Genomic DNA, 72,089 nt, shown 5'->3' on the forward strand with positions numbered 1-72,089 from the left:
AAGCTTTAAACGTGCACATTGCCAAATTAATCAGCCTGGAGATGCTGCCGTACAGGCTTGTGGAAACAGAGGCTTTCAAAAACATGATGGCGGCGGCGGTCTTGCACTACTCGTTCCCTAGTCGCCACTGTTTTTCCCAGTGTGCCATCCCAGCCCTACACCACCACGGCTCCTGCAACATTAATTGTGCCCTCACCAACGGGGTTACTGGAAAGGTCCACTTAACCACGGACATGTGGACAAGTACTAGCGGGTAGGGCCACTATATCTCACTGACGGCACATTGGGTGAATTTGGTGGAGGCTGGGACCGAGTCAGAGTCTGGGACCGCTCATGTCCTACCAACACCCAGAATAGCGGGTCCTACCTCGGTGCTGGTATCTGTGGCGGTCTATGCCACCTCCTCTAAACTCTCCCCCTCCTCCTCCTACGCAACCTCTACCTCTCAATAAAGAAATGTGAGCAGCGTCGCTAGCAGTTGGTATGGCGCTGCGTGGCAGCACATCGGTGGGCAAGCGTCAGCAGGCCGAGCTGAAACTAATCAGCTTAGGTGACAAGAGGCACACGGCCCCTGAATTGTTGCAGGGCCTGACAGAGCAGACCGACCTCTGGCTTTCGCCACTAAGCCTCCAATCGGGCACGGTCGAGTGTGACAACTGCCGTAACCTGGTGGCGTCTCTGCAGCTCGGCGCCTCACACACGTGCCATGCCTGGCCCACTTCTTGAATTTGGTGGTTCAGCGGTTTCTAAAAAACTACCCTCACTTGTCTGACCTGCTCAGCAAAGTGCGCCGCGTCTGCCCACATTTCCGCAAGTCCACCATGGATGCTGCCAACCTGAGGACCCTGCAACATCAGTTTAATCTGCCAGATCACCGACTGCTGTGAGATGTGCCCACATGGGGGAATTCTACGCTGCACATGTTGGCCAGGCTCTATGAGCAGCGTAGAGCAATAGTGGAATACTAACTCCAACATGGGCGGCGTAGTGGGAGTCAGCCTCCCCAATTCTTTACCGTGGAGTGGGCTTGGATGGCAGAATTCTGCCAGGTCCTCAGAAACTTTGAGGGGTCTACCCAGATGGTGAGCGGCGATGCTGCAATCATTAGTGTTACCATCCCGCCGCTATGCCTGCTGAGAAGTTCGCTGCAAAGCATAAAGGCCGACGCTTTGTGGTTGGAACATCCTTCGCCTTCACTAATAGTACATCAATGTTTCAGGGATTCGCCTATACTCTTGCAACACAAATTTTACTGGTGTCTGCCAATACTTCTGCTACAGAAATGTTACAGGGGTCTGCCTATACTTTTACTACAGAAATGTTAATGGGGTCTGCCTATACTTCGGCGATAGAAATGTTACTGGGGACCGCCTATATCTTTGCTACTGAAATGTTACTGGTGCTTGTTTGCCTATACTTCTGCTGCAGAAATGTTACAGGGGTCTGTCTATAGTGTTACTACAGAAATGCTACTGGGGTCTGCCTACCCTTCTGCTACAAAAATGTTACTGGGGTCTGTCTATACTTTTACTACAGAAATGTTACTGGGGTCTGCCTGTATTTCTGCTACTGAAATGTTACAGGGGTCTGCCTATACTATTACTACAGAAATGTTAATGGGGTCTGCCTATACTTTTACTACAGAAATGTTACTGGGGTCTGCCTATACATTTGCTACAGAAATGTTTCAGGGGTCTGCGTATACTTTAACAAAAGAAATGTTGCAGAGGCCAGTCTATACTGTTACTACAGAAATGTTACTGGGGTCTGCCTATAATTCTGCTACAGAAATCTTACAGGTATCTGTCTATAGTGTTACAACAGAAATGTTACAGGGGTCTGCCTATACTTCTGCTACAGAAATGTTACTGGGGTCCGCCTATACCTTTGCTACAGAAATGTTACTGGAGTCTGCCTATATGTCTGCTACAGAAATGTTACAGGGGTCTGTCTATACTGTTACTGCAGAAATGTTACAGGGGTCTATCTATACTGTTACTACAGAAATGTTACAGGGGTTTGCCTATACTTCTGCTACAGAAATGTTACTGGGGTCTGCCTATACTTTTACTACAGAAATGTTACTGGGGTCTGTCTATACTGTTACTACAGAAATGTTACTGGGGTCCGCCTATACTTCTGCTACAGAATTGTTACAGGGTTTTGCCTATACTGTTACTACAGAAATGTTACTGGGGTCTGCCTATACTTCTGCTACATAAATGTTACTGGGGTCCGCCTATACCTTTGGTACAGAAATGTTACTGGAGTCCGCCTATACCTTTGCTACAGAAATGTTACTGGGTTCTGCCTATACTTTTACTACAGAAATGTTACAGGGGTCTGCCTATACTTCTGCTACAGAAATGTTACAGGGGTCTGCCTATACTTCTAATATAGAAATGTCACTGGGGTCTGCCTATACTTCTGCTACAGAAATGTTACAGGTGTCTGCCTATACTTCTACTACAGAAATGTCACTGGGGTCTGCCTATACTTCTGCTACATCAATGTTACTGGGGTCCGCCTATACCTTTGCTACAGAAATGTTACTGGAGTCTGCCTATATGTCTGCTACAGAAATGTTACAGGGGTCTGTCTATACTGTTACTGCAGAAATGTTACAGGGGTCTATCTATACTGTTACTACAGAAATGTTACAGGGGTTTGCCTATACTTCTGCTACAGAAATGTTACTGGGGTCTGCCTATACTTTTACTACAGAAATGTTACTGGGGTCTGTCTATACTGTTACTACAGAAATGTTACTGGGGTCCGCCTATACTTCTGCTACAGAATTGTTACAGGGTTTTGCCTATACTGTTACTACAGAAATGTTACTGGGGTCTGCCTATACTTCTGCTACATAAATGTTACTGGGGTCCGCCTATACCTTTGGTACAGAAATGTTACTGGAGTCCGCCTATACCTTTGCTACAGAAATGTTACTGGGTTCTGCCTATACTTTTACTACAGAAATGTTACAGGGGTCTGCCTATACTTCTGCTACAGAAATGTTACAGGGGTCTGCCTATACTTCTAATATAGAAATGTCACTGGGGTCTGCCTATACTTCTGCTACAGAAATGTTACAGGTGTCTGCCTATACTTCTACTACAGAAATGTCACTGGGGTCTGCCTATACTTCTGCTACATCAATGTTACTGGGGTCCGCCTATACCTTTGCTACAGAAGTGTTACTAGGGTCTGCCTATACTTCTGCTACAGAAATGTTACTGGGGTCTGTCTACACTGTTACTACAGAAATGTTACTGGGGTCCACCTATACCTTTGCTACTGAAATGTTACTGGGGTCTGCTATACTTTTACTACAGAAATGTTAATGGGGTCTGCCTATACTTCTGCTACAGAAATGTTACTTGGGTCCGCCTATACCTTTACTACTGAAATGTTACTGGGGTCTGCCTATACTTTTACTACAGAAATGCTACTGGGGTCTGCCTATACTTCTGCTACAGAAATGTTACTGGGGTCCACCTATACCTTTGCTACAGAAATGTTACTGGGGTCTGCATATACTTCTGCTACAGAAATGTTACTGGGGTCCGCCTATACCTTTGCTACAAAAATGTTACTGGGGTCTGCTTATACTTCTGATATATAAATGTTACAGAGGTCTGTCTATACTATTACTACAGAAATGTTACTGGGGTCTGCCTATACGTCTGCTACAGAAATGTTAGAGGGGTCTGCCTATACATTTTCTAGAGAAATGTTAATGGGGTCTGCCTATACTTCTGCTACTGAAATGTTACTGGGTCTGCCTATACCTTTACTGCAGAAATGTTAATGGGGTCTGCCTATACTTCTGCTACAGAAATGTTACTGGGGTCCACCTGTACCTTTGCTACAGAAATGTTACAGGGGTCTGCCTAAAATTTTGCTACAGAAATGTTAATGAGGTCTGCCTATACTTCTGCTACAGAAATGTTACTGGGGTCCGTCTATACCTGTGCTACTGAAGTGTTACTGGTGGTTGTTTGCCTATACTTCTGCCACAGAAATGTTACAGGGGTCTGTCTATACAGTTACTAAAGAAATGTTAATTTGGTCTGCCTATACTTCTGCTACAGAAATGTTACAGGGGTCTGTCTATACTGTTACTACAGAAATGTTACTGGGGTCTGCCTATACTTTTGCTGCAGAAATGTTACTGGGGTCTGCCTCTACTTTTATTCCAGAAATGTTACTGGGGTCTATCTATACGTTTGCTACAGAAATGTTACTGGGGTCTGCCAATACTTCTGCTACAGAAATGTTACAGGGGTCTTTCTATACTATGGGTTCACTAAGTCTTCCAATCGGGGAGTTTTACCGATCTGGCACACATACACTGACTGACTAGGGCAGAAATGTGGGCCGAGGCCAAGGTCGTTGGTGGGGTGAAACTCTCCCAAGGTTGGGCACTCTGATTTCTTCCTGTGTAATACCATCTTTGTGCACTGACAGCATAGACGAGCCCAAGGAACTTAAAGACTTCCCCTTGTAGTGTTGAGTTATCTGTGTGGGGACACATGGATTTCCCATTGCTATGTAGCTCAGGGCACCTTGGGCACACATGGTGGAGGCTGGGACCGAGCCTGATCCAGGGTCCACTCACATACTTCCCACGCAGACTATAGCGGGTCCTGGTCATGCTAATGTCCTTGTAATGCCACCTCCTCCAGCTTGGGGTCATGGGATCAGCACTGGGCAACATGTATTTTCTCTCGTGTTACCACAGTTATCCGCGCCACTGGTTTGGGGCAAACAAGAGGAGCGTTACTGCATTCATGAGAGGTTCACAGCTGTACTAGCATCGGAGTCCGCTTCATGCCCGCGATTGCTAAGGGTGTGGCAGAGGCCTATGTCCTGGGGGAAATGCAACTGCACCAGGTTGGGCCTGTGGAATTTCTTCCTGGTTAATACAGTCTTTGGAGCGGTGAAAGCAAATGTAACTGATTTAATGAGACCTTCACAGCTATACTAGCATCGGAGTCCGCTTCATGCCTGCGATTGCTGAGGGTCTGGGCAGAGTCCTATGTCCTGGGGGAAAAGCAACTGTGCCAGGTTGTGCCTGTGGAACTTGTTCCTGGTTAATCCTGTCTTTGGAGTGGTGAAAGCAACCGCAAATAATTAAATGAGACGTTCACAGCTGTACTAGCATCGAAGTCCGCTTTATGCCCACCAACCCACTGACTTACTAGGGCAGAAATATAGGCCAAGGCCCTTCAGAGGGTGAAACTCTGCCATGTTTGGGCACTCTGATTTCCTCATGTGTAATACCGTGCTTGAGTTTCTTGGACTAGCCTATGCTGTGAGTGCACAATGAGTTCCCATTGCATTGCTTTACCTGTCTGGCACAAATACACTGACTGACTAAGGTAGAAATGTGGGCCGAGGTCCTTGACGGGGTGAAAGTCTGCCATGTTTGGGCGCTCTGATTTCTTCTTGTGTAATACTACCTTTGTGCTCCGACAGCATAGGCAAGCTCAAGGAACTCAAAGACTTTCCATTGCGGTGTTGAGCTATCTAACGTCTACACAGAATGAATTGTCTGTGGACACATGGATTTCCCATTGCTCCTCGCATTGTGGAGATGTGTAGAAGTGCAGGCACCTGAGTCCCCTTTATGCCCACGCTTGCGGCTCCTGACAATTTTGCGACGGAGGTGACATGGGATTGGAATGATGATCGTACATCAATTTATCATCGATTCTCAACAGCATTGTGGGCTATCGCCCCCCTTTCAAAGAGGGTTGCTGCCTGGGCCTGCCAACATTCTGCAGTATGTGCCTCTGATTCCTCCTCATCGCAGATGTACTTAGAAATAGACATGAGAGTGGTGTAGCTATGAAGCGAGCATGTGGCATGAGAGCAACTACAGGCTGTGCAGGGAAACTTTTGGGTGCGCTGTGGATGCAGGGTCGGGCAGCATGTAACCCAGGAGAAGAGGCAGCGGTGTCACACACAGGCAGTGATTGTCCTTGGTTTCAGGTAGTGTGGTGCTTAGCTAAGGTGTGCCTTGCTAATGAGGGTTTGTCCAAAGTAAAAGTTGTTAGGGTGGAGGGCAGACTCTTGCCCCCATTGTGGCTTAATAGTGGGACCTGGGAGCCTCAGATGCAGCCATGCATGCTGCCCCTGCCCTTCCCTATCCGTTTCTGTGGTGTTTCCATGACTTTCGGATGTTTTCCAGAGTTACACATGTCATGACCTATGCGGAGCATCGGTCATATACAAAAATGCTCGAGTTGCCCATTGACTTCAATGGGGTTCGTTACTCGAAACGAGCTCTCGAGCATCGCGGAAAGTTCGACTTGAGCAACGAGCACCCGAGCATTTTGGTGCTCGTTCATCTCTAGTAGGTACCCATCTTTCCCAGGTTGAGATTAGACCATCTGGCATTAGCGTTAGGACTAGAGATGAGCGAACGTGTCCGTTACGGACACATCCGCACCCGGACACCCGCTTTGCCGAACACTGCAGTGTTCGCGCGTAAGTGTCCGGGTGCCCCCGGGGGGCGGGGAGATGCGCGGCGGCGCGGGCGGCAGTAGCGGGGAACAGGGGGGAGCCCTCTCTCTCTCCCTCTCCCCCCCACTCCCCGCCGCACCCCCCCGCGCTGCCACGGCGGCCCCCGAACTTTTTCGCCCGAACACTGAAGTGTTCGCAAAGTTCGGTGTTCGGGCGAAAAAGGGGCGGGGCCGAACGTGTTCGCTCATCTCTAGTTAGGACCCATCTGAAAGCTTGGCCACCTGGACGTTGGTAGATGGGCCAATGTAATTTGATCAAATTATATACGAAGATCCTTGCATTATTTAATGTGGTTAGAGTATTTATTACGGTATGCATACCTCTGATAGTAAATGTATTTTGAATGTTGTTAGTTACAATCATTCCCTGCACGGTCTCCAACTAAAGAAATGTAAAAACTTAAAGGCGTCCCCATGAACATTTATTTTTAAAAATAATTTTCATAAAATATAAATCAGCTCTACAATAAAGAGGCGATACAAAGGTACACTGAATTACAGCAACGAGATTTATTACAATAGAAAGAAACAAGTTGATGTTTTTGTGGTTAAATAGAAGAAAATTGCGGAGGAAAACAGGTCAAAGTATTACCGCTACGATACATTACAATGATGAACACGGCACCGCGGACAGTGCGAGGGAGCCAGTCATAATGGGATGATGTCCGAATGTAGGCGGTTGACATTTCTTCCCGCGTGGAGAGTTATAATACCAATCCAATTATTTCTGCTAACGAGGAAGTTTAAAAGCTTTGAATTTCTTGCCAATGTTATCCCAGTAGCTAAAATGATGTGACTAATTACAATTCTGAAATGTTCAGGGAATTAACCGAATATTAAAAGACCTTCCATGTTGTAAGAAAAAATGACAGATGGTAAGATATGGTTAAAAATAAAGAAAGCCATACTGGCCACTCTAATCCTTCTGGTCCAGGACAACGACTTCCATTCTCAATGTCCATCAGTATTTATATTGGTTGTAGTGGTGACATCCCGTATACACACAGCAAACAAGATTGTACAGACAGCAGCATTTGGAGACCAGTTAGTTCCCTGCTGTTTTACAAGCCTTGTTCCAAGGCAAGGAGGAAAAATGCACAGCCCATCGGAGGTCTGGATCACGACCCAAATACTTGTCCAAATAAGTTATATAGTCCAGGCAGCACGAGATGAATACAAATAAACTCTTTAATCCTCCATAACCAGCGACGTTTCTACTTGTAAAAAAGGGTTTTTATCAAGCTTCATATATAACTTATTCCGTAAACACACGACTCCTGTAACCAATCACAGGCCACAGCAGTGTAGAGTTACATACCTTTGAGACCAGTGATCGGCTGAAGCGGTGATGTTCCCTATGCACATGTGATGACTGTAGCCAATGTAAACAGGAGTGGTGCTGGACCCACAGGGAATTAGAATAGTGAACATGACTGTCTTATTTTTTAATTTTATTGCAAAACATATGGATTCTTGAAATGGAGGAATATATTTGACAAATAAAACATGACGCCAGGACTTAATAGTAAAAGAAACTACTCCCGAGAATGGAAAATCATAACAAGGGGCAAGAAGACAAAGACCGGACACAAACGTGCTGAAATCCTAATTAATAAAATACACATCTAAAGTCCACAACAAAATAAGATACAGAAATGGTACCGTGTTTCCCCAAAAATAGGACACTGTCTTATATTAATTTTTGACTCAAAAGAGGCACAGTGTTTTATTTTCAGGAGGGGTGTGTCTTATCCTTACCCAGCCGCCGCCATCTGTGTCCCTCATGCTGGTCCCCACACTGCTGCAGTCCTCAGCGCTGACAGGATTCTCTTCTCCTGGTAACAGGGTTTTAAATACCTCGCCTCCAATGAGCCCTGTAATTGGATCGAGGGCCAGCCAATCAGAGCCGATGCTCGGTGAACCAATCACAGCCATTCACTGTCATTCACTGAAAGGCTGTGAATGATTGAGCGCCGCCTTTGATTGGCTGACGCTCGATACAATCACAGCGCTCTCTTAACGGAGGGCAGGGTATTCAAAGCCTTGTCACCACAAGAGAATCCTATCAGCGCTGAGGACTGCAGCCTGCCACAGCGCCGGAGACCAGCGTGAGGGACACAGATGCCGGCGGCTAGGTGGGTATTCTTTTTTTTTAAACCTAGTGTAGCTAGGGCTTATTTTCAGGGGGAGCTTATATTTCAAGGCCGCCTCCACCCCACCTCCCCTTGAAAATAAGGGTAGGGCTTATTATCAGGGTAGGGTTTATTTTGGGGGAAATGATCACTGTCTACCGACTGGTATCAGAGAGCAAAATTAAAGCAGAAATACAATGAGGATAAAAAAAAGAAAAGGGGGAGAATGGAGTGGAAAGAGAACAGGTGAAAGAAAAGGAGATGAAGGGGAGGTATAGACAAAACAATGATTAGTTTCTAGGTGAAAAAGGATCAGAAGAATGAATCACAACATAAGGGACGGGTATTCCTAAGAATTTTTAAAGCACAACAGATAGTACCAGGTAAGTCGTAAGTCTAAACTTATTTGGACATCCCCGAAGACGGCCCGTTAGGTCTTCTATTCCTTTCACCATTTGGATTTTTTTGAACCAGATGCGTATAGAAGATGGAATCACTTGTCTCCCTACAGCTGGCATATATATGAGGGCCGCAATGATCATAGTAACATAGTATGCCTGGCCGAAAAAAACATTTGTCCATCCAGTTCAGCCTATTACGCCTCAATGTTGATCTAGAGGAAGGCAAAAACCCAATGAGGTAGAAGCCAATCCTCTCCATTTAAGGGGAAAAAAATATTTCCTGACTTCAATCTGGCAATCAGAATAATCCCCGGATAAACAACCCTTTCGCAGTTATTAATGAGTGTAAAAGGATGGCAAATTATCAACCTCATAACAGAGAGACGAATCTTGCACAGATAGAGAAGGAAAATACTTATTTTTAACCATTGCCTAACCTCCGGCAATTCTATTGAAGAATAGCAGATTAGGCTTTAAGAGTACAAAAGGGTCTTGTCAAAATAAATGAGCAGCAAGACAAGACCAGCACATCTTGAAGTAGGTACTTTTCTGTCTTCCAGTAGATACTGACATATTGTTTTTGGAAATTTTTGATGGCGTAAGTTACCATTGTAAAATTACATTTTTGGACGATTTTCCAATGAGAAGGGGCTTTCAATGCTTTTTCTTACCCAAGCTGAAATAGTGTGGCACAGCGTTTGCTTGAGCTCTATGCCAATCATTCAGTGGGAATTGAGGATCAAGGTCTTGTTCCATTTCAACATTTTTTATGTTTTTTATTTTTTTGAAGGATAGATAAAAAGGAGTCATAGTAGGAATAAGATGCCCTCTTCAAGATGTTAAGGCACTGAATATCAGATAAAAGCAGATTTGGGAAAGATGGGAGTAGTAATTTCACTTTTATGCATAATATGACAAATTCTTATAGACTTGTAAAACTCAGTGTTGGAAATATTATGATGCAAGTTCAACCGAATTATTATCTGTTAGAAGCTCCTCTATAGAAATAATAGTAGCATCTTCCATGACAAAAGGCCAATTCCGGGCAAATAGGAGTTAGGAAATTGTAGAGGCAGGACGTATGTGGCCGTCAACAGGGAAATCAATAAAATTATGGCTGTTGAAATATACATATGTAAAAAAACAACAAAAGAGGAAAAAAAAGAAAAACTGTCTCCTCATGAAAAATGGTTTTCCAGACTAAAAAAATAGGCAATTCATTCTCAGGGTAGAGATTTTTTGGAGCAAGGCTTTTATTTGGGTTATTCCATTAATAAAGAACTTCACTACTCCCTTTTTTGTAGCTTGATGAAGGAGACTGTCCTACTTATTGGTGTATGGAGAGCTTTTCAAGGTTATATAGCCTAGATAAGACATATTATGTAGCGTTTCAGGGAGACACATTACCAATCATACTTGATTTGAAATCTATGATCAAGTTCTCCCTATGTAATATTGGAATGTTATTCTTAAAGATAGACCATCAATAGTGATCAGCGGAGGTCCCCTGCTCAGGACCCCCAACAGGAAGCAAATATCTCTGTATATTTGGCAATGGCCAAGCATGGTATTGCAGGCACAACTCCCATTAACTTCTATTCATTATCAAGGATTGATCTTTATGAATTCTGTTACCCGCTTACCTCTTTTACTATAGATTTGCTATACTTTTATTATCTTCATTATTGGCCCACGTGGTTCATGATATCAGATGGACTATATTGAAGGCATTTGCTTCATTATGCTTTTTTCATCCATCATGCTTATGATCATGTTATATCTACACTGACTGGCTTGCAAGAGTCACACAACCTGTTAATTCAGAAAAGTAGATGTCTTTAGTAAGCACCACTAGGCCCATATCATGTGGCCTCATTAACTGTAGGTTTAATTTTTTTCACATGTTTCTGTGGCACCATGGTTTATTATTTATATAGCATCTGGCATAGAGCAGTTGTAATAGCTATGATGCATAAGCTTTCCCTGTTGTCTACAATTTTGATCTAATGTAATAAAGGATTGATTTTAGTTGCTGGCTCTAGGTCCACTTTTGTCATTTTTGAAAGTAAAGGCTGCGCTTCTTTTCTTACTTACCACAATATATTTTCATATGGATCACGGTCACAGTAGACCTGCAGTAACTATAATTTAGGATGTTTGATAGATCAAAGCTATTCCACAAATTAACTCTCTTATTGAGTGTTCAATGTCTCTGAATGCCCTGATGTATTAAAACTCTGTCTTCACATTTCCCACATTCCAAATAAGTACACGGTTTTTCTAATGAGTTTTCAAAACTTGATTTCTTTGTAAAATTCCACATCTAGAATATCAAAAAGTCTTCCCCTCCGTGTGGTGACGTCTCTGATGTTTAATAAGATCTGATCTCCGCACATAACCTTTCCCACATTCTGAACACGAAAATGGCTTCTCCCCTGTGTGGGTTCTCTTATGTTTAACAAGAGTTGATTTATCTGTAAAGCATTTCCCACATTCTGGACATGCATACGGCTTCTCTCCTGTGTGACGTCTTTGATGCTCCCTACATTTGACATTAGTAGTGAAGCTTTTCCCACATTCTGAACATGAAAATTCTCCTGTGTGAATTCTCTGATGTTGGACAAGATCCGATTTTTCTATAAAACATTTCCCACATTCTGAACACAAATATGGCCTCTCTCCTGTGTGAATTTTGATATGTCTAACAAGATCTGATTTACGTGTAAAACTTTTCTCGCATTCGGGACATGAACATAGATTTTCTCTTGTGTGAGTTCTGCCATGTCTAAGAAGATTTGATTTATGTGCAAAGCATTTCCCACATTCTGAACATGAAAATGGTTTCTCTCCTGTATGATCTCTCTTATGTTTAACAAGATCAGATTTATGTGTAAAGCATTTCCCACATTCTGAACATGAAAATGGTTTCTCTCCTGTGTGAATTCTCTGATGTTTAACAAGATGTGATTTAATTGGAAAACATTTCCCACATTCTGAACATGAAAATGGCTTCTCTCCTGTATGATCTCTCTTATGTTTAACAAGATCAGATTTATGTGTAAAGCATTTCCCACATTCTGAACATGAAAATGGTTTCTCTCCTGTATGATCTCTCTTATGTTTAACAAGATCAGATTTATCTGTAAAGCATTTCCCACATTCTGAACATGAAAATGGTTTCTCTCCTGTGTGAATTCTCTGATGTTTAACAAGACGTGATTTAATTGGAAAACATTTCCCACATTCTGAACATGAAAATGGCTTCTCTCCTGTATGATTTCTCTTATGTCTAACAAGATCAGATGTATCTGTAAAGCATTTCCCACAGTCTGAACATGAAAATGGTTTCTCTCCTGTGTGAATTCTCTGATGTTTAACAAGACGTGATTTAATTGGAAAACATTTCCCACATTCTGAACATGAAAATGGTTTCTCTCCTGTGTGAATTGTCTGATGTTTAACAAGATCAGATTTATCTGTAAAGCATTTCCCACATTCTGAACATGAAAATGGTTTCTCTCCTGTGTGAATTCTCTGATGTTTAACAAGACGTGATTTAATTGGAAAACATTTCCCACATTCTGAACATGAAAATGGTTTCTCTCCTCTGTGAATTCTCTGATGTTTAACAAGAAGTGATTTAATTGGAAAACATTTCCCACATTCTGAACATGAAAATGGCTTCTCTCCTTTATGATCTCTCTCATGTCTAACAAGTTCTGAGTTATCTGCAAAACGTTTCCCACATCTTGAACACAAGTAGGGCTTCTCTGCTGTATGAATTCTGATATGTTTTACAAGATCTGATTTACTCGTAAAACCTTTCACACATTCTGAACATGAAACTAGATTTTCTCCTGTGTGAGTTCGAGCATGTCTAATAAATCTTGCTTTATATGCAAAACATTTCCCACATTGTGAACATGAATACAGTTTCTCTCCAGTGTGACTGATTCTTTTTCTAAGACCTGAGTTGTTTGTAAGCTGTTTTCCACATTCATGAAACATTTTCTGACCTGTATTTGTAGCAAAATTCTGTGATTGGTCAGGAGAAGGTTCCTTATGATTAGAGGGATCATAGGATAAATCTGTACTTTCAAGTTTTGGATAAACAATACTGGTAATAACGTTTTCTTCTGAAGAGTGATACATGATATTTTCATCTTCTGTTTTACAATTTAGTGATGACATAAATTTTCCATCAGAGTCCATATTAGCATCATGTGATAGATCTGTCCTATCAAGTTCTGGATGTACATTAAGCACAATGGGGTTTTCCTCTGAAGAGTGCTGAACAAGGTCTTCATCTTCTACTTTACAATTTAGCGATGGAATGAAATTTCCATCAAAGTTCTTATTAGGATCATATGATAGATGTGTCCCATCAAGTTCTGGATGAACATTAAGTGTAATGGGATTTTCTCCTAAAGAGCGCTGCACAATATCTTCTACTTCTTCTTTATAATTTACTGATGACATGACGTTTCCATCAGAGTTCCTATTGCGATCATATGATAGATCTGTACTGTCAAGTTCTGGATGTACATGGAAGTTAATGAGGTTTTCTCCTAAAGAGTGCTGCACAATATCTTCTTCTTTTACTTTATAATTTAGCAATGACATGGAATTTCCATCAGAATTCTCACTAGGATTATCTGTTAGAATTAAAATTTGATATTGTAATTCCTTTTTCAAACTACAAATGTGGACAAATTTTATAACAGTCCTATTAGGCTGACAAAACAGAGTACCTGCACTTTACCTGGCGACAGGCTTCCTCTAGGTGCTAGCTGACCCTCACAGGACAGAACACCTATACAACAAAAGACAGACCAGGACTGGTAGGAATAAAGAGACAGGTTGCAAGGAAACAGAGGCACAGGGGAAGACAATAGACAGAGGGATGCAAGAAAGAACAGAATGACAAAGCGCAGGACACAGAATGCAAACAGGATAACTTGAACAAACAAGTTCTAAGCTGGAAGCCAGAGAGCAGGTCTGAAACAACATCAGCTCTGCAGCACTGATGTGGAGTCCCAGCACAGCTATATAGGAAGGAGATTGGCAAAGAGCCTACAGCTGAGCAGAGAAGCGCTAGAGTAATTAACCATAGCAGTTCTGGAAGCAGGTAAGAAAGCTCAGTTTACAGGGAGAGTAGGACGACGCCCACATCTGCCAGCACCAGGGAGAGGGAAGTAAGTCTGAACAAAAGATCTAACAGTTATGAATGTCCATTTATCATACCAAATCTTAATGCCTTCACACAACATTATCAATGTTCATTAATCATACCATATTTTAGGCTAAGGGCCATACTTCCTTGTCAGACTCATGGCTGTCACAGACTGGCAGCAGGAGCTCACTATCTCACTGAAGTGGATCAGAAAATGAGCTGCAAATGACACTGCGTTCAGGAACATTTTTATGACCTGCAGACACACCTACACAGGTGTCTACTGACTACAGAGCAGAAATAATCCTTTTTCTGCTGGAGTTATCCGCAAACAATCTGCCCTTAGGTCCCTTAACGGCAATCTCCAGTACTACATTGCTACACCAGCCTAAAACTACTAAATTCTGGTTCAAAACACATTTTTTGGAGAAAAAAAAGGCTGCAAGGTCTCAAGGAGATTTTACTTTAAACTAAACTCAGAAGTGGATTTAAAATGAATTGGAAATATAAAGCTAGAACATTCTTCTCCTTCATGCCCCATCCGCTTTTGACTTTTACTCAAAAATATGCATGAAAACCTTCCACAAAAACTGCCTCAAACACTGCCGTGCCATTTTTCCAAAAAGCATTGAAAGCACCTTTAACAAGATAATGTACGCTTTTCAGGCTTAATTCATTGATATTTTAATAAGGTCTGTACAGTCTACAGTCCTTAATTTAATTAAGAACTAAATTACTTCATTAAGAACTAAAATTTAAAGTCTAAATTCTAAGTAAAATGAATTCAACAAGGTGGGTGAAACGTTTGTTACAGATTCTGATTAAGAATTTCACTCCATCTATACCATACATCATAAAGATACTTTATTAAATTAAAGGAGTTGTCCGAGTTATTTGTTTTATATAGTTTTGGGCTCTCTATGCAATTAATGACCTCAAGTTATTGAGTTCATCATAACTTAAGTCACTTTTTCAGGTTCAAGGGCTTGCAAGTTAGGGTTAGGGTTTGAAATATACGAACTACATGACTGCTACAAATACAGGTGGCATGGACCGCGCTTGTTGCCCAGTAAGAATGTGCTAATGTTTTGTTTGAGCAACACTGTAATAATTGTTATTTCATTTATTTTTATAATTTCAAGGACACTTGTGGGGCATATACATTCTGGAATGGACAATTAACTGTCATAATCATAAAGATTAGTTTGTGAGTTCTAAAGTCCAGAAATTAAATGTGCAAAAAAATATTCTAAAAAAAATATTGATAAAGAACAAGATTTGTTTGAGTCTACAAACTCTCCCAAAATAATTCTGCCCTTTTTTGAAAGTCTGTACACTAAGCAGAAAATGTAAATAAAAGGATCTCTTAAAAAGAATCCCACCCTTAAAGATTGGTTAGTGAGGAATGAACGATCTAGTCTAAAAATGTTTTATAAAACACATTAAAAAAAAAAGAATAAAATGGACTACCTAAAAAGAATCCCCTTACGCACTACCTCTTTGGCTTCACCTATACATTAGATAAAATTAATAACTTAAAACTGTGTGGTAAGTCTTGAAACAGCTCCCTGGTTGACATGGTCACATCAAGCACTAAAACCATGTACCCCTCCTCCTCACATGCTTGCTGCAAACACCGCTAGCAGTTGCGGGGATAGGCTAAAGGAAGCAGCACTCTGAAAGCCTATCGGCATCCTTAGACTTGAAGGATTGTCCAGGTGCCTTGTTCTTAAACAGGAGTTATTCTTTTAACTGAGTCTGGAACTCAAGGAAAATTGGGCTCGTTAGCATTTTTTTTAAAGAAAAGAACATATGAATAATAGCTAAAGATATGAATAAGGTAGATTTGGGCCTTTTAAGACCCAGCTCTTTCGCTTCACCTGGTATGGCTGGAATTGTTGCACTGACAAAATATTATGTCAGCACTCAGACATGGGGGAATAAAAGCTTCTGCTTTATTTCTTCATTGCTTATCACAGAGACGGGAAGTCTATATGTAAATTTTTCTTAAAAGCCCTTCATAGGTATAGACTAAAAGAATATAGTTTATTAGAAACTCTTAAAAACATATACGGGCTGACTAACATACATTAACACAAAAAAAGAGGAGAAGATATATTTAGGTGCAAGTTTGAATTATGCATCCAATGTCTCCAATGTAGATAATGGTCACAATAGCATGGTCAGTATAAGTGGATAACTTTAGTGCATATACAGAGTTCCTGCACTGAATGACTGATGACAGTCGTATGTAGAGGTCGCAGAGAACTACGGCTCTGAATGACTGGTGAAGTCACAGAGAAATACGGCTCAACGCGTTGCTCCGCTCGCTTTAGAGCGGTTCATTAGGAGCCACAGATGTATATTTGACCAAAAAATCTTTAGTGGGATTAATAGCGTCAATCATTTAATTGACTAAGCTATCTTAGTCTATACCTGTGAAGTGCTTTATTTCTTCACTTTCATTTAAAATAAGTTTGTTTACAGGCATAAAAATTGCATCTTCCCTACACGTTTCAAACTAAGAACAAACTGTTCAAAATGTGTAGGCAACATGGAGCTTTATGTCACCATGGAGTTCACCTGCACAGTAGAGGTATATAAACATCATTTATTAGTTACCGCCAAAAAATGTTGCTTATGTCAGGTTTATATAAGTAAGGTAGAGATTGGAGTCAGGAAAAGTGTGTCCACTTAACCAATCTAAACACATTGGTAAGGTAAACAGTCAAGTGATTGAGCAAGTAGTGGGCGAGTCAAGTGGTAGAATGAGCAAAGTAGCTTTGTACATTGTAGCACTAAGGCCTTTACATGACTGTTATTGCTTCCCTGTGCCCACAGTAAAGGGCAACAAGACAGTTGAAAAAAATAATGTCAATAGTATATCTGTATCTTCTTACCTTGTGATATAAGAGGATGGTGGTTTTCAATCATGATGTCATTGTACAGATCCTTGTGTCCTTCTAAATACTCCCACTCCTCCATGGAAAAATGGACAGTGACATCCTGACACCTTATAGGCACCTGACACACACAATGATAAAGTCATTAGACACCACTAGTGCTGTTACTGCATAATTTCCCAACATTCCCAGCAGTGTCACCTCTCCAGTCAGCAGCTCAGTGATCTTGTTGGTGAGTTCTAGGATCTTCTGCTCATGTATCGGTAAGTGAGGAGGAGCCTCTGTGATGGGGCTCTGGCCCCTGCTCCATCCTCCTGACTCATGGAGATGGCTGTTCGGAGTCGTACCGTCAGCCGATGTCTTCTTCACCATCGTGTAATTCTGGGTATGGAGGGAGACAGGTAGAGAATTGAAGTCGAAAGTGAGAGATTGTGATCTAGTGATACATCTGGCAGCCAAGCATGCATATTGCAACTCCAATCATTTCAATGGGACTGCTTGAGATAGAGGCTGGATTTTGTGTCAATGTGGAAGCTATTGAAAGGTCGTATGGAGAGGTGGAGAAAGTGAAGGAGGCATAGGAGGAAGGTCAGGAGGGGACAGACAAGGATGAATGTATCACAACTCTCGGAGTACCATGAAATGTGGACCACCCCTTTTGGCTTCATGCCCCACCTGTAGGATAATGACCCAATGTGCTGTTAAGGATATGTAACACCACTGGCCATGCATGCTGCTCAGGTGAACCCCATCACTGACAGCGTTCTTCAATGCTAGGAATATGCAGTGCAGGAATGGCTTTTTGAGCAAATAAATGGTGGTTGTGCATCTGGTACTGTTGGTTAGCATGGAGCATTTCATTGCTGAAAGCATCTGTGTCAGTTAGCCTGAAGGGCAGCATTTCCATTACAAGCAACAGTGCAATGCTTGCATTCAGGCTCTGTGATCATGGATAGTTGGCGCTGTGGGATAGAGGGATGGCTGCTGACCTGGGACACTCTGGAATGTTGGGTAGATGTCAATGTCAGTGAAGATGATGGTGGCCATTCAATTTCTGCTCTCCGATCAGAGCAGAGGAGAGGCCTGAAGTAGCCATGTTACTGCCCCTACACAAAACTGCCTCTCTGTGCTCAGAGGCTACTGCATGAACAGGGAGGGAGATGAAGGAAGAGACCACTAAAGAACGTAGGAGTAAAGAACAGCATGAGGCTGACTCTTTACCCTCTGAAATAGGTGGTCTCTCCAAGGCAATGTGGGTGGTGGCAGTTCATGTGGCTGTTCATACAAGTTGTGCTGAGGTTCTTTTACATTCTTGCCATGTTTTAAATGCTTACCGCAGATCTTACAGATGACCACTCTTCTGTCATCAGCTGCGGTTTCAAAGACACATTTGGTGACATCATCAAGACACCCTGGCTGCTGATTGGCTGCACACTGACCTCTGCAGCAGGCATTATGGGAAATTCAATTTTCCCATGATTTATTTCAAGTATTGGTTCAAACCCAGTTTGATTTTGCAAAAATCTTGATGATTTTACCACCTAATCGATCAAGATGAGCAACACTACTTTTAGGTGCTTGGTTTCTTTGACAGCCAGTGTATTTGGTGGAGAAGAACATGAGAGGCAATGCCAGAAAATATTACTTTACTGAAAGAGTAGTTTATGCTGGAAAGAAACTTCCGGCAAAAGTGGTTGGGAAATCAACAGTAAGTGATAGTAAATCTACCTGGATAAAATATATATCTATTCTAACAAAAAATTGAAATAATGTAAGAGCAGGCAAGATGGACCATGGGCTCCTCCTGTCACCAGTTTTCTATGTGTCTGTATAGATGTCAAAATTAGTGACAAAATTTCAAGTCTCGAGGCCAAACTCCAGCTGGGTAATTCTTTTAATTCCTTTCCTCCACATTACATTCAGCCTACTTACTATTCTCATTGCTACTACAACATTACTATTAGTGCATTGGTTCCCACCACACAGAACTGACCCTATTGGTGGTCGATCTTCACATTTTCTGCTGTTCATTTCTTTAGTTCTCCCTCACTTGGAAGGTCTGGAAGCCGTTATACCGGACACTGGACTGTTTCTATTACTTCCTAGAATGGACTTGCTCTTCCCTTAGTCTGACTTGTTACATAATACAATAAAGATCATAGAAATACAGAAAAGCTTACCTCTCCGGTCAGCAGGTAGATGATCTCCATGGTGAAGTTTAATATTCTTATGGTAACATCATTTCTTTCTTCATCCATCTTTGGTGGGTCATTCGGGAGAAGGACTGCTTTGGATGAGAATACGAGAGAACTGGATAAACCGGAGGGTTCTGGTACTGACGGCAGTTCGCTGTGCTACGCTGTTTATGCAATTCCCTTTCACTTCTATGAAACTTAAATAAAAAGGGTGTATAACAGCCAATTTAGGTGATTTGGTAATCTCAGGCAGTGGTGGTAAGCCAGAATGAGGTTAACGGGACGGGCAGTTTTCAAAATAAGTGTGGGTTACAGACATGGGTCCAGTATTGATCAGACATTCATGTTATATCCTATGTGAATTAGGAACATTCCTTTAAGGAACGCAAAGACAATAGAAGAGAAGATAAACCATCCAAAGTGCGATGTAGCATCACTTCAGTAAAAAATACCTACTTAACCCCCAAGTGCCTCCATACTCCGGTACCAGAAGTTTCTGCATCAGTCATGTGCCATTCATCATTCATGTGACTACTGTAGGCCATCACTGTCCTAGGTGGTCAAGTGCCGTTCATGCAGACATGAAAGCTAAGGACAGTGACTGGCTGAAGTGATCATGTGTACAATGACAGTCATGAGATTGCTGTAGTAGCTTCCAGCAGTGTAATGGATACAGGACACTGTAAACAACAAGATTACTTACCGGTAATCAGTTTTCCATAAGCCCATGACCACACTAGTGGGAGACCACCTCCTGTCCGGAGAGGAAACAGGGACCTTCCAGATCTCTTTAAATGTGGGCATGCCTTACACCTTCTCAGTTCTGTAGCAAGATCCATAGACTAATTGAGGCCTATCCCTTTTATTTACATTTAGACTTAAAATGTATTAATTTATTTGTAACTCAAATACTTCAGTAGGGAGCAAAATTAGTGTTGCTGTCATGGAAAATGGATTACCGCTAAGTATTCTTGTGTTCCCCTTACGCCCCTAAGCTCCAGTGAGAGATTAAACCAGATTAATAACTAGGGAGGGTTGATAGCCTGAGGTATTAGTCTACAGATGGCTAATAACTCCTATTGGATTGGAGAATCCACCAATATAGAAACTCCAACTGACTTGTAGCCTTGAAATATCAACACTCCCTGTTGATGATGAAAACTGCCAGCCAAATATATGCTCCAAATTACAGAATATATAACAGCTTTTTAGACCTCGTTTTACTGGTTTCTCTATTAGAGCCAGCTAGACTATGGAACATACTATGATATTGTTCTTAGGAAGTATGATCCCAATATCTTGTACTCAGAATGAATCCAAGCCAAGATTCTAGATTGAGTTCTTGATTTTAAAGTTAGGAGGATCCGTGAAGACAGCTTATCAAAAATAAATGTTCCAAAGCATAAACCCTCCTATAACTATTCCACATAAGGAGGCAACTTCAGGAAGAAAGATTCTTATATAAAAATCCACCATTGGAGGTAAATTGTAACCTCCATCTATTTGGCATTTTGTTCTTATGTAATCATCACAACAGTCTTACTTCAAATTCCCAAAGGTATTCTTTACCATAGATACCTTACTGAAGATATGCGGTGAGGAAAAAGAGGCTTCGTCTATTGTCTTTCCACTGAAGATCACTTATCAAATCAGAGGTCACCGGCCAACAGCCCAACACAGAGGATATGAGTAAACGGGGCATAGGCAGAGCCTAGAGGCTATAAGTCACAGGCAGATCATAGAGCCGTAGGCAATGCTCAGCAGTCACAAAACAACAGGCTAACATGTGGCATGTGGGCCTCACCTATACTAGACCAAGGTCTGGCACAGACGCCCTAATTATAAAAGAAAAAGGGTATAGGCAAAGCCCAAAGGCTATAGACCAGTGGTGGCGAACCTATGGCACGCGTGCCAGAGACGGCACGTAGAGCCCTTTCTGCTGGCACGCAGAGTCATCGACTGCTCACCACTTACTGAATACTGGCAGGGGCAGGAAGGACCAATGGCCCTGGCAGGTGAGACATGTCCTCGATGTACTCCATTAGCTTTCCCTGATGGTCTTCCCTCTCTGCCTTGTCAGTGTCCCTGGCTCGCTCCCTTCTCCACTGCAGTGGCAGCCCAGCATCTTCCCTACATGCTCTGCCGGCGGGACGGGTCCCCCGCTGTCAGTGTCCCCTTGGGCCGGCGCACGGGGGAAACAATGTACAGTGGCGGCATGCAGGCTAACAGCAGGGAGGACAGTGGCAGCCGGGCACATGGCCCTACACAGCCAGCATTGAGTGGGACAGCGGGGAGCACAGTGACAGCGGCCACAGTGGGAAGGGGGACCCAAGAGCGCACTGTTATGAGTGTGATGGGCTGGGAGCACAGTGTCAGCAGTGGGGGTGGCCCGGAGCACTGTGTCATGAGTGTGGGGGCACTGGCGTAACCCTGGAGGCCAGGCAAAAATCTTGGCACACGCTGCTGCTGGAGCCTGCTTGCAGGGGAGCCAATCGGAAGCTAGGGGTGTAACAGGGGCGTTCCTGCATGGAAACCCTGTCATACCCCTAGCGTCCGGTGGTGACAAGATACACCAGTACGGGAGGCATCCGGCAGCACACACTGATGTCACACTGTGTACCTGGCATCAGCGCTAGCAGCAGCGGCGAGTAGAGGAGGATGGGGTACGTATATGGGTCTCGTTGGGGAAGGGGCACTATTATTACTGTGGGCCGTTGTTGGGTGTCAATAGTACCGCTGGGGCCACTGTGGGATGTCAATAGTACCGCTGGGACCACTGTGGGATGTCAATAGTACCGCTGGGGCTGCCGTGGGGTGTCGCTGGGGCCACCGTGGGGTGTCGCTGGGGCCGCTGGGGTATGTTTATATGTGCCAGTAATTACCGTGGCAAATTCCGCAGCATTTCCCCATCCAAAAAGTAGTCAAAAGCTGCACCCTGTCTATGTTGAAGCGGCCCTGTCCTTTTTATAACGATGGGGGTAAAATCATACGTCGTGATAAGCAATGCCCCCTGACATGTTGGCGCTTTGCGATACATAAGTGGGTTTTGGGTTGCAGTTTGGGCACTTGGTCTCTAAAAGGTTTGCAATCACTGCTATAGACCATAGAAAAGTAAAGTTAAAAGGCCAAACCCACAAAGGCCACTAGGCCACAGGCAAAACCCCAAAGTCTATAGGCAAAGTTACAACAGGCCATAAGGCAAAAGGCCACAACCGGCAATAAAGCAAAGACCGCAAAACCTGCTATAGGACAAAGGTCGCAACCGGCCATAAGGCAAAGGCTACAACTGGCCATAAGGCAAAGCCATGAAATTAGGCTATCAGCAGAGTCGTGAGGTTATAGGTAAAGCTATGAAGGCCATGAAAGCTATAGGCAAAGTCAAATGGGCTATCAGGCTGTAGGCAGAGCCATGAAGTTATAGATTAAAGACATAAAGGCTATTATGCTATAGGCCAAGCTATAAGGTTATAAAATCACTGAGATGAGAGAAAAAAACAGACATTATTCACTGAAAAGGAAGCCAATAATACAACACCTGATAGACTGCAGGTCAGGCTCAATCGCCGTAGACCCTAGTAGAATGTAGAGAGCCATACTATGATATGGAGGAGTTACTTGTTCAATGCAGATTAATAGTACAGCCATTCTCTCAACCCAGCCCAGATTGGGAAGGAGTGACTACAAACAAACATAGGTGAGAGAATATATATATATATATATATATATATATATATATATATATATATATATATGGACCAGCGCTCAAGCCACAAGGTGTGCCCAGTAGGCAACAAAAGGAAAATAGGCAAACAAAGAGACCGAGAGTGAGCTGCCCGTCACAGGTCGGGCGTCCACATACTCGGCCCAAATATCCCTAAATTAATAGGGAGAGAGTCAGGGAAGGGACCCGTAGGTGGAAACCTTGGTGATAACCAGTATACAAGGAAAAAAGACCCCGCACTACTGTGCTCATGAGATGGTATAGGTGAAGTAAAGAGGCACACTTACTTCGTAGAGGAGCCCTACTGAAAATAACTGGGCTCCCCTAAATCCAAGGACGTCTTTAAAAAGAAGATCCTGGTAGTCTTCAATTATTTATTGACAGGCATAGGCGACAATGGTAGGAATCAGTAGGGTACAACGCGTTTCAGATCTGCAAGCTGCTTTTTCAAGCACAAAACTGGAAATTCGTTACTGATTAGTTGCTGCCTACTTCACCTATAACATCTCATGAGCACAGTAGCACGGGATCTTTTTTCTTTGTATGCTGCAAACAAACATAGTCTGCACATGTGAATGAATACCAAAGATGCCAGCCACAGATAGGTGCGCCACACTATACAAGAGTGCGACCCTACTGGCAATGCAATGGATTGCCCTGTATCACCACAGTCGGTCACACTGGCTCTCTGCATTCCACTAGGGTCTACGGCGATTGAGCCTGGCCTGCAGTCTATCAGGTGTTGTACTATTGGCTTCCTTTTCAAGCCATACAGGCTATAGGCAAAGCCATAAACACTATCAGGTTACAAGTACGACCCTAAGGCTATAGACAAAGCCATTAAAGCTTCAGGCAGAGCCAAAAGGCCATACACAAGGTCATAAAGGCTAACAGACTTAGTCATAAGGTTATCACTGGTCAACACTGAAATTGTTACTGACTTAAAAAGGTCCTAATCTGGAGTATCTTGGTGCGCTGAACACAAATATGACCATTACATTTTTTTAATTGGATCTTGTTTTGAAGATATTTCATATAGTTCATTTTCTGTCTTTCACCGTGTAAATTTATCCAGTAGGACTGTAACAACATTCTTACAGATTGAGTCAGACAGCAGCCGTGTGCTTACAGGACCTGTGATGTCACCATCATGTGATCAGCCTCTGCCTCTGAGCTCATTACCTCACACCTAATCCCCACTATAACCAGTACACCATGTTAACTCCCACAGTACCAGAGTACATATCAACACTTAATCACTATGGGCCTTGTGTGGCGCAGAGTGACAGCAGAATGCAGTCCTAAGTTCTAACTCATGACCTGAAGGATGCGGTTCAATCCCCACATGGTTCAGCTCAAGGTTGACTCAGCCATCCATCCTTCCGAGGCCAGTAAAATGAGTACCCAGAATGCCAAATCCTCAGCAGCCTACTGCCAAACGTGCGCATTGGCTCTCTGCTAGTGTTTCATATAGTATGTGAACACTTGTGGCGAGACACCGCACCTGCAGGCTGCCAACGATTCAACATTCCCTGCTAGGCAGTGAATACTATGTCACTAGTGATGTAGCGTACAGTGACCTGCAGGAAGCAGAATGCCGCAAATGTTTGTTATCTCACAGGAAGGAGAGGATCCGGCCGGCTTGCAGTGAGGTAATCCGGGTAGTGGAGGAGCAGGGGAGGAATAGGTAAGTATTGACTTAAAAAAAAATGCTAGAGCTCCTTTGAGGCAACATTCAATCTCTTATACAGGGTAATTCTTTCAGAAAGCGCTCATTTCTTCCCGCAGCCCCCTGCTCCTATCAGTGGTGACCGCCCAGAGGAGTGCACACCTGAACTCTACCTGATTATGAAAGCACCACAAACCTCCAGGCTAGGTACAACAACCCAGGGAGTACCCCACCACCACTGAAGGGTTCCCCCACAACCACAGGAGAAGTATCCCACGAGGTAGAGAAAGGGACTTCCCTCCAAAACCTCCAGGCAAGATGTAACAACCAAGAGAGTAGACCACCACCGCTGAAGGGTTCCCCCACAACTTGGGAGAAGTTTCCCTTATCATCTCCAGAGCCAGGGGAGCACATCATCCATGGCAGGAGACGAAAGGATGATTGAGGCTGACCTAGGGCTGCAAGTGGAGACTTACATCGGGGACAGGTAACCTCTCATGCCATAGAACTTTGGGAGGGAGGCCCTGCAGTCCACCACCTTTAGAGATCTAGAAGAATCCGTGAAAGAGCAGAGGAAGCTAAGCAGCAGCTACCCCCTCCAACATGCCCTATGGACAGCAGACAGGACCCAAGGAGGTTAAGGGTGTGCCCGCCTTTACAGACATCTGGGAGGTTCTCGTTTCCTGTCTGGATGGGAGACGGTCTCTCACTGGTGTGGTCTTGGGCTTAAGGGAAATGATAACGTGCAGTGTTCATATATAGAAAATAAGGACTCATTCACATCTGCACCCTGCTTCTGGTCCAATTTCTATTCTGGGAGATAAAGAATGGAAGTACGAGAAGTGTCAAATGGACCCGTACGGACCACATTGACTTGACTGGAAAACGCTGTCCGGACCCCATTAAAGACAAGTGCGGCTTGTTTCCCTATTTCATGTATGATTTTATACTGCAGGTTCAGAACTATGCCTACAGCGTAAATGTGAATACAAGCTAAGGGCGCATTCAGACAACCATATATCAGCTGGGTTTTCACGCCCAGCCGATATACAGCGTCCTTCTCTGCAGGACGAGGAAGCTGGAAGAGCCGGGAGCAGTGCTCTGAGGTCCCGCCACCTCTCCACCCCCTCCGCGCCCCTCGCCACTGTTAGCAATGGGAGGGGGGACGGGGCGGAGCTACACCAGGGAACTTAACTCCACCCTTGTCCCGCCCCCTTCCATTGCAAATAGTGGCGAGGGGCGGAGAGGGGGTGGAGAGGAGGCGGGAGCTCAGTGCACTGCTCCCGTCTCTTCCAGCTTCCTCGCCCTGCAGAGAGGGACGCCGTATATCGGCTGGGCGTGAAAACCCAGCTGATATACGGTCGTCTGAATGCGCCCTCAGGGTATTTTTTTCAGTCCTGAAAAATCATGCAAATTTTTTGTGCGGTTTTCACACAATTCTTTTACATTTCTGTGATTATTTTCACATGACTTTCATACGTTTAGCATCAGATTTTTACGGACATTAATAAAATAATGCATGATGGACTAAATGATGTAAAAATGTCTCTCTCACCAAAAATGCAGCCTCCCACTGAATTAGTACTTTCATACATTGGAAGTCAATTTTCTCCTAATTGCACCTGTTAAATGGGTGTTTCCAGACTGTTGGCTAACTCTGTATATATAAAGGACAGGAGAAGTGGTACTGTGCTATAATATATATATATATATATAATATATATACACACACATATATATATACATACACACACACACACACATATATACACACACACACACACATATATATACACATATACATACACACACAAATACATATTCAGCGCTGTGCAAAAGTTTTTGACCGCTGTGGAAAAAATGCTTTAAAGTAAGGCCGCCTGCACACGGGCGGAAATCCCAACCGCTGCATGTCCTATTTCTGTGCGGGGCTCGCAGAGCCTCGCACAGAAACGTCACTCACTCGGCCGCCGTCTCCGGTCTGCGCATGCACCGGCTGCCCGGCAGCCGGCACATGAAAGGGCCGGGGCCGCCAGGCGCGGGTGAGTACGCGCTCCTCCCTGCAGGCGCTGGGGTCGGGTCCCGCGGCGAGAATTCTCGCCGCCGGATCCGACCCGCCCGTCTGCAGGCGGCCTTAGAATACCTTCAATAATAAAAAGTGTTAATAGTTTATTTTTGCCAATTAATAAAATGCAAAGTGAAGGAACAAAAGAGAAACTTAAATCCCACCCATATTTGGTGCAACCGCCCTTTACCTTCACAACAGCTTCAGTTCTTTTAGGTACACCTGCACAAAGTCAGGGATTCTGCAGGATTACAGAAAGGTCTATGATCAAACATTTAACCCCTTAGTGACCAAGCTTGTTTGCGCCTTAATGACCAGGCCAAATTTTGCAAATCTGACACGTGTCACTTTAGCATGGAAAAAGACCAGAAAGGTTTTGCATATCCAAGCGATTCTGACATTGTTTTATCGCCACATGTTGTACTTCATTTAGGTGGAAAAAAAAGACCGATAGAATTTGTGTTTATTTATTAAAAGCGCCAAAATTGGGAAAATTTTGAAAGAAATCGTAATTTTTTCACATTTCCAACTGCAATATCTCAAATATGTGCAAACATAATATAGAAATTTTTGCTAAGATTTATATTTCCATCCGTTTACTTTATTTTGGGCGCACATTGGAAAAACTTTCGTTTTTTTTTAAACCATTTAGGAGACGTACAAATGTAACATTACTTTTCAGCATTTTGAGGAACACTTTGTTTTCCTACACTAATCCAAGATTGGAAAGGCTCATAGGAGTCAAAATGATAGATACCCCCACAAGTGACCCCATTTTAAAAACTACACCCTTTAACGTATTCACTGAGGGGTGTCATGAGTATTTTAACCCCACAGTTTTTTTTCAGGAGTCAATGCAATTTAGAAGAGAAAAACAAAAATGTCATATTTTTGCAAATATGTCATTTTAAAGACAGGACTTTTTTCTATAGTACACATGAAAATTAGGATTTGCACCCCAGAATGGATACCCCTGTTTGTCCCGTGCTCAGAAACATACCCATTGTGGCCCTAATCTTACGTTTGGATGCACAATGGGGCCCAAAATGAAAGGAGCAATCGGTGGCTTTCGGAACAGAAATTTTGCTTGAAGGAGATTTAGGCCCCATTGCCCACTTGTAGAGCCATTGAGTGACCAAAACGATGGAGAACCCCCACAAGTTACCCCATTTTGAAAAGTAGACCCCTTAACGAATTTATCTAGGGGTACGATGACTTTTTTGACTTCACAGTTTTTGAATGAATCTAAGCCAAGCCGAAGGAAAAAAAATACAATTTTCATTTTTTGGGTAATTCTGTCATTTTAAAAGCAGTTTTTTTGTACAGCACATATATGAATGAAGACTTGCACCCCAAAATGGATACCCCTGTTTCTCCCGTGTTCAGAAACATACCCATTGTGGCCCTAATCATATGTCTGGATGCACAATGGGGCCCAAAATGAAAGGAGCAACCGGTGGCTTTCGGAACAGAAATTTTGCTTGAAGGAGATTTAGTCCCCCTTGCCCACTTGTAGAGCCATTGAGTGACCAAAACGATGGAGAACCCCCACAAGTTACCCCATTTTGAAAAGTAGACCCCTTAACGAATTTATCTAGGGGTACGATTACTTTTTTGACTTCACAGTTTTTGAATGAATCTAAGCCAAGCCGAAGGAAAAAAATTACGATTTTCATTTTTTTGTTAATTCTGTCATTTTAAAAGCAGTTTTTTTGTACCGCACATATATGAATGAAGACTTGCACCCCAAAATGGATACCCCTGTTTGTCCTGTGCTCAGAAACATGCCCATTGTGGCCCTAGTATTACGTCTATATGCACAATGGGGCCCAAAATGAAAGGAGCAACCGGTGGCTTTCGGAACAGAAATTTTGCTTGAAGGAGATTTAGTCCCCATTGCCCACTTGTAGAGCCATTGAGTGACCAAAACGATGGAGAACCCCCACAAGTGACCCCATTTTGAAAAGTAGACCCCCTAACGAATTTATCTAGGGGTATGATGACTTTTTTGACTTCACAGTTTTTGAATGAATCTAAGCCAAGCAGAAGGAAAAAATTACGATTTTCATTTTTTTGGCAATTGTGTCAATTTAAAAACTGTTTTTTTTGGAAAGTGTACATAGGAATGAAGACTTTCGCCCCAAAATGGATACCCCCGTTTGTCCCGTGTTCAGAAACGTACCCATTGTGGCCCTAATCTACTTAAAGGAAACATAGCTAGGCCTATAATGGAAGGAGCACCCGTTGGATTTCAGGGTACAACGGAATAAATTCCAGTCCCCATTGCCCACATGTAGAGCCATTGAGCGTCCAAAACGATAGAGAACCCCCACAAATGACCCCATTTTAAAAACTAGACCCCTTAACAAATTCATCTAGGGGTGTACTGCATATTTTGACCCCAAAGTATTTGAATGAATCTAAGCAAAGCAAAAGGAAAAAATTACGATTTTCATTTGTTTGTCAATTTTGTCAATTTAAAAACTGTTTTTTTTGAACAGTGTACATAGGAATGAAGACTTTCACCCCAAAATGGATACCCCTGTTTGTCCCGTGTTCAGAAACATACCCATTGTGGCCCTAATCTACTTACAGGACACATGGCTAGGCCCATAATGGAGGGAATGCCCGCTGGATTTCAGGGCAGAACTGAATAAATTCCAGGCCCCATTGCCCACTTATACGAAAAAAAATTTGACTTCCTAAAAATAATCCCCCCCGCCATCCCCATTTTTTGGCATTCCCTAAATATTAGATATTCATGTACAAGAAAGGCTAAGCAACTGAACTATGCATGCAAACATAGGAACTGGGGTGCAGAAAAATGGCAACAGGTGCTCGTGACTAATGAGTCAAAATGTGACATATTTCGCTATAACAAAAGGCAGCGTGTTTGCCGAAGGGCTGGAGAGCGGTACAATAATGAGTGTCTGCAGGCAGCAGTGAAGCATGGTGGAGAGTGGTACAATAATGAGTATCTGCAGGCAGCAGTGAAGCATGGTGGAGAGCAGTACAGTAATGAGTGTCTGCAGGCAGCAGTGAAGCATGGTGGTGAGCGGTATAATAATGAGTGTCTGCAGGCAGCAGTGAAGCATGGTGGAGAGCGGTATAATAATGAGTGTCTGCAGGCAGCAGTGAAGCATGGTGGAGAGCGGTATAATGAGTGTCTGCAGGCAGCAGTGAAGCATGGTCGAGAGTGGTACAATAATGAGTGTCTGCAGGCAGCAGTCAAGCATGGTGGAGAGCAGTACCATAATGTGTCTGCAGGCAGCAGTGAAGCATGGTGGAGAGTGGTACAATAATGAGTGTTTGCAGGCAGCAATGAAGCATGATGGTGAGCGGTACAATAATGAGTGTCTGCAGGCAGCAGTGAAGCATGGTGGAGAGTAATATAATAATAAGTGTCTACAGGCAGCAGTGAAGCTTGGTGGGGAGTAATATAATAATAAGTGTCTACAGGCAGCAGTGAAGCTTGGTGGAGGGCTGTACAATAATGAGTATCTGCAGGCAGCAGTGAAGCATGGTGGAGAGCAGTACAATAATGTGTCTGCAGGCAAGAGTGAAGCATGGTGGAGAGCGGTACAATAATGAGTGTCTGCAGGCAGCAGTGAAGCATTGTGGAGAGCGGTATAATAATAAGTGTCTGCAGGCAGCAGTGAAGCATGGTGGAGAGCGGTACAATAATGAGTGTCTGCAGGCAGCAGTGAAGCATGGTGGAGAGCAGTATAATAATAAGTGTCTACAGGCAGCAGTGAAGCTTGGTGGAGGGCTATACAATAATGAGTATCTGCAGGCAGCAGGGAAGCATGGTGGACAGCAGTACAATAATGTGTCTGCAGGCAACAGTGAAGCATGGTGGAGAGCGGTCCAATAATGAGTGTCTGCAGGCAGCAGGGAAGGATAGTGGAAGATCCTTGTAAGTTTACAGTTGAGGATTTGGTCAGGATTAATGTGCTCACTGCTGAGAAATACAGGCAGATATGTATTCATCATGTAATTCCATTACGGAGGCATCTGATTGGATGAACATTTATTCTGCAGCAGAACAACAAACCCAAACATCCACCAATGTCATTAAGAACTATCCTCAGTGTAAGGAAGAACAGGGAGTCCTGGAAGTGATGATTTGGCCCCACAGAGCCCTGATCTCACATTATCCAGTCTGTCTAGGATTACATGAAGAGACAGAAGGATTGGAGCGAGCCGACATCCACAGAAGATCTGGGCTTAGTTCTCCAAGATGCCTGGAACAACCTTCCTGCCGAGTTACTTCAAAAACTGTGTGCAAGTATACCTAGAAGAACCGATGCTGCTGTGAAGGTGGGGGGCGTCACAAAGAATACTGATGGGAATACATTTCTGTTTTGTTCAGTCACTTTGTATTGTGTTAATTAACAAAAACAATGACTACGGCCGGCGGCACACGGACGGGTCGGATTCTGCATACTTGTCTTCTTTTATCTTTACTGCAAGTGAATCCGCCATCAAACATGCGCAGCACACATTTAAAATTTTTTTTATTTTTCTCGTGCCGTCGCTAGATTGATGACGCAGAATCCCCGACCTTCCCCAATTGAAGCCGTCTGTGCGGAATCCGCACTAAAATGGAACAGGCTGCGATTGTTCCTGCAATTCGATTCGGCGAGTGCGCAGGAAGAAACACTTTTCGGCAGCATGTAACAAATGATACCTGCTGATGATCCGCAGTGCGGCGCCGGCCGTGGATTCCACAATGCAGATCTGTTGGTGTGCAGGCGGCGTAACACTTGGGCCGGTTTCACACGGGCGATAAATTTGCGTGATGAGAGAATGCAATAAAATGCAGAGTTATGGCGCCCGTGATTTTCAGGGATTTCCTTCACATTTGGGATGTTTTCACTCATGCGATGCTGTGCAGAGGAAAAATAATAATCGCAGCATGTCCGATCTTCTATCTTCTGCTCTATCTTTATTGGCCGTGTTTCCCTATGGAGTCGTCTGTTTATCACATCCCAACTCACGAACTTGCGATTTTTGTGCGATGCGTTTTTACCATTAGAGAGCCCCTCGGCAGCGATGTCTTGTGAGAAGCATGGCCGACACTCAGACATCTCATGAGCAAAATTACTGCGTTATTGCTGCGATTTTGTGGCGGCGCATGAAACCGGCCTTCCGGCCTCATCAGCGTTCTTCCTCCGCAGCGTTCTCTCCCCACCGGCCAGGAACACTTTCACAGCTCTGTATATCACCGCCATCCATCCTCTGGGACCTTCATACATTCCTCCCCCGCAGCCCTGTAGTAATAACCACATGGACCGTGTCTGACCTCCCCACAAGACCCTCCGCCGCCTCTTACCTGCCGGCCGGAGTCACACGTGAAGGTCTAATATATATATCCTCTGGCTGATAACAGAGACAACAGCAGGGGCCAGGACCTGCTACACTGCAATAGCTGAAGGACCTGTGATGATGTCACCATCATGTGATCAGTATATAAGGGGGCGGAGCTCTTGTGATGTGCGAGGGGAAGAGGAAATTGCAGATGAGTTGGAATCATTCACGATTTATGAAAGCGTCTAAAAGCAAAATGACCTTTTCTTTCCCAAGTAGGCAAAAAACTTTATTTTTCAAGATCACCGTGAGGAATGAGAGCTGCGCTGTGATTGGTTGCTACGGACAACACTTTTTTATTTCTAGACATTGTTCATAAATTTCCTGCTGCGTCTTTAACCCCTTTGAGCCCTGCAGTGTATTATATCCTCAAAGGCTTTGCTGAAGTTACATCAGTGCTGCCCCATCCCGGGGCAGGAAGGTACAGGCACGGGATTATTTGTCTCACGTCCCCCTTGTGGTGTACATGGGTACTATGTTATATTATCTGGTACTTGGCACTTGCTCTTACTTTTTGTTAGCGTGTTACTATATACAAGGGCATAACTAGAGAAGCCTGGGCCCCATAGCAAGCTTCTGAACTGGAGCCCTTCTTTCTGTCTCACCACCTAGATGTTGCGGTCGCTACTTACTGTTGTCTTTGTTACAAATTTAATGGAAAATGTGGATCCACTGTCCACGGAGGACAGTCCTGGAGTGGTTGGTAGCTGACTTCTAAGATAGGTGGACTGTAGACAGGAATTCAGAACAAACTCAGATACAGGAGTACAAGCAGAACTCAGAACAAAGAAAGGAACCACATACTCACGGACAGACAGAGGCAAGATAGATGCCAAACACCGAAAACGTTCACTAGCAAACCTGCATGATTAACCAGAAGGAATAGCTATAAAGGTGCGACAAATTAGTTCATGAATTGGCCAAGTCACTTAAGCCGCGAGCCTAGCTTCAAAGGTCCTTGTTGTCTCACAGTCCCTACACTAACGAGACAACTAACCTCAGGAAGCAAGGCGATCGTCCAGAAAAGGGCATCCCTGCGCTGAAACCTCGGGTGTCTCTATCTCTGAAGGGGTAATACTAGGAACCAGAGGGAACTGGCAAACAGATGGAACCAGATGGAAGTGGCAGCAGACAGATGCAAGATAGAGCAAAGAAAAACTGACATGAAACCGACAGAAAATTACCATAAGAAGTACAGATGCAGATATGCAAGATGCCTCAGACAGAACAGAAGGTCAGAATACAGACCCAAGACAGAGAGGCAGACAGGACACAGATAAGACAGAAGTCAGACAGCAAGACAGAACCCAGAGAGCGGGCAGAACTGACACAGAACAGAATGACCAATGAAGGCTGATTGTCATGAACTAAAACACCAATTCAAAGGCAACCAAGTACATCGTGTACTCACAGAGGCAGAAAAAAGTCTAATTTCTCAAATTTAAGCCCTTCACAGGCCAGAGGCGCTACCATTCTTACCATAGACTAGTAATATCTCTATCAGCAATAGGCAGTGCTTCCAAAAGAAGTTAGAAAAGTCAGGCTGCTTCAACCACAACTGGGGAACATCTTTATCTAATATTCCCAATTTATTTTCTTTTTGGTTGCGGTTGATTGCAGATTGCCTAAAATACTGAGATCTATACTTTGTAGAGACGCTGCCTGCTCACTGCAGACTGTCTTCTCTATAAAAAAGAAAAATTAAAATATTTAGATCTCAGTCCTGCATCCTATAGAGTGATAGCCTACATTTAAGGCTGCTCTCTGCTAGTTATGCAGACCTGACTATATGAGATCTATACCACAATGAGCAAATGATTGACCATCACAATATTGCTCCTAAGGAAAAGAGATAGATCTCATATCAATCACGATAATAGAGTTTGGCACTATCTGGAGTGACTGTCTATATTCAAGGCTGTCCTCCTATAATTGTGCAGACCTGACTATATGAGATCTATATCATTTATAGCAGCACATTGTTTATCATAAGACTGCCTCTTTTGAAAAAAGGAGACAGGATCTCATATTGATTACAACTATACACAAACCACTTTGATATTATAGTTGTTTTTCTATATGAATCCACAAACTCTATATCTAGAAAGTACTATTTGCACTGAATACTCTGTCTCTGTAAGAGTTATCATTATCATCTCCAAATAGAGCTAACTAGACTCTGGAATAGTCATCTGTATGAAACCAGAGCTACAATAATCTACATGAAAGTAAATCTCCTGATGACCCGCTAAAATAAGCGGCGAAACGCGTCGAGATTTAATGAGATTCAAACAAATATGAAAAATATAAAAACTGGAGATTATAATGTTACATGTGTAACAATAAGGATAGGTGAGGGGCTTTTATGAACTTGATCACTATTTGTAACAATAGTTATCATCAAGTTCATAGACATACACCTTGGTTGTTCGCAGACCTTCCATCCTCTGATACTGGAAAAGATACAAGACTATTTGTCGTGATACTTGTACTGAATCTAAGTCTTGATCAAACCTCGATCATAGGAATAAATTTCTGGGAAGATATGCGTAATCAAAAATAAACTTGCTCCCACCCCAATCCAAGTTTTGCGAAGTAAAGGACAGCTACCGCACTATCGTAGAAATACATGGCCCTGTCTTAGACACTAGAAGGGTATGAAAAATTAAGCGAGTGGCTATAGTCGTTCTCCTCTTGGCTAAGGCCAATATATTGACAATCTAGAGGGTTATCTGTAGTGCCCTATTTTTTTGTTCTATGTTTTTTTAATAAAAGTTATTCAATAAAAAGAAGTCATTTTAAACTATGTCTAAACTGTGAAGGGCAACCAAGTACATCAGCTCACCTTAAATTGGGGAGTAATGCCCAATTAACCCCACAGGTGATCTGAGAGGCAGAGAACTGGTTAACCCTGTCAGTGCTGATTAACCCTCTCAGTGCTAGACAAAAGGAGAAAGTAAGGGCAGTGGCCCTACATATATAATAAATAATAATAATCTTTATTTGTATAGCGCCAACATATTCTGCAGCCATATCTAATAGCTAGCATCAGAAGTTATTTTGTATGCCATCCTAGTGCTGCCAACCGTATTTGATGGCAGGACCGCCATAAGAAATTTCTAGGCTTCATATAGCCAAAGTGTCACCTCTGCACAGAGGCCCAATCTATTACGGGCTGAGAGGTCTGTAGGGATACGGGGCATATTTTATAAGGGGCTCTTCAGGGAGAGAGGCACAATGGGCACTGATCTACAGCTTAAAAAATGGTAGACTCATAGAACAGTACAGTTGGTCATCGGGCCCAACCACCTGCTCAATGCAAGATCACTAAATCATCCCAGACAGATGTCTGTCCAAGGTAGATCTTACTGACCCGATTCAGGTGAATTTAGAAAGCACAACTCTCACGAAGGCTAATAACATGCATGTGGAGGTGAAGCCGTTGGGCAGAATATGGTATCCTGAGCTTGATCCAGTTTTAGTGCAAGGATTCCCGGATAAGGATTGCCCAGTGACAGGCCTGGACCTCCAGAGTGAGACGCTCACAGATAGGACTCATGTTGCAGAAAAATCTCTCCATTGGTTCTTCTCGAACATTAGACCTATCTGTGAGCGTCTCACCTACTCCAAAGATCCAGCACTACCAATGGGAAATCCTTTTCCTCCGTTCCTTATGAAAAAAAAGCACAAAGAAGAGCATCAGAAATTAATGTTGAAAATTGGTGTTAAAATTGGAGTAAACACTTTAACATATCAGAAAGTATGAAGAAAATGATCACAGGTAGTGGACTTGTTTTCCTATCTCTCTTGGTGGCCCTCAAGGTTCTGTACTCTTCTCCATAGCTCATAGAATCCCATGGTTTTCAGTACCAGCATGGACAAATACAAAATTCAGTATCTTTCCCGCAGCTCTATCAACCCTTCACAAAAACTATCAATCAAAATCAATGGTTCCAATATTCCCCAGTCTCACAAGTCCAGTGCCTCTGGGTCATCTCCTTTGATTCTGTCCAGTATTTCAAACCACACATCTAAGCCCTTACCACAGTCACTCTTTCCTCAACTTCAAGTTAACAAAAATGCTAGTGCATGCCCTCCTGCCTAAACTACAGCATAGAGATGAGCGAGCACACTCGTCCGAGCATTAGGGTACTCGAGATGCTTGTTACTCGAGTCGAGCACCATGCGGTACTCGAGTCAATTCCATTTCCATGCTCGCATGTTTAGCACCATTTTCTAGCCAATAGACATGCAGGGAAGGCATTACCACTTCCTCCTGTGACATGCCAGCCCTATCCCACCCCCCTGCAGTGAGTGGCTGGTGAGATCAAGTGTACTTAAAGCGGTCCGCCCGCGGCTTGCCTCAGACACACGCTGGCAGGCATTAGGGAAAGTGCTGCTGCTGATATAGGGAAAGTGTTAGTGTAGGATCCTGTCCTCAAGAACCCCAACAGTCCTTCTTAGGGCTACATCTGACTGTGTGCATTACTGTTGTGGCTGGCTGGGAGCAGTAGTGCACAAATTTTTTTTTTCCATCTCTGGCTGTGCAGGCCATTACAGCTATAGCGTTCTCAGTCTGCAGTCTATTATACAGAGTATAGGGACAGTGCTGCTGAGATAGGGAAAGTGTTAGCGTAGGATCCAGTCTTCAAGAACCCGAACGGTCCTTCTAAGGGCTACATCTCACCGTGTGCATTTTACTTGGTGCCTGCTGGGAGTTGTAGTGCTTCTATTTTTGTATTACGCAGCTAGGCCTGTTTGCAGCAGCCTTTTGTAATATGTTTTACTGGCTGGAGTGTGCAGTAAAATATGACTCTCACCGTGAAAGTGCATGCAAATAATTCCTAGCCTGCAGCTGCCAACAAACTTATTTATACCGTTCTGTGTCTGCAGTGAATTAGACGCAGAGCGTTGGGCCACAGCCACTTCTAGAGGGAAAGTTATATACACTATACAGTCCGTATCCTCCGTGCAAAAACCGCAAAGCTCCTTCGTTGGGCTACATCTTACCATGTGCATTTTACTTGGGGCCTGCTGGGAGTAGTAGTGCTTCCATTTTTGTATTACGCAGCTAGGCCTGTTTGCAGCCTTTCAGTTAGACTTTTTTCTGGCTGCAGTGCTGTACTATAACGCTCTCACCGTGAAAGCGCACTCCAATTATTCCTAGCCTGCTGCGAACTACCTCATTTATACCGTTCTCTGGCTGCTGTGCATTACACAGAGGTCTCACCGCTAAATAGTACTGTAATATTACCGGGGCCACTGCAAAGTATTTCAGCTCAGCCGCTGTGCAGAGCGTCTGACAATACCATTTCTGTTGGTGCGGTTGAGATCGCTGCAGTTACCAGCACTATCCACTGGCTTTACAGTCTTCTCCCCCTCCATACAGCCTCTATAATCTACAAGTCTCTGCGAGTAGTAAATTACCCCTAGGTATCAGTGCAAGACAGCGGGTTACTTTTTTCAAGTCACAGCATAGAGCCTCCACTATCTACAAGTCTCTGTGTGCGGTGAATTAAGGCTCAGTTGTCAGTGCTGTACAGTGGGGTAATTTATTTGGGCCCTGCTCTATCCTTAATCCACCATGATGAGGAGTAGGGGTAAGGGTCGAGGACGTGGACGTGGACGTACATGCGTGTCTGTACCAAGAGCAAAACAGGTGGTTTGGGCACTGCAACTAGAAAGGACGCACACGGGCTGGTCAAGTTAAGAAAAATGTATTTACTACAGGTTAATAAAGGCAAGTTAATGGTAAAAGAACAGGAATAAGGACAAGCAAAATACACAGCATAGTTGGAACAATTCAAGTTGGATTTCACAATATATTCCACATTTACTATGTCCACCTCCACAGCACGGACACTGAAAGAACAATATTCCCAAAGCTATCCCTAACTGACCCTAACTTCACATTTGGGTGCACACCCCTCTTACCAGTGGTCCGGGTGGACTGCTTACAGTTTGTAGAAGCGCGCGTTGGGGCCCAATGTCGTCCCTTTCTTGTACAGCAAAGCTTCCTCTCCTCACGGTTATCACAATATCCAAGGCAATATGATCCTTCTCAGCAGGCAGGAAAACCAAATGGATGCAATGAAATCCAACAGCAAGTAGCTCAGCACACTGACAGTCCTGCAGAATCCATACACCCCGGTGTGATATAAGCCAGGGTTTTGCAGTTACCGTCCGGTACTCAACAGCACTGCCAGTCTTTAACTTTGGCGGCAATGTCCACAGCCACAATGTCAGTATTACTGGTTAGCCACTGGGCACAGTCCTTTCAGCATGGCTCCACTGAACATACTGTCTCTTTATACTCCGTCTGCCTCTGGACTGAATTACACACAGGTTAGCTGCACAGGAAAGTCCTCTAAGATCTCCACACACTCTCAATGCAGCACAGACACTTGGTACTCTCTCTTGCAAAGATGGCTACTGCTCCCCCTGTGTCGTCGCATCCTGCTTCCTTCTCATACTGTGTCTGCAGTCAGGCAGGCTGACCTCATAGGGGTGTGTCCCTCCAGCATCACATTCCCATTGCAGTGGCTGCTGTCTTAAAGGACCTGAATCACAGAAACACATATACACTCAACTTTAAACACTTTAAACAAATTAAACTTGGCACATCATTGAGCTGTTTATTACATATTCCCCCCACTTTAAGATTGGCAGTCCCTGCCAATGACTGAATATCCAGAGGGTTGTACTTTTATGCGCAGAGTGGTAGTGTACCGTTGTATGGCACGCCAAACAAACTCATCCTGCAAATACCGAACAGGGGGGGTGCCAGCATTTTTCCTAGTAGTCCGTCTGAGGACCTGTGGAATACTCTGGGACACTTCAGCCATGGGCTGAGAAGTACTAGCAGAATCCGCACCAGTGGGGGCACAGGCTGGAGGCTCAGTGGTCAACGGTGGAACATCCTCAGGAGCAAGGATCGGCCAGCAATCATCCTCATCGTAATAGGCCCATTCCACACCACCAGTCTCTGACTGTGGTAGCTCATTGACGTTGGCATTTCTGGTACAATTTGTTTCTTCAGAATTACATAGGTGCAACATATTTCTGTGAAGTACTCGAACACAATCAGCTCCTTCCTTCTGGACACTGGCCCATTGGCATACTTGCGGCCAACAACACAATATGGCACAGCCTTCCATCTGCTTTCCAGTTTCCCTTGGGGCTTCTTGACACGCACCAGAACCAGGTCACCTGGCTGGCACTGGAGTCTTATCAGAATGAGAATGTTCACGTAGACGATGCCGCACTAATCGATGGATTGTCTCAAGTCTCTGCTGATGCGCTCGTACCCAGGAGTTTGGATCCCTTGGAGGGAATCCATCCACATCAGTCAGCTGTAATTCTCCCATACTTCGCCCAGACCGCCCAAAGAGGAGAGTATAAGGGGAGTACCCCGTTGTAGAATGGACATGATTATTATAGGCCCACACCATCTCAGACAAGAACTGAGGCCATTGTAACTTCTTGTCTTCCTCCAGAGTCCGCAGCATCTGTAGCAGAGTTCTGTTGAATCTTTCACAGGCCCCATTCCCTTGCGGATCGTATGGAGTCGTGTGCGACTTCTTTATCCCATAGATGCGTTGAACTTCCTTCATTACATGGCCCTCAAAGCAGGCTCCCTGGTCGGAGTGGATGCATTGAGGACACCCATACACTCGAATGAAATCTTGACACAGAGTCCGAGCTGCTGACTCAGCTGTCTGGTCCTTGGTGGCGGTTACCACTGCAAATTTGGTGAAGTGGTGCACCATTACGAGGCAATACTGGTGCCCGCTGTTGGATGGGCCCACCATTAGATAGTCTATCATGTCGATTTCCAAAGGTTCCTGGGTCACTATGGTTTGCAGGGGAGCGCTCTGTTCCATTGCCTTATGGGTCTCACAAGTTCGACATCTGCGGCATGCTTCTTCAACCATTTGATGGAGACCATGGCAGTAAATCAGAAATGCTGTAACCAACTAAAGGTCTTCTCGTGACCAAAGTGACCATTCTTGTTATGAGCCTCCATCGCCAAAGAGCGAGCCAATAGGCACTACAATTTGGTATCGAACATCGATTTCAGAAGGTAGATAATCCTTTCGGCATAGAACTCCATTTTTCATCTCCAACTTCTCCCACTGACTCAGAACCCATAATATCTCCCGTGTCAGTCGTTCTCTTTCCTCTCTACAGGGCTTCTTGCCTTCTTCAACAAACTTGATCATCCGTGCCAGACCCTCATGGGCCTGCTGCATCTGTGCCCATTCCTGCCTTGAGGGACCAAAGAAAGGAGCCACTTCAGTCCCTTCCATTTCACACTGATTAGCGGTGGCCAAGGCCTGAGAAAATCTGCTGAAGTCAGGCACCTCCACATGCTCTAACTCATGATCCACATCTCCTGTGGGGGTCTGGGTAGTTACCCTGGAAAGTCTGTCAGCATTCTGGTTCTCTGTCTTGGTCCGATACTTAATGTGATAATTGAACTTAGACATTCGGGCTATCCACCTCTGCTCTAAAGCCCCAAGCTTGGCATTTTCCAGGTGAGCTAATGGGTCAGTCAGTACTAAAACTTCAGCCCCAGTCAAATATTCAGAGAATTTCTCAGTCATGGCCCATACTAGTGCCAACAGCTCCAACTTAAATGAACTATAATTCTCGGGATTTCTTTCAGAATCCCGCAAAGACCGACTGGCGTATGCTAAAACCGGCTCCTGGCCATCCTGAACCTGGGAAAGCACTGCTCCGAGACCATACAGGCTTGCATCCGTATATAGCTGAAACAGTAAGTGGTAATCAGCATACGCCAAGATTGGGGCCATTGTCAGAGCATCCTTCAATTCCCGGAAGGCTTGTTCCTGCTCAGTTCCCCATTTCAAAGACTGGTTCTTCGGACCACCGGATGTGCCCCGTAGGAGAGCATTTAGTGGTGCTGCTACCCTGGCAAAATCCTTAATAAACCATCGATAGTAACTGGCTACTCCAAGAAATGCCCTCACTTCTCGCAGGGTAGTTGGTGTCGGTCAATCTTGATTGTTGGTCAATCTTAAGATCTTCATACACTCTCAATGCAGCACAGACACTTGGTACTCTCTCTTGTAAAGATGGCTTCTGCTCCCCCTGTGTCATCACATCCTGCTTCCTTCTCATACTGTGTCTGCAGGCAGGCAGGCTGACCTCATAGGGTTGTGTCCCTCCAGCATCACATTCCCATTGCAGTGGCTGCTGTCTTAAAGGACGAGAATCACAGAAACACATATACACTCAACTTTAACACAGTTTAAGTAAATGAAACTTGGCACATCATTAGGCTGTTTATTACACATGCGTGTGGGCACAGGCCAAGTACCTGGTCCTGGTGAATCACAGCCGGCTGCTGCGGGATTAGGAGAGAGGCAAGTTTCTGGGGTCCTCAGCTTCATATCCCAATTTATGGGTCCACATGGTAGACCTTTATTACAAACAGAGCAGTGTGAGCAGGTCCTGTTGTGGATGGCAGAAAATGCATCCAGCAATGTATCGGCCACCCAGTCTTCAACGCAGTCATCTACTCCTGGCTTAGGGACTGCAACTCTGAATCCTCTGGCTGCTGCTCCTCCTTCCTCCCAGCCTCCTCACTCCATGAAAATGACATATTCTGATGAGCAGCCACGCTCCCAGGAACTGTTCTCGGGTCCCTACCATGAGTGGGAAAAACTGGTTCCTCTGTCACCTGAGGAGTTTGTCGTGACCGATGCACAACCTTTGGAAAGTTCGCAAAGTCCGGGTGATGAGGCTGGGGACTTCCGGCAACTGTCTCAAGAGCTTTCAGTGGGTGAGGAGGAGGATGATTATGAAACACAGTTGTCTGCCAGTGAGGTAGTAGTAAGGGCAGTAAGTCCGAGGGAGGAGCGCACAGAGGATTCGGAGGAAGAGCAGCTGGACGATGAGGTGACTGACCCCACCTGGTTTGCTACACCTACTGAGGACAGTGCTTCAGAGGGGGAGGCAAGTGCAGCAGCAGGACAGGTTGGAAGAAGCAGTGGAGTGGCCAGGGGTAGAGGCAGGGCCAGAGCGAAGAATCCCCCAACTGTTTCCCAAAGCACCCCTGAGCACCAAGCCTCCATGCAGAGGGCTAGGTGTTCAAAGGTGTGGATGTTTTTCAGTGAGACCGCGGACGACCGATGAACAGTGGTGTGCAACCTGTGTCGCACCAAGATCAGCCGGGGAGCCACCACTACCAGCCTCACCACCACCAGCATGTGCAGGCATATGATGGCCAAGCACACCACTAGGTGGGACGAAGGCCGTTCACCGCCTCCAGGTCACACCACTGCCTCTTCCCCTGTGCCCCAACCTGCCACACAGATCCAATACCCCTCTCAGGACACAGGCACGAGCGCCTCCCGGCCTGCACCCACACCCTCACCTCCACTGTCCTCCACCTCATCCAGCAATGTCTCTCAGTGCAGCGTTCAGCTGTCACTAACACAAGCGTTAGAGTGAAAGCGCAAATACGCCACCATGCACCTGCACGCACAAATTAAACGTGCACATTGCCAAATTAATCAGCCTGGAGATGCTGCCATACAGGCTTGTGGAAACGGAGGCCTTCAAAAACATGATGGCGTCGGCGGTCCTGCGCTACTCGGTCCCCAGTTGCCACTATTTTTCCCGGTGTGCCGTCCCAGCCCTACACCAGCACGTCTCCCGCAACATTAATCGTGTCCTCACCAACGCGGTTACTGGGAAGGTCCACTTAACCACGAACACGTGGACAGGTACTGGCGGGAAGGGCCACTATATCTCCCTGACGGCACATTGGGTGAATTTGGTGGAGGCTGGGACCAAGTCAGAGCCTGGGACGGCTCACGTCCTACCCACACCCAGAATAGCGGGTCCTACCTCGGTGCTGGTATCTGTGGCAGTCTATGCCACCTGCTCTAAACCCTTTCCCTCCTCGTCCTACGCAACCTCTACCTCTCAATTAAGAAGTGTGAGCAGCACGTCGCCAGCAGTTGGTATGGCGCGGCACGGCAGCACAGCGGTGGGCAAGCGCCAGCAGGCCATGCTGAAACTAATCAGCTTAGGTGACAAGAGGCACATGGCCCCTGAACTGTTGCAGGGTCTGACAGAGCAGACCGACCTCTGGCTTTCGCCGCTGAGCCTCCAACCGGGCATGGTCGTGTGTGACAACTGCCGTAACCTGGTGGCGGCTCTGCAGCTCGGCAGCCTCACACACGTGCCATGCCTGGCCCACGTCTTCAATCTGGTGGTTCAGTGGTTTCTTAAAAAACTACCCTCACTTGTCTGACCTGCTCAGTAAGGTGCGCCACGTCTGCGCACATTTCCGCAAGTCCACAACGGACGCTACCACCCTGAGGACCCTGCAACATCGGTTTAATCTGCCAGAGCACCGACTGCTGTGCGACGTGCCCACATGGTGGAATTCTACGCTGCACATGTTGGCCAGGCTCTATGAGCAGCGTAAAGTGATAGTGGAATACAAACTCCAACATAGGCGGTGTAGTAGTAGTCAGCCTCCCCAATTCTTTACCGAGGAGTGGGCCTGGATGGCAGATATCTGCCAGGTCCTCAGAAACTTTGAGGAGTCTACCCAGATGGTGAGCGGCGATGCTGCAACCATTAGTGTTACCATCCTGCTGCTATGCCTGCTGAGAAGTTTTACAGATCTGACACAAATACACTGACTGACTAGGCAGAAATGTGGGCCAAGGCCAAGGCCAACTCTGCCATGTTTGGGCACTCTGATTTCCTCATGTGTAATACCATGCTTGAGTTTTTTGGCCTATGCTGTGAGTGCGCAATGAGTTTCCATTGCGTTGCTTTACCTGTCTTGCACAAATACACTGACTGACTAGGGTAGAAATGTGGGCCGAGGTCTTTGGCGGCGTGAAAGTCTGTCATGTTTATGCGCTCTGATTTCTTCTTGTGTAATACCATCTTTGTGCACCGACAGCATAGGCAAGTTCAAGGAACTCAAAGACTTTCCATTGCGGTGTTGAGCTAACACCTACACAGAATGAATTGTGTGTGGACACATGGATTTCCCATTGCTATGTAACTCGCAGCACCTTGGATAATGCAAGATGGAGGCTGGGACCGAGCCTGACCCTGGGCCCGCTCACATGCTTCCCACACAGAGTATTGCTGCATTCTAGAGATGTGTAGAAGTGCAGGCACCTGAGTCCCCTTTATGCCCACGTTTGCGGCTCCTGACAATTTTGCGATGGAGGTGGCACAGGATTGGAATGATGATCTACGTCAATTTATCATCGATTCTCAACAGCATTGTGGGCTATCGCCCCCCTTTCAAAGAGGGTCACTGCCTGGCCCTGCCAACCGTCTGCAGTGTGTGCCTCTGGTTCCTCCTCATCGCAGACACACTTAGAAATAGACATGAGGGTGATGTAGCTATGAAGCGAGCGTGTGGCATGAGGGCAGCTGAAGGCTGCGCAGGGAAACTTTTGTGTGTGCTGTGGATGCAGGGTCGTGTGGGGGGTTGGGCAGCATGTAACCCAGGAGAAGAGGCAGCGGTGTCACCCGTAGGCAGTGATTGTCCTTGGTTGCAGGTAGTGTGGTGCTTAGCTAAGGTGTGCCTGGCTAATGAGGGTTTGTCCAAAGTAAAAGTTGTTAGGAAGGGGCAGACTCTTGTCCCCATTGTGGCTTAATAGTGGGACCTGGGAGCCTCAAATGCAGCCATGCATGCTGCCCCTGCCCTTCCCTATCCGTTTCTGTGGTGTTTCCATGACTTTCAGATGTTTTACAGAGTTTCACAAGTCATGACCTATGCGGAGCATCAGTCATATACAAAAATGCTCAAATTGCCCATTGACTTCTATGGGGTTAGTTACTCGAAACAAGCTCTCGAGCATCGCGGAAAGTTCGACTCGAGCAACGAGCACCCGAGCATTTTGGTGCTCGTTCATCTCGAGTAGGTACCCATCTTTCCCAGGTTAAGATTAGACCACCTGGCATTAGCGTTAGGACCCATCTGAAAGCTTGGCCACCTGGACGTTGGTAGATGGGCCAATGTAATTTGATCAAATTATATACTAAGATCCTTGCATTATTTAATGTGGTTAGAGTATTTATTACGGTATGCATACCTCTGATAGTAAATGTATTTTGAATGTTGTTAGTTGCAATCATTCCCTGCACTGTCTCCAACTAAAGAAATGTAAAACCTTAACGGTGACCCCATGAACATTTATTTTTAAATAATTTTCATAAAATATAAATCAGCTCTACAATAAAGAGGCGATACAAAGGTAAACTGAATTACAGCAACGAGATTTATTACAATAGAAAGAAACAAGTTGATGTTTTTGTGGTTAAATAAAAGAAAATTGTGGAGAAAAACAGGTCAAAGTATTACCGCTACGATACATTACAATGATGAACACGGCACCGCGGACAGTGCGAGGGAGCCAGTCAGAATGGGATGATGTCCGAATGTAGGATGTTGACATTTCTTCCCGCGTGGAGAGTTACAATACCAATCCAATTATTTCTGTTAATGAAGTTTAAAAGCTTTGAATTTCTTGCCAATGTTATCCCAGTAGCTAAAATGATGTGACTAATTACAATTCTGAAATGCTTAGGGATTAACCAAATATTAAAAGACCTTCCATGTTGTAGGAAACAATGACAGATGGTAAGATATGGTTAAAAATAAAGAAAGCCATACTGGCCACTCTAATCCTTCTGGTCCAGGACAACGACTTCCATTCTCAATGTCCATCAGTATTTATATTGGTTGTAGTGGTGACATCCCGTATACACACAGCAAACAAGATTGTACAGACAGCAGCATTTGGAGACCAGTTAGTCCCCTGGTGTTTTACAAGCCTCGTTCCAAGGCAAGGAGGAAAAATGCACAGCCCGTCAGGAGTGTGGATCACGACCCAAATACTTGTCCAAATAAGTTATATAGTCCAGGCAGCATGAGATGAATAAAAATAAACTCCTTATTGCCCCATAAAAATAACCAGGGACGTTTCGAATAGTAAAAAAGCGTCTTTATCAAGCTTGATATATAGCTTATTCCATATACACACGACTCCTGTAACCAATCACAGGCCAAAGCAGTGTAGAGTTACATACCTTTGAGACCAGTGATCGGCTGAAGCGGTGATGTTCCCTATGCACATTTGACGACTGTAGCCAATGTAAACAGGACTGGTGGTGCTGGACCCACAGGGAATTAGAATAGTGAACATGACTGTGTTATTTTTTAATTTTATCGCAAAACATATGGATTCTTGAAATGGAGGAATATATTTGACAAATAAAACATGAGGCCAGGACTTAATAGTAAAAGAAACTACTCCCGAGAATGGAAAATCATAACAAGGGGCGGAAAGACATAAAGACCGGACACAAATGTGCTGAAATCCAAATTAATAAAATACACATCTAAAGTCCAAAACAAAATAAGATACAGAAATGGTACCGTGTTTCCCCGAAAATAGGACACTGTCTTATATTATTTTTTGACTCAAAAGAGGCGCAGTGTTTTATTTTCAGGAGGGGTGTGTCTGATCCTTATCCAGCCGCCGCCATCTGTGTCCCTTCTGCTGGTCCCCACACTGCTGCAGTCCTCAGCGCTGACAGGATTCTCTTCTCCTGGTAACAGGGTTTTAAATACCCCGCTCCGGTGAGCGCTGTGATTGGATCGAGGGACAGCCAATCAGAGCCGATGCTCGATGAACCAATCACGGCCATTCAGTAATGTCATTCACTGAAAGGCTGTGAATGATTGAGCGCCGGCTGATTGGCTGATGCTCGATACAATCACAGCGCTCTGTTAACGGAGGGCAGGGTGTTCAAAGCCTTGTCACCACAAGAGAATCCTATCAGTGCTGAGGACTGCAGCCTGCCACAGCACCGGAGACCAGCGTGAGGGACACAGATGCCGGCGGCTAGGTGGGTATTCTTTTTTTTAAACCTAGTGTAGCTAGGGCTTATTTTCAGGGGGGCTTATATTTCAAGGTCTCCTCCAACCCACCTGCCCCTGAAAATAAGGGTAGGGCTTATTATTAGGATAGGGTTTATTTGGGGGGAAATGATATATTGTCCACCGACTGGTATCAGAGAGCAAAATTAAAGTAGAAATACAATGATAAAAAAAAATGGGGGGGGGAGAAGGGAGTGGAAAGAGAACAGGTGAAAGAAAAGGAGATGAAGGGGAGGTATAAACAAAACAACGATTAGTTTCTAGGTGAAAAAGGATCAGAAGAACGAATCACAACATAAGGGACGGGTATTCCTAAGAGTTTTTAAAGCACAACAGATAGTACCAGGTAAGTCTAAACTTATTTTGACATCCCCGAAGATGGCCCGTTAGGTTTTCTATTCCTTTCACCATTTGGATTTTTTTGAACCAGATGCGTATAGAAGATGGAGTCACTTGTTTCCCTACAGCTGGCATATATATGCGGGCCGCAATGATCATAGTAATACAGTATGCCTGGCCGAAAAAAACATTTGTCCATCCAGTTCAGCCTATTACGCCTCAATGTTGATCTAGAGGAAGGCAAAAACCCAACGAGGTAGAAGCCAATCCTCTCCATTTAAGGGAAAAAAACATTTCCTGACTTCAATCTGGCAATTAGAATAATCCCCGGATAAACATTCCTTTCACAGTTATTAATGAGTGTAAAAGGATGGCAAATTATCAACCTCATAACAGAGAGATGAATCCTGCACAGATAGAGAAGGAAAATACTTATTTTTAACCATTGCCTAACCTCTGTAAATTTTATTGAAGAATAGCAGATTAGGCTTTAAGAGTACAAAAGGGTCTTGTCAAAATAAATGAGAAGCAAGACAAGACCAGCACATCTTGAAGTAGGTACTTTTCTGTCTTCCAGTAGATACTGACATATTGTTTTTGGAAATTCTTGATGGCGTAAGTTACCATTGTAAAAATACATTTTTTGACCATTTTCCAATGAGAAGGGGCTTTTAATGCTTTTTCTTACCCAAGCTGAAATAGTGTGGCACAGCGTTTGCTTGAGCTCTATGCCAATCATTCAGTGGGAATTGAGGATCAAGGTCTTCTTCCATTTCAACATTTTTTATGCTTTTTATTTTTTTGAAGGATAGATAAAAAGGAGTTATAGTAGGAATAATAGATGCCCTCTTCAAGATGTTAAGGCACTGAATATCAGATAAAAGCAGATTTGGGAAAGCTGGGACTAGTAGTTTCACTTTTATGCATAATATGACAAATTCTTAAAGTCTTGTAAAACTCAGTGTTGGAAATATTATGATGCAAGTTCAACCGAATTATTATCTGTTAGAAGCTCCTCTATAGAAATAATAGTAGCATCTTCCATGACAAAAGGCCAATTCCAGGCAAATGGGAGTTAAAAAATTGTAGAGGCAGGACGTATGTGGCCGTCAACAGGGAAATCAATACAATTATGGCTGTTGAAATATACATATGTAAAAAAAACAACAAAAGAGGGAAAAAAAGAAAAACTGTCTCCTCATGAAAAATGGTTTTCCAGCCTAAAAAAATTGGCAATTCATTCTCAGAGTAGAGATTTTTTGGAGCAAGGCTTTTATTTGGGTTATTCCATTAATAAAGAACTTCACTACTGCCTTTTTTGTAGCTTGATGAAGGAGACTGCCCTACTTATTGGTGTATGGAGAGCTTTTCAAGGTTATATAGCCTAGATAAGACATATTATGTAGCGTTTCAGGGAGACACATTCCCAATCATACTTGATTTGAAATCTATGATCAAGTTCTCCCTATGTAATATTGGAATGTTATTCTTAAAGATAGACCATCAATAGTGATCAGCGGAGGTCCCCTGCTCAGGACCCCCAACAGGAAGCAAATATCTCTGTATATTTGGCAATGGCCAAGCATGGTATTGCAGGCACAACTCCCATTAACTTCTATTCATTATCAAGGATTGATCTTTATGAATTCTGTTACCCGCTTACCTCTTTTACTATAGATTTGCTATACTTTTATTATCTTCATTATTGGCCCACGTGGTTCATGATATCAGATGGACTATATTGAAGGCATTTGCTTCATTATGCTTTTTTCATCCATCATGCTTATGATCATGTTATATCTACACTGACTGGCTTGCAAGAGTCACACAACCTGTTAATTCAGAAAAGTAGATGTCTTTAGTAAGCACCACTAGGCCCATATCATGTGGCCTCATTAACTGTAGGTTTAATTTTTTTCACATGTTTCTGTGGCACCATAGTTTATTATTTATATAGCAGTTGTAATAGCTATGATGCAAGAGCTTTCCCTGTTGTCTACAATTTTGATCTAATGTAATAAAGGATTGATTTTAGTTGCTGGCTCTAGGTCCACTTTTGTCATTTTTGAAAGTAAAGGCTGCGCTTCTTTTCTTACTTACCACAATATATTTTCGTATGGATCCCGGTCACAGTAGACCTGCAGTAACTATAATTTAGGATGTTTGATAGATCAAAGCTATTCCACAAATTAACTCTCTTACTGAGTGTTCAATGTCTCTGAATGCCCTGATGTATTAAAACTCTGTCTTCACATTTCCCACATTCCAAATAAGTACACGTTTTTTTCTAATGAGTTTTCAAAACTTGATTTCTTTGTAAAATTCCACATCTAGAATATCAAAAAGGCTTCCCCTCCGTGAGGTGACGTCTCTGATGTTTAATAAGATCTGATCTCCTCACATAACCTTTCCCACATTCTGAACACGAAAATGGGTTCTCTTATGTTTAACAAGAGTTGATTTATCTGTAAAGCATTTTCCACATTCTGGACATGCATACGGCTTCTCTCCTGTGTGACGTCTTTGATGCTCCCTACATTTGACATCAGTAGTGAAGCTTTTCCCACATTCTGAACATGAAAATTCTCCTGTGTGAATTCTCTGATGTTGGACAAGATCCGATTTTTCTATAAAACATTTCCCACATTCTGAACAGGAATATGGCCTCTCTCCTGTGTGAATTTTGATATGTCTAACAAGATCTGATTTACGTGTAAAACTTTTCTCACATTCGGAACATGAACATAGATTTTCTCTTGTGTGAGTTCTGCCATGTCTAAGAAGATTTGATTTATGTGCAAAGCATTTCCCACATTCTGAACATGAAAATGGTTTCTCTCCTGTGTGAAATCGCTGATGGTCAACAAGATGTGATTTAGTTGGAAAACATTTCCCACATTCTGAACATGAAAATGGTTTCTCTCCTGTGTGAATTCTCAGATGTTTAACAAGACGTGATTTATCTGTAAAGCATTTCCCACATTCTGAACATGAAAATGGTTTCTCTCCTGTGTGAATTCTCTGATGTTTAACAAGATGTGATTTAGCTGAAAAACATTTCCCACATTCTGAACATGAAAATGGTTTCTCTCCTGTGTGAATTCTCTGATGTTTAACAAGACGTGATTTAATTGGAAAACATTTCCCACATTCTGAACATGAAAATGGTTTCTCTCCTGTGTGAATTCTCTGATGTTTAACAAGACGTGATTTAATTGGAAAACATTTCCCACATTCTGAACATGAAAATGGTTTCTCTCCTGTGTGAATTCTCTGATGTTTAACAAGACGTGATTTAATTGGAAAACATTTCCCACATTCTGAACATGAAAATGGTTTCTCTCCTGTGTGAATTCTCTGATGTTTAACAAGACGTGATTTAATTGGAAAACATTTCCCACATTCTGAACATGAAAATGGTTTCTCTCCTGTGTGAATTCTCTGATGTTTAACAAGACGTGATTTAATTGGAAAACATTTCCCACATTCTGAACATGAAAATGGTTTCTCTCCTGTGTGAATTCTCTGATGTTTAACAAGAAGTGATTTATCTGTAAAGCATTTCCCACATTCTGAACATGAAAATGGTTTCTCTCCTGTGTGAATTCTCTGATGTTTAACAAGAAGTGATTTAATTGGAAAACATTTCCCACATTCTGAACATGAAAATGGTTTCTCTCCTGTGTGAATTCTCTGATGTATAACAAGAAGTGATTTAATTGGAAAACATTTCCCACATTCTAAACATGAAAATGGCTTCTCTCCTTTATGATCTCTCTCATGTCTAACAAGTTCTGAGTTATCTGCAAAACGTTTCCCACATCTTGAACACAAGTAGGGCTTCTCTGCTGTATGAATTCTGATATGTTTTACAAGATCTGATTTACTCGTAAAACCTTTCACACATTCTGAACATGAAACTAGTTTTTCTCCTGTGTGAGTTCGAGCATGTCTAGTAAGTCCTGCTTTATATGCAAAACATTTCCCACATTGTGAACATGAATACAGTTTCTCTCCGGTGTGACTGATTCTTTTTCTAAGACCTGAGTTCCTTGTAAGCGGTTTTCCACATTCATGAAACATTTTCTGACCTGTATTTGTAGTAAAATTCTGTGACTGGTCAGGAGAAGGTTCCTTGTGATTAGAGGGATCATAGGATAAATCTGTACTTTCAAGTTTTGGATAAACAATACTGGTAATAACTTTTTCTTCTGAAGAGTGATACATGATATTTTCATCTTCTGTTTTACAATTTAGTGATTTTCCATCAGAGTCCATATTGGCATCACATGATAGATCTGTCCTATCAAGTTCTGGATGTACATTAAGCAGAATGGGGTTTTCCTCTGAAGAGTGCTGAACAAGGTCTTCATCTTCTACTTTACAATTTAGCGATGAAATGAAATTTCCATCAAAGTTCTTATTGGGATCATATGATAGATGTGTCCCATCAAGTTCTGGATGAACATTAAGTGTAATGGGATTTTCTCCTAAAGAGTGCTGCACAATATCTTCTACTTCTTCTTTATAATTTACTGATGACATGACGTTTCCATCAGAGTTCCTATTGGGATTATATGATAGATCTGTACTGTCAAGTTCTGGATGTACATGGAAGTTAATGGGATTTTCTCCTAAAGAGCGCTGCACAACATCTTCTACTTCTTCTTTATAATTTAGTGATGACATGACGTTTCCATCAGAGTTCCTATTGGGATTATATGATAGATCTGTACTGTCGAGTTCTGGATGTACATGGAAGTTAATGAGGTTTTCTCCTAAAAAGTGCGGCATGATATCTTCTTCTTTTACTTTATAATTTAGCAATGACATGGAGTTTCCATCAGAATTCTCACTAGGATTATCTGTTAGGATTAAAATTTGATATTGTAATTTCTTTTTCAAACTACAAATGTGGACAAATTTATAACAGTCCTATTAGGCTGACAAAACAGAGTACCTGCACTTTACCTGGCCACAGGCTTCCTCTAGGTGCTAGCTGACCCTCACAGGACAGAACACCTATACAACAAAAGACAGACCAGGACTAGGAGGAATACAGAGACAGGAGGAGAGACAGATTGCAATGAAACAGAGGCACAGGGGAAGACAATAGACAGAGGGATGCAAGAAAGGACAGAATGACAAAGCGCAGGACACAGAATGCAAACAGGATAACTTGAACAAACAGGTTCTAAGCTGGAAGCCAGAGAGCAGGTCTGAAACAACATCAACTCTGCAGCACTGATGTGGAGTCCCAGCACAGCTATATAGGAAGCAGATTGGCAAAGAGCCTACAGCTGAGCAGAGAAGCCCTAGAGTAATTAACCATAGCAGGTCTGGAAGCAGGTAAGAAAGGTGAGGTTACAGGGAGAGTAGGACGACGCCCACATCTGCCAGCACCAGGGAGAGGGAAGTTAGTCTGAACAGAGGATCTAATAGTTATGAATGTCCATTTATCATACCAAATCTTAATGCCTTCACACAACATTATCAATGTTCATTATTCATATCATATGTTAGGCTAAGGGCCATACTTCCTTGTCAGACTCATGGCTTTCACAGACTGGCAGCAGGAGCTCACTATCTCACTAAAGTGGATCAGAAAATGAGCTGCAAAAGACACCGCATTCAGGAATACAGGCATTTTTATTACCTGCAGACACACCTACATGCGTGTCTACTGACTACAGAGCAGAAATAATCATTTTTCTGCTGGAGTTATCCACATACAATCTGCCCTTAAGTCCCTTAACGGCAGTTTCCAGTACTACATTGCTACACCAGCCTAAAACTATTTAATTCTGGTTCAAAACACAATTTTTGGAGAGAAAAAAAAGGCTGCAGGGTCTCAAAAAGATTTTACTCTAAACTAAACTCAGAAGTGGATTTAAAGTGAATTGGAATGTAATATTCTGAAATAATGATAAAGAACAAGATTTGTTTGAGTCTACAAACTCTCCCAAAATAATTCTTCCCTATTTTGAAAGTCCGTACACCAAGTAGAAAATGTAAATAAAAGGACCCCTTAAAAAGAATCCCACCCTTAAAGATTGATTAGTAAGGAATGAACGATCTAGTCTAAAAAATGTTTTATAAACACATTAAAAAAATAATAATAAAATGGACTACTTAAAAAGAATCCCCTTACGCACTACCTCTTTGGCTTCCCCTATACATTAGATAAAATGAATAACTTAAAACTGTGTGGTAAGTCTTGAAACAGCTCCCTGGTTGACATTGTCACATCAAGCACTAAAACCATGTACCCCTCCTCCTCACATGCTTGCTGCAAACACAGCATCTTTTTGGAAAACATTTTTGGTAGCAGTTGCAGGGATAGGCTAAAGGAAGCAGCACTCTGAAAGCCTATCGACATCCTTAGACTTGAAGGATTGTCCAGGTGCCTTGGTCTTAACCCTTTCCAATCCATTTAGTTTTTTTCATCCATTCTCCCCAGCTCCAAATAAATTGGAGCTGGGGAGAATGGATAAGAAAAAATACACTTTCCCTGCACCCTCCTGAACTGACTGAGTTCAGGAGGGTGCAGGGAGGGACCTGCTTACCTGTCTGGCATCTTCCGCATTCTCCTTCTGCCTCCCGGCTCGGCGATCATGTGACCGCTGAGGTCAGGTGGCACCTGGTGGTCACATGATTGCCGGGCCGGGAGACAGGAGGAGAATGCGCAAGACGCCGGTCAGGTAAGCAGGCCCTCCCACAGTGCAGGCTGCTGGCTCGGCGTTCATGTGACCGCCGGCGGTCAGGTAACACCGGCGGTCACATGATCGCCGGCCGGAATCTGTATGCATTACATAGCGCTAATTGAGCGCTATGTAATGTGTAAAGGAGAAGGCAGAAAGGGTTAAAAACCCTTTCTGCCTTCTCCTCGGGGGTCCTCGATGAGGATCAGTGCAGGAGTGCATCTGCACCCGATGTGTCCTATGATCGGATGCAGATGCACTCCTGCACTGCAGTCTCGGGCCTGCCCCAACATCGGAGCTGTGGAGGGAAATTATGATGTTGGAGCAGGCCCGACATTGGATTGGAAAGGGCTAAACAGGAGTTGTTCTTTTAACTGAGTCTGGAACTAAAAGGGGTTGTCCCGCGCCAAAACGGGGTTTTTTTTTTTTCAATAGGCCCCCGTTCGGCGCGAGACAAACCCAATGCATGTGTTAAAAAAAAAAAAGTTTAGTACTTACCCGAATACCTGCGCTGCGGCGACTTCTTCCTTACCTTACTAAGATGGCCGCCGGGATCTTCACCCACGATGCACCGCGGGTCTTCTCCCATGGTGCACCGTGGGCTCTGTGCGGTCCATTGCCGATTCCAGCCTCCTGATTGGCTGGAATCGGCACACATGACGGGGCGGAGCTACGAGGACCAGCTCTCCGGCACGAGCGGCCCCATTCACCAGGGAGAAGACCGGACTGCGCAAGCGCGTCTAATCGGGCGATTAGACGCTGAAATTAGACGGCACCATGGCGACGGGGACGCTAGCAACGGAACAGGTAAGTGAGTAACTTCTGTATGGCTCATAATTAATGTACGATGTACATTACAAAGTGCATTAATATTGCCATACAGAAGTGCTGAACCCCACTTGCTTTCGCGGGACAACCCCTTTAAGGAAAATTGGTCTGGTTAGCATTTTTTTTTCTTCCCTACATGTTTTAAACTAAGAACAAACTGTTCAAAATGTGTAGGCAACATGGAGCTTTATGTCACCATGGAGTTCATCTGCACAGTGGTGGTATATAAACATCATTTCTTAGTTACCACTAAAAATGTTGCTTATGTTATTTAGTTCATATAAGTCAGGTAGAGAGTGGAGTCAGGAAAAGTGTGTCCACTTAACCTGTCTAAACACATTGGTCAAGTAGCTGAGCAAGTAGTGGGCGAGTCAAGTGGTAGAATGAGTAAAGTAGCTTGACCATTGATCCTTCACCACTCTACAATGAACTCAACTGCCACGATCCGTTATGTAAATGACTAATGTAAATACTTACTGGAAAATGGGACGACGAGTCGAGTACCGACCATAGTTGCTGGACTCAGTTACTTGACTAATGTAAACTAAGCTTTATACTCAACCTGTGTTAGTGAAAAAGCCATAATTTAGGTCACATTGGGTAACAAGCTCTACACATATCAGAATAAGGCACTAGGTTTAGGCTTGATGTGTATGGAAAAGAAAGGGCTCTTTGAGAAGAGCCTAAATTGGAGAGCTCTTATATTACATGCCATATTCCACAAATGTGTATGCTCTGTACATTGTAGCACTAAGGCCTTTACATGACTGTTATTACTTCCCTGTGCCCACAGTAAAGGGCAACAAGACCATTGGAAAAAATAATGTCAATAGTATATCTGTACCTTCTTACCCTGTGATATCGGAGGCTGGTAGTTCTCCATCATGATGTCCTTGTACAGATCCTGGTGTCCTTCTAAATACTCCCACTCCTCCATTGAAAAATGGACAGTGACATCCTGACACCTTATAGGAACCTAACACACACAATGATACTGTCATTACCCAGACTCCTCTAGTGCTGTTACTGTATAATTTCCCAATATTCCCAGCAGCGTCACCTCTCCAGTCAGCAGCTCAATGATCTTGTTGGTGAGTTCTAGGATATTCTGCTCATGTATCGGTAAGTGAGGAGGAGCCTCTGTGATGGGGCTCTGGCCCCTGCTCAGTCTTCCTAACTTATCGAGATGCCTGTTGGGAGTCGCACCGTCAGTCGATGTCTTCTTCACCATCGTGTAATTCTGGGTATGGAGGGAGACAGGTAGAGAATTGAAGTAGAAAGTGAGAGATTGTGATCTAGTGATACATCTGGCAGCCAAGCGTGCATATTGCAACTCCAATCATTTCAATAAGACTGCTTAAGATAGCAGAGTACAAAGTGCATGGTTATCTCAGGTAGCCCCCTCTCCACTGATCAGGCTTTTATCACCTATCTTTTAGTACTCACAAACCCCCACCTTGATTACCCACCAACAGGGTACTAGAGCCTCCATTCAAGACTCCAGTTTTCTGCAATAAATGATAGTTTTGCTCTGATATTGTAATTGCTTACTCATATCAATGTTACAATCACACAAAGTTTCAGCAGAGCTATGGTCCATTTTTGGATGCAGTCCTGCAGCGAGGATCAAGGAGGGTGGTCACCCAGTAATGATCTGATGTTTTGATGTGGACTACATGCTTTGGTCCTTCTGCAAGCACTGCGGCATAAAAGCACTCATGCGTCAAAGTGCTTAAAGGTTGATGGCTCACATCCCCCTGCCTACTTCTGGACTTATATTACCCCCTCCTTTTCCTCCTCTAAACTTCTCCCTTTGGTGGGAAAAAGTATTGGAGAAGTCGCCCCCTTTCTTGCTTAAGGCCAACTTCAAAGGGATGTTGAGTAGAGATAAGCGAACACGTTCGGCTCCGCCCCTTTTTCGCCCGAACACTGAACTTTGCGAACACTTCAGTGTTCGGGCGAAAAAGTTCGGGGGCCGCCGTGGCAGCGCGGGGGGGTGCGGCGGGGAGTGGGGGGGAGAGGGAGAGAGAGAGGGCTCCCCCCTGTTCCCCGCTACTGCCGCCCGCGCCGCCGCGCATCTCCCCGCCCCCCGGCGGCACCCGGACACTTACGCGCGAACACTGCAGTGTTCGGCAAAGCCGGTGTCCGGGTGCGGATGTGTCCGTAACGGACACGTTCGCTCATCCCTAATGTTGAGTAATGGCACAAAGACGGTTGGTATCACTTCCTCCTCCTCGACAACAACACATCATTGTTCCTGAGGCTGTGTAGCATTTGTCCCAGTAGGCAGGCAAGAAGGATGGTTATACTGATCAGTGTATCATCACAACTAACCATTTTAGTCACTTCCTCAGAGATACGTCTTTGATCTGTAGACACTCCACATGCATCGAATTACCGACCTCCATACAGCATATATATGGCATACATCATCTGTTGCTGGCTTAGACTCTGCAACATGGAATTTCACTATGCAGGCAGGTCACAGATGAGATGATTAGGTGGCAGCCTGAACTGTTGCTGCAACTCTGCCAGCTGAAAGACGGCGTAGTGTGAATGCTGAAAGCGTGAGCACAGTCTCCTGGTCTTTTCTAGAACTGGATGTATAATTGGGTAATGGTTAAGCGCTGCAATACCAGGTTCATCACATGGGGCGAGCAAGGTAAATGTGTGAGATTGCCAAGGCGAAGGACTACCAGCAGGTTGGACTCACTGTCACACACAACCTAGCCAGGCTTCAGATTGTGCAGGGTCAGTGCTGTGTCAACCTGGACCTGCAAAGCCGTCAACAGCTCTTCATCTGTGCTCTCCTAGACATAAGTTTTTAGATCAGCATTTTGGCATTTACCATGTGCACCGCTGTATAGAGGCTAGATTTTATGCCAATGTGGAAGGTGTTGAAAGGTGGTATGAAGAGATGGAGAAAGTGAAGGAGGCGTAGGAGGAAGGTCAAGAGGGGACAGACAAGGATGAATGTCCCACAACTCTCGGGAGTACCATGAAATGTGGACCACCCCTTTCGGGTTCATGCCCCACCTGTAGGACAATGACCCAGTGTGCTGTTAAGGATATGTATCACCACTGGCCATGCATGCTGTTCAGGTGAACCCCATCACTGACGACATTCTTTAATGCTAGGAATATGTTATCATTCACCTGGGGTTGCAGGGCAGGGATGGCTTTTTGGGCAAATAAATGGTGGTTGTGCATCTGGTACTGTTGGTTAGCGTGGAGCATTTCATTGCTGAAGGCATCTGTGTCCATTAGCCTGAAGGACAGCATTTCCATTACAAGCAACTGTGCAATGCTTGGATTCAGGCTCTGTGATCATGGATAGTTGGGGCTGTGGATTAGAGGGATGGCTGCTGACCTGGAACACTCTGGAATATGGGGTAGATGTCAATGTCAGTGAAGATGATGGTGGCCATTCAACTTCTGCTCTCCGATCCCCACTCTTGGCTGTAGCCTGATCATCAATGGCAGAAGAGAAGCCTGAAGTAGCCATGTTACTGCTTCTACACAAAACTGCCTCTCTGTGCTCAGAGGCTACTGCATGAACAGGGAGAGAGATGGAGGAAGGGGCCACTAAAGAACGTAGGAGTAAAGACCAGGATGATGCTGACTCTTTACCCTCTGGAACAGGTGGGCTCTCCAAGGCAGTATGGGTGGTGGCAGTTCATGTGGCTGTTCATACAAGTTGTGCTGTGATTCTTTTACATTCTTGCCATGTTTTAAATGCTTATTGCAGATCTTACAGATGACCACTCTCTTGTCATCAGCTGCGGTTTCAAAGACACATTTGGTGAAATCATCAAGCCACCCTGGCTGCTGATTGGCTGCACACTGACCTCTGAAGCAGGCATTATGGGAAATTCAATTTCCCCATGATTTATTTCAAGAATTGTTTAAACCCAGTTTGATTTAGCAAAAATCGGGATGATTTTACTACTTAGTCGATCAAGATGAGCAACACTACTTCTAGGTGCTTGGTTTCTTTGACAGCCAGTGTATTTGGTGGAGAAGAACATGAGAAGCAATGTCAGAAAATATTACTTTACTGAAAGAGTAGTAGATGCTGGAAAGAAACTTCAGGCAAAAGTGGTTGGGAAATCAACAGTAAGTGATAGTAAATCTACCTGGATAAAATATATATCTATTCTAACAAAAAATTGAAATAATATAAGAGCAGGCAAGATGGACCATGCTCCTCCTGTCATCAGTCTTCTATGTGTCTGTATAGATGTCAAAATTTTGACAAAATTTCAAGTCTCGAGGCCAAACTCCGGCTGGGTAATTCTTTTAATTCCTTTCCTCCCCATTACATTCAGCCTATTTACCATTCTCATTGCCCCTACAACATTAATATTAGCTCATTGGTTCCCACCATACAGAACTGACCATATTGGTGGCCAATCTTCACATTCTCTGCTGTTCAGTTCTTTAGTTCTCCCTCACTTGGAAGGTCTGGAAGCCGTTATACCGGACACTGGACTGTTTCTATTACTTCCTAGAATGGAGTTGCTCTTCCCTTAGTCTGACTTGTTACATAATACAATAAAGATCATAGAAATACAGAAAAGCTTACCTCTCCGGTCAGCAGGTAGATGATCTCCATGGTGAAGTTTAATATTCTTATGGTAACATCATTTCTTTCTTCATCCATCTTTGGTGGGTCATTCGGGAGAAGGACTGCTTTGGATGAGAATACGAGAGAACTGGATAAACCGGAGGGTTCTGGTACTGCTGGCAGTTCGCTGTGCTACGCTGCTTACGCAATTCCCTTTCACTTCTATGAAAGTTAAAGAAAGTGTGTATAACAGCCAATTTAGGTGATTTGGTAATCTCAGGCAGTGGTGGTAAGCCAGAATAAGGTTTATGGGGACGGGATGTTTTCAAAATAAGTGTGGGTTACAGACATGGGTCCAGTATTGATCAGACATTCATGTCATATCCTGTGTGAATTAGGAACATTCCTTTAAAGAACGCAAAGACAATAGAAGATAAACCATCCAAAGTGCGATGTAGCATCACTTCAGTAAAAAATACCTACTTAACCCCCAAGTGTCTCCATACTCCGGTACCAGAAGCTCCTGCATCAGTCATGTGCCATTCATCATTCATGTGACTACAGTAGACAATCACTGTCCTTAGTAGTCAAGTGCCGTTCATGCAGATATGAAAGCTAAGGACAGTGACTGGCTGGAGTATTAATGTGTACAATGAGAGTCATGAGATTGTTGTAGTAGCTTCCAGCAGTGTAATGGGTACAGGACACTGGAAACAAGATTACTTACCGGTAATCAGTTTTCTATGAGCCCATGACCGCATCAATGAGAGACCACCTCCCGTCCGGAGAGGAAACAGAAACCTCCCAGATCTCTGTAAAGTTAGGCACACCCTATCCCTTCTCAGTTCTGTAGCAAGATCCATGGACTAATTGAGGGCTATCCCTTTTATTTACATTTAGACTTAAAATGTATTAATTTATTTGTAACTCAAATACTGCAGCAGGGACCAAACTTAGTGTTGCTGTCATGGAAAACGGATTACCGCTAAGTAATCTTGTGTTTCCCTTATGACCATAACAGCTCCGGTGAGAGATTAAACTTGATCAATAGCTAGGGAGTGTTGATAGCCTGAGGTATTAGTCTACAGATGGCTAATAACTCTTATTGGATTGGAGAATCCACCAATAAAGAAACTCCAACTGACTTGTAGCCTTGAAATATTAACACTTCCTTTTGATGATGAAAACTGCCAGCCAAATATATGCTCCAAATTACAGAATATATTACAGCTTTTTAGACCTCGTTGTACTGGTTTCTCTATTAGAGCCAGCTAGACTATGGAACACACTATGATATTGTTCTTAGGAAGTCTGATGCCAAGATTCTAGCTTGAGTTCTCGAGTTTTTGATTTTAAAGTTAAGAGGATCCGTGGAGACAGCTTACCAAAAATAAATGTTCCAAAGTATAAACCATCCTATAACTATTCCACATAAAGATGCAACTTAAGGAAGGAAGATTCTTATATAAATATTTCCAATCGGAGGTAAATTGTAACCAACATCTATTTGTCATCTTGTTCTTATACAATCATCAGATTTCTTTACCATAGATACCTTACTGAAGATATGCGGTGAGGAATAAGAGGCTTCGTCTATTATCTTTCCACTAAAGATCACTTATCAAATCAGAGGTCACTGGCCAACAGTCTTATACAGCAGATATGAGTAAACGGGCATAGGCAGAGCCTAGAGGCTATAAGTCACAGGCAGATCATAGAGCCATAGGCAAAGCTCAGCAGTCACAAAACCTACAGGCTAACATGTATAGGTGAGGCCAAAATGCCACAAGACCTTGGTCCTCCACAGAGGCCCTAATTATAACAGAAAAAGGATATAGGCAAAGCCCAAAGGCTATAGGCCATAGAAAAGTAAAGTTAAAAGGCCAAACCCACAAAGGCTGCTAGGCCACAGGCAAAACCCCAAAGTCTATAGACAAAGTTTGCAACCGGCTATAAGGCAAAGGTCACAACCAGCCATAAAGCAAAGGCTGCAACTGGCCATAAGGCAAAGGCCATACAGGAAATTAGGCTATCAGCAGAGTCGTAAGGTTATAGGTAAAGCTATGAAGGCCATGAAAGCTATAGGCAAAGCCAAAAGGGCTATCAGGCTAAAGGCAGAGCCATGACGTTATAGATGAAAGACATAAAGGCTATTATGCTATAGGCCAAGCTATAAGGTTATAAAATCACTGAGATGAGAGAAAAAACAGACATTATTCACTGAAAAGGAAGCCAATAATACAACACCTGATAGACTGCAGGTCAGGCTCAATCGCCGTAGACCCTAGTAGAATGCAGAGAGACATACTATGATATGGAGGAGTTACTTGTTCAATACAGACTAGTAGTACAGCCACTCACTCGACTCAGCCCAGATTGGGAAGGAATGACTGCAAACAAACATAGGTGAGAGGATATATATTACATATATATATATATATATATATATATATATATATATATATATATATATATATATATATATGGACCAGCGCTCAAGCCACAATGTGTGCCCAGAAGGCAACAAAAGGAAGATAGGAAAACAAAGAGACCGAGAGTGAGACGCCCGTCACAGGGCAGGCGTCCACATACTTGGTCCAGGGAAGGGACCCGTAGGTGGAAACCTTGGTGATAACCAGTATACAAGGAAAAAAGACCCTGCCCTACTGTGCTCATGAGATGGTATAGGTGAAGTAAAGAGGCACACTTACTTCATAGAGGAGCGCTACTGAAAATAACTGGGCTCCCCTAAATCCAAGGACGTCTTTAAAAAGAAGATCCAGGTAGTCTTCAATTATTTATGGACAGGCATAGGCAACAATGGGAGGAATCAGTAGGGTACAACGGGTTTCAGATCTACAAGCTCCTTTTTCAAGCACAAAACTGGAAATTCATTACTGATTAGTTGCTGCCTACTTCACCTATAACATCTCATGAGCACAGTAGCACGGGATCTTTTTTCCTTTTTTTCCTTGTATACTGCAAACAAACATAGCCTGCACGTGTGAATGGATGCCAAAGATGCCAGCCACAGATAGGTGCGCAACATTATACAAGAGTGCGACCCTACTGGCAATGCAATGGATTGCCCTGTATCACCACAGTCGGTCACACTGGCTCTCTGCATTCCACTAGGGTCTACAGCGATTGAGCCTGGCCTGCAGTCTAACAGGTGTTGTACTATTGGCTTTCTTTTTAAGCCATACAGCCTATAGGCAAAGCCATAAACACTATCAGGTTACAAGTACGACCCTAAGGCTATAGACAAAGCCATTAAAGCTTAAGGCAGAGCCAAAAGGCCATAAAGGCTAACAGACTTAGTTATAAGGTTATCACTGGTCAACACTGAAATTGTTACTGACTTAAAAAGGTCCTAATCTGGTGTATTTTGGTGCACTGAACACAAATATGACCATTACATTTTTTTTTATTGGATCTTGTTTTGAAGATATTTCATATAGTTTATTTTCTGTGTTTCACCGTGTAAATTTATCCAGTAGGACTGTAACAACATCCTTACAGTTTGAGTCAGACAGCAGCCGTGTGCTTACAGGACCTGTGATGTCACCATCATGTGATCAGCCTCTGCCTCTGAGCTCATTACCCCACATCTAACCCCAACATAACCAGTACACCATGCTAACTCCCACAGTACCAGTGTACATATCAACACTTAATCACTATGGGCCTTGTGTGGCGCAGAGTGACAGCAGATTGCAGTCCTAAGTTCTCACTCACGACCTGAAAGATGCGGTTCAATCCCTACAGGGTTCAGCTCAAGGCTGACTCAGCCTTCCATCCTTCCGAGGTCACTAAAATGAGTACCCAGCTTGCTGGTGAGTAATAAACAAATTACCTGAAAGCGCTACATAATACGTTGGCGCTATACAAATAACAAGTCCCCCCTACTATATAAAGCCCAGTTGGAAAAGTTGAGCATTTAAAATATTTCAGACATCGTGGGATACAGTGTAAGCTACTGTTACATAAAACTGTTATTTTATCTATTTAGTTACAATACGAAACACTAATGCCTCGAAAGTGCGCTAATACCGTGGACAATAGTTGTCATATTTGTGGGGAAGTGACATTTGCCAACCAGAAGAAAAGTATCACTTCTCAAGTGAAGGAGACATATCATCTTTACTTCAGATGCAAAATTGGCGACAAAGACAAGCCTTGAGCCTCGCATATATGCTGTGCTATATGTTTAACACAGCTTTCACAGTGGTTGAATGGCAAAAGACGATCAATGCCTGTTTGTAGTCCCCATGGTATGGAGAGAGCCAAGGAACCACACAAATGACTGTTACTTCTGCTTGGTTCCTCCTCCTTTCGGCGGTATAACGAAGCTAAAGAAGTTGAGAATACTTTACCCCAACATTAAGTCTGCATTAAAACCAGTTCCATGGGATATACAAAATACATGTGTTACTTATGTGAATGGGATAGCCGAGCAAGGGAATTGCACTACTTGCGGAAGGAATGGACTGGCAGACAAAATGTAGCAGTTGGAGACAAGAATATCCAGCACCCAGCTCTGGTTGAGGCTCACAAAATCCTGCTGAACAGCACAAACTAGGTTTGATGAAGAACTTCATGAAAGCCATGGACCGAACTTCACCAGCTTTCTGATACCTTCTTTAACCCCTTCCCGCCCTAGGACGTACCGGTACGTCCTGGGAGCCTGGTACTTCACGCAACAGGACGTACCGGTACGTCCTGGGGATAGCGCGAGATCACATAAGATCCTGTACTATCCCGCAGTGGGAGCCGGCTGTCAGTCACAGCCGGCGTCTCGCTGCAACAACGGGGGGGGGGGGGGGGGCATCGGAGATGCGCCCCCTGCTGTTAACCCCTTCCCTGCCGCGATCTGAGTAGATCGCGGCAGGGAAAGAGTTCACAGAGGGATCGCGCACCCTCTGTGTCTCCGGCCGGCTTTCGCGATTTCATCGCGAGAGCCCGGCCTGTCACCATGGCAACAGGACGCCAGACACTGGCATCCTGTATTGCCTATAATCGCTGTATAAGCGATAAGGCATGGCAGAGCAGTAGCTCTGCCATGCCTTATGACAGCGATCATAGGCACAGTGCTGCAAGTCCCTCAGTGGGACTCAAATTGTGTAAAAAAAAGAAGAGAAAAATGTAAAAAAAAATAAGTAAACCCCTTTTTTTAAGCTTTTTCTAATATTACCATAAAAAAAGGGGAAAAAAAATTAAAACCCAACATATTGGGTATTGACTAGAGATGAGCGAACACCAAAATGTTCGGGTGTTCGTTATTCGAAACGAACTTCCCGCGATGTTCGAGGGTTCGTTTCGAATAACGAACCCCATTGAAGTCAATGGGCGACCAGAACATTTTTGTATTTCGCCGATGCTCGCTAAGGTTTTCATGTGTGAAAATCTGGGCAATTCAACAAAGTGATGGGAACGACACAGCAACGGATAGGGCAGGCGAGGGGCTACATGTTGGGCTGCATCTCAAGTTCACAGGTCCCACTATTAAGCCACAATAGCGGCAAGAGTGGGCCCCCCCCCTCCCAAAAACTTTTACTTCTGAAAAGCCCTCATTAGCATGGCATACCTTTGCTAAGCACCACACTAGCTACAACAAAGCACAATCACTGCTTGGATGACACTCCGCTGCCACTTCTCCTGGGTTACATGCTGACCAACCGCCCCCCCTCCCCCCCACAGCGCACACCAAACTGTCCCTGCGCAGCCTTCAGCTGCCCTCATGCCACACCACCGTCATGTCTATTTAGAAGTGCGTCTGCCATGACGAGGGACCGCAGGCACACACTGCAGAGGGTTGGCACGGCTAGGCAGCGACCCTCTTTAAAAGGGGCGGGGCGATAGCCCACAATGCTGTACAAAAGCAATGAGAAATAGAATCCTGTGCCACCGCCATCAGGAGCTGCACACGTGGGCATAGCAATGGGGAACCTATGTGCCACACACTATTCATTCTGTCAAGGTGTCTGCATGCCCCAGTCAGACTGGTAATATGTACCTTAACAGTAACCGCGTTGGTGGTAATGTGGTGGTGACTGCGGACCTAGTAGCGCGGTTTTATTTTGTTGGTTTTCGGAATGTGGCCAGGATTAAGTGGGCCGTGGCGGGGGGATGGTGGGGGGGCTCTCTTGTAGTGTCGGTAAAGGTGAAATTCTTGGACTGCCACCAGACGAACCAATGCAAAGGCATTTGCCAAGAATGTTTTCCCTGTTGGAGGAGGAGGGGGATGTTTTTGAGGCACTACGTGTCCTCTCCACGTGTCCGTGGTTATATGCACCTTAACAGTAACCGCGTTGGTGGGAAATGGCCTCGCCGCCATCATGCCTTTGGGAAGCCTCTGTTTCCACACCCCAGAGACATACCATTAGCAGCGGTATAGGCAGAGCCCATAATTCGTAACATTTCAGCCGTAGCATTAGGACAGGCCCCACTAACATATCAGTAGCAGCATTATAGGAGGAGCGCAGTCTTCGTTCCATGTCAGCAATAGTAGCACTCAAGACAGGCCCCAGTAACAATTCCGAAGCAGCAGTATAGCGGGAGCGCAGTCTTCGTTCCATGTCAGCAATAGTAGCACTCAAGACAGGCCCCAGTAACAATTCCGAAGCAGCAGTATAGCGGGAGCGCAGTCTTCGTTCCATGTCAGCAATAGTAGCACTCAAGACAGGCCCCAGTAACAATTCTGAAGCAGCAGTATAGTGGGAGCGCAGTCTGAGTTCCATTTCAGTAGCCTTAGTATAGCCAAGGCCCAAGTTACATTTATGTAGCTAAAGTGTAAGCCAACCCCACACACACTTCTGTACCATGAGTGCAGGCGAAGAACATACAAATTGCTATGATTACACTGTAGGTGAGGGCCCCAAAAAATTGGTGTACCAACAGTACTAATGTACCTCAGTAAACATTGGCCATGCCCAACCAAGATGGCAGGTGAAACCCATTAATCGCTTTGGTTAATGTGGCTTAAGTGGTAACTAGGCCTGGAGGCAGCCCAGTTTAACGAAAAATTGGTTCAAGTTAAAGTTTCAACGCTTTTAAGAGCATTGAAACATATAAAAATTGTTTCGAAAAATTAGATGAGTGAGCCTTGTGGCCCTAAGAAAAATTGCCCGTTCAGCGTGATTACGTGAGGTTTCAGGAGGAGGAGCAGGAGGAGGAGGAGGAATATTAGACACAGATTGATGAAGCAGAAATGTCCCCGTTTTGGATGGTGAGAGAGAACGTAGCTTCCATCCGCGGGTGCAGCCTACGTAATGCTTACGTATCGCTGCTGTCCGCTGGTGGAGAAGAGAAGTCTGGGGAAATCCAGGCTTTGTTCATCTTGATGAGTGTTAGCCTGTCGGCACTGTCGGTTGACAGGCGGGTACGCTTATCTGTGATGATTCCCCCAGCTGCACTAAACACCCTCTCCGACAAGACGCTAGCCGCAGGACAAGCAAGCACCTCCAGGGCATACAGCGCTAGTTCAGGCCACGTGTCCAGCTTCGACACCCAGTAGTTGTAGGTGGCAGAGGCGTCACGGAGGATGGTCGTGCGATCGGCTACGTACTCCCTCACCATCCTTTTACAGTGCTCCTGCCGACTCAGCCTTGACTGGGGAGCGGTGACACAGTCTTGGTGGGGAGCCATAAAGCTGTCCAGGCCCTTAAAGACTGTTGCACTGCCTGGGATGTACATGCTGCTCGATCTCCGCACCTCCCCTGCTACCTTGCCCTCGGTACTGCGCCTTCTGCCACTAGCGCTGTCGGCTGGGAATTTTACCATCAGCTTGTCCGCAAGGGTCCTGTGGTATAGCAACACTCTCGAACCCCTTTCCTCTTCGGGAATGAGAGTGGGCAGGTTCTCCTTATAGCGTGGGTCGAGCAGTGTGTACACCCAGTAATCCGTTGTGGCCAGAATGCGTGCAACGCGAGGGTCACGAGAAAGGCATCCTAACATGAAGCCAGCCATGTGTGCCAGGGTACCTGTACGCAACACATGGCTGTCTTCACTAGGAAGATCACTTTCAGGATCCTCCTCCTCCTCCTCCTCAGGCCATACACGCTGAAAGGATGACAGGCAATCAGCCGGTGTACCGTCAGCAGCGGGCCAAGCTGTCTCTTCCCCCTCCTCCTCATGCTCCTCCTCCTCCTCCTGTACGCGCTGAGAAATAGACAGGAGGGTGCCCTGACTATCCAGCGGCATACTGTCTTCCCCCGCCCCCGTTTCCGAGCGCAAAGCAGCTGCCTTTATGGTTTGCAGGGAATTTCTCAAGATGCATAGCAGAGGAATGGTGACGCTAATGATTGTAGCATCGCCGCTCACCACCTGGGTAGACTCCTCAAAATTACCAAGGACATGGCAGATGTCTGCCAACCAGGCCCACTCTTCTGAAAGGAATTGAGGAGGCTGACTCCCACTGCGCCGCCCATGTTGGAGTTGGTATTCGACTATAGCTCTACGCTGTTCATAGAGCCTGGCCAACATGTGGAGCGTAGAGTTCCACCGTGTGGGCACGTCGCACAGCAGTCGGTGCACTGGCAGCTTAAAGTGATGTTGCAGGGTGCGCAGGGTGGCAGCGTCCGTGTGGGACTTGCGGAAATGTGCGCAGAGCCGGCGCGCCTTTACGAGCAGGTCTGACAAGCGTGGGTAGCTTTTCAGAAAGCGCTGAACCACCAAATTAAAGACGTGGGCCAGGCATGGCACGTGCGTGAGGCTGCCGAGCTGCAGAGCCGCCACCAGGTTACGGCCGTTGTCACACACGACCATGCTCGGTTGGAGGCTCAGCGGCGCAAGCCAGCAGTCGGTCTGCTGTGTCAGACCCTGCAGCAGTTCGTGGGCCGTGTGCCTCTTATCGCCTAAGCTGAGTAGTTTCAGCACGGCCTGCTGACGCTTGCCCACCGCTGTGCTGCCACACCGCGCGACACCGACTGCTGGCGACATGCTGCTGCTAACACATCTTGATTGCGAGACGGAGGAGGAGGAGGAGGGTGCTTTAGTGGAGGAAGCATACACCTCCGCAGATACCACCACCGAGCTGGGGCCCGCAATTCTTGGGGTGGGTAGGACGTGAGCGGTTCCAGGCTCTGACTCTGTCCCAGCCTCCACTAAATTCACCCAATGTGCCGTCAGGGAGATGTAGTGGCCCTGCCCGCCTGTGCTTGTCCACGTGTCCGTTGTTAAGTGGACCGTGGCAGTAACCGCGTTGGTGAGGGCGCGTACAATGTTGCGGGAGACGTGGTCGTGCAGGGCTGGGACGGCACATCGGGAAAAGTAGTGGCGACTGGGAACTGAGTAGCGCGGGGCCGCCGCCTCCATGATACTTTTGAAGGACTCCGTTTCCACAACCCTATACGGCAGCATCTCAAGGCTGATGAATTTTGCTATGCGGACGGTTAACGTTTGAGCGTGCGGGTGCGTGGCGGCGTACTTGCGCTTGCGCTCAAACAGTTGCGCAAGCGACGGCTGGACGGTGCGCTGAACTACACTGCTGGATGGGGCCGAGGACAGCGGAGATGAGGGTGTGGGTGCAGGCCATGAGGCAGTAGTGCCTGTGTCCTGAGAGGGGGGTTGCATCTCAGTGGCAGGTTGGGGCACAGGGGGAGAGGCAGGGGTGCAAACCGGAGGCGCTGAACGGCCTTCGTCCCACCTTGTGGGGTGCTTGGCCATCATATGTCTGCGCATGGTGGTGGTGGTGAGGCTGTTGGTGTTGGCTCCCCGGCTGAGCTTTGCGCGACAAAGGTTGCACACCACTGTTCGTCGGTCGTCAGGCGTCTCTGTGAAAAACTGCCAGACCTTAGAGCACCTCGGCCTCTGCAGGGTGGCATGGCGCGAGGGGGCGCTTTAGGAAACAGTTGGTGGATTATTCGGTCTGGCCCTGCCTCTACCCCTGGCCACCGCGCTGCCTCTTGCAACCTGCCCTGCTGATGCCCTTGACTCCCCCTCTGAAGACCTGTCCTCCTGAGTAAGCGTTGCACACCAGGTGGGGTCAGTCACCTCATCGTCCTGCTGCTCTTCCTCCGAATCCTCTGTGCGCTGCTCCCTCGGACTTACTGCCCTTACTACTACCTCACTGCAAGACAACTGTGTCTGATCGTCATCGTCCTCCTCACCCACAGAAAGTTGTTGAGACAGTTGGCGGAAGTCCCCAGCCTCTTCCCCCGGACCCCGGGAACTTTCGAATGGTTGGGCATCAGTGACGATAAACTCCTCTGGTGGGAGAGGAACCACTGCTGCCCAATCTGAGCAGGGGCCAGAGAACAGTTCCTGGGAGTCTTCACGCAGCTGAGCAGATGTCATTGGAGTGGAGTGAGGAGGCTGGGAGGAAGGAGGAGCAGCAGACAGAGGATTCGGATTTGCAGCAGTGGACGGCGCAGAACTGCGTGTTGACGATAGGTTGCTCGAAGCACTTTCTGCCATCCAGGACAGGACCTGCTCACACTGCTCATTTTCTAATAACCGTCTCCCGCGTGGACCCATTAATTGGGCGATGAATGTGGGGACGCCAGAAACGTGCCTCTCTCCTAATCGCGCAGCAGTCGGCTGCGACACACCTGGATCAGGAGCTCGGCCTGTGCCCACACCCTGACTTGGCCCTCCGCGTCCTCGGCCGCGTCCACGTCCTCTAGGCCTACCCCTACCCCTCAGCATGCTGTATTACCAGTGATTTGATTTCACAGGCAGGAAATAAATTGGCGCAAGACTGCAGGCCAAATATAATTTTTTCCCTTTTTTGAAAACGAAAGGCCCCACTGCCTCTAGTGAATGAATAATCTAAGTTTAATAACTGTGCTGTGTCCCTGCTAATGTGTCACAGAACGTGAGGGTAGCAGAGTTATTAACTCTGGCAGAGCAGGTATTTTTTTCCCAATTAAGGAAAGCAAATGGCAAAGCCAGCAGTAAAGCGTAGCTGGGTGATTCTGATTTTTTAACGTTGTACACGCAGCTCACACGTGTCCACAGCCCTTAGGACGGACAGAGGCAGGACAAATAGATTTGTTTTCAGTTTTTTTTCCACCAAAAGGCAGCACTGCGTATATTCAATGAACATGAGAAGTTTAATAACTGTGCTGTGTCCCTGCTAATGTGTCACAGAACGTGAGGGTAGCAGAGTTATTATAACTCTGGCAGAGCAGGTATTTTTTTCCCAATTAAGGAAAGCAAATGGCGAAGCCAGCAGTAAAACGTAGCTGGGTGCGTCTGATTTTTAAACGTTGCACACGCAGCCGACACGTACACACAGCCCTTAGGACGGACAGAGGCAGGACAAATAGATTTGTTTTCAGTTTTTTTCCAACAAAAGGCAGCACTGTGTATATTCAATGAACATGAGAAGTTTAATAACTGTGCTGTGGCCCTGCTAATGTGTCACAGAACGTGAGGGTAGCAGAGTTATTATAACTCTGGAAGAGCAGGTATTTTTTCCCAATTAACGAAAGCAAATGGCGAAGCCAGGAGTAAAACGTAGCTGGGTGCGTCTGATTTTTAAACGTTGCACACGCAGCCGACACGTGTCCACAGCCCTTAGAACGGACAGAGGCAGGACAAATAGAATTTTTTTCACTTGTTTTACAAGCAAAAGGCCGCACTGCGTATATTCAATGAATAATAACTGTGTTGTGGCCCTGCCTACACAATTCTTTCCCTGCAGTATCAATGGAGGGTGCAATGCTCTGCAGAGGCGATTTTGAGAAAAAAAAAATATGCAGCACAGCTAACAGCAGCCAGCACAGTACTGCACACGGTTAAATATGGCCCTAGAAAGGACCGTTGAGGTTCTTGAAGGCTACACTCACTCCTAACACTCTCCCTGCCTATGCAACACTTCTGTCCCTAATGCCCGGTGCAACGCTCTGCAGAGCCGATTTTGAGAAGAAAAAAAAATTGCCACTGCTAACAGCAGCCAACACACAGCTATCAGTGGCCCTAATAAGGACCTTTGGGGGTCTCGAAGCCTACACTAACTACAAATTCTTTCCCTACAGCAGCTCCGGTACAAACAGCACTGTCCCTCATCTAACTCACAAGGCATCTGAGGCGAGCCGCGGGAGGGGCCGACTTTTATATTCGGCGGACACCTGATCTCGCCAGCCACTCACAGCAGGGGGGTGGTATAGGGCTGGAACAACACAGGAGGAAGTTGTAATGCCTTCCCTGTCTTTCAATTGGCCAGAAAAGCGCGCAAACATCTCAGGGAAGGAAGTGAAATAACCCGAACACCGCATGGTGTTCGTTACGAATAACGAACATCCCGAACACCCTAATATTCGCACGAATATCAAGCTCGGAAGAACACGTTCGCACATCTCTAGTATTGACACGTCCGTAACGACGTGTACATAAGGTCATAAGGTTATCACTGGTCAACACTGAAATTGTTACTGACTTAAAAAGGTCCTAATCTGGAGTATCTTGGTGCGCTGAACACAAATATGACCATTACATTTTTTTTATTGGATCTTGTTTTAAAGATATTTCATATAGTTCATTTTCTGTGTTTCACCGTGTAAATGTATCCAGTAGGACTGTAACAACATCCTTACAGT

The 72,089-nt window shown here is 44.7% G+C and overlaps 1 protein-coding gene across 1 annotated transcript; it reads right to left on the minus strand.

Annotated features, from left to right (window-relative positions):
* Nucleotides 1–8,719: 8,719 nt before the first annotated feature.
* Nucleotides 8,720–59,929, minus strand: LOC136612220 (uncharacterized). Its single transcript, XM_066592458.1, has 12 exons — nucleotides 59,566–59,929; nucleotides 56,041–56,220; nucleotides 55,833–55,956; nucleotides 49,852–52,316; nucleotides 40,393–41,104; nucleotides 39,369–40,083; nucleotides 37,791–37,836; nucleotides 32,792–32,887; nucleotides 19,320–19,493; nucleotides 17,341–17,520; nucleotides 17,137–17,260; nucleotides 8,720–13,718 (listed from the first exon to the last, which is right to left on the minus strand). The coding sequence occupies exons 1-12, from the start codon at nucleotides 59,641–59,643 to the stop codon at nucleotides 11,395–11,397; spliced, it is 7,218 nt and encodes a 2,405-aa protein (XP_066448555.1). The 5' UTR covers nucleotides 59,644–59,929; the 3' UTR covers nucleotides 8,720–11,394.
* Nucleotides 59,930–72,089: the final 12,160 nt, after the last annotated feature.

Source organism: Eleutherodactylus coqui, chromosome 1, assembly GCF_035609145.1.
Source record: "Eleutherodactylus coqui strain aEleCoq1 chromosome 1, aEleCoq1.hap1, whole genome shotgun sequence".
Taxonomy (NCBI): Eukaryota; Metazoa; Chordata; class Amphibia; order Anura; family Eleutherodactylidae; genus Eleutherodactylus; species Eleutherodactylus coqui.

Excerpts from the sequence above, each read along its gene's own strand:
- LOC136612220 (XM_066592458.1), bottom strand. The coding sequence starts at position 59,643 with ATGGATGAAGAAAGAAATGATGTTACCATAAGAATATTAAACTTCACC. Across the intron at positions 55,957-56,040 it reads TTGAGCTGCTGACTGGAGAG|GTTCCTATAAGGTGTCAGGA; the intron begins GTGACGCTGCTG and ends TGTGTGTGTTAG. Across the intron at positions 17,261-17,340 it reads CTGAGCTGCTGACTGGAGAG|GTGCCTATAAGGTGTCAGGA; the intron begins GTGACACTGCTG and ends TGTGTGTGTCAG.